The 65,704-nt window shown below is 39.0% G+C and overlaps 4 protein-coding genes and 1 long non-coding RNA gene across 8 annotated transcripts; 3 read left to right on the top strand and 2 right to left on the bottom strand.

Moving 5' to 3' along the window:
- The first annotated feature begins 20,954 nt into the window (after positions 1-20,954).
- LOC112167689 (sister chromatid cohesion protein SCC4) lies at positions 20,955-26,461 on the top strand. Its single transcript, XM_024304735.2, has 12 exons — positions 20,955-21,316; positions 21,409-21,550; positions 22,065-22,181; positions 22,305-22,806; positions 22,983-23,021; positions 23,118-23,239; positions 23,921-24,067; positions 24,319-24,408; positions 24,535-24,659; positions 25,313-25,518; positions 25,834-25,958; positions 26,046-26,461. Exons 1-12 carry the CDS (start codon positions 20,955-20,957, stop codon positions 26,238-26,240), a joined length of 2,172 nt encoding a protein of 723 aa, XP_024160503.1. The 3' UTR covers positions 26,241-26,461.
- A 63-nt stretch (positions 26,462-26,524) lies between these two features.
- On the bottom strand, positions 26,525-27,864 carry LOC112167691 (NAD(P)H-quinone oxidoreductase subunit N, chloroplastic). Its single transcript, XM_024304737.2, has 4 exons — positions 27,377-27,864; positions 27,173-27,289; positions 26,980-27,065; positions 26,525-26,851 (listed from the first exon to the last, which is right to left on the bottom strand). The coding sequence occupies exons 1-4, from the start codon at positions 27,782-27,784 to the stop codon at positions 26,791-26,793; spliced, it is 672 nt and encodes a 223-aa protein (XP_024160505.1). The 5' UTR covers positions 27,785-27,864; the 3' UTR covers positions 26,525-26,790.
- Positions 27,865-28,740: 876 nt separating this feature from the next.
- Positions 28,741-37,324, top strand: LOC112167690 (ABC transporter B family member 25, mitochondrial). The gene is made up of 18 exons (XM_024304736.2): positions 28,741-29,493; positions 29,602-29,663; positions 29,764-29,807; positions 30,358-30,460; positions 30,547-30,654; positions 31,051-31,134; positions 31,234-31,294; positions 32,466-32,611; positions 32,714-32,830; positions 33,082-33,167; positions 33,670-33,758; positions 34,003-34,058; positions 35,123-35,203; positions 35,338-35,403; positions 35,507-35,599; positions 35,920-35,984; positions 36,191-36,326; positions 36,483-37,324. The coding sequence occupies exons 1-18, from the start codon at positions 28,878-28,880 to the stop codon at positions 36,624-36,626; spliced, it is 2,157 nt and encodes a 718-aa protein (XP_024160504.1). The 5' UTR covers positions 28,741-28,877; the 3' UTR covers positions 36,627-37,324.
- A 187-nt stretch (positions 37,325-37,511) lies between these two features.
- Positions 37,512-43,195, top strand: LOC112167688. Of its 4 annotated transcripts, none has more exons than XM_024304732.2 (10): positions 37,512-37,815; positions 38,585-38,790; positions 38,875-38,917; positions 39,032-39,110; positions 39,205-39,250; positions 39,335-39,433; positions 39,521-39,589; positions 39,693-39,924; positions 40,220-40,341; positions 40,624-43,195. In XM_024304732.2, the coding sequence occupies exons 2-10, from the start codon at positions 38,593-38,595 to the stop codon at positions 42,874-42,876; spliced, it is 3,141 nt and encodes a 1,046-aa protein (XP_024160500.1). In that variant the 5' UTR covers positions 37,512-37,815; positions 38,585-38,592; the 3' UTR covers positions 42,877-43,195. The 4 variants fall into 4 exon arrangements, with proteins under 4 accessions (XP_024160500.1, XP_024160499.1, XP_040362143.1 ...); XM_024304731.2 differs by having other exon boundaries at positions 38,565-38,790; XM_040506209.1 differs by lacking the exon at positions 37,512-37,815 and adding an exon at positions 38,326-38,456 and having other exon boundaries at positions 38,565-38,790.
- A 2,096-nt stretch (positions 43,196-45,291) lies between these two features.
- On the bottom strand, positions 45,292-48,669 carry LOC112167825. Its single transcript, XR_002923956.2, has 3 exons — positions 47,911-48,669; positions 46,225-47,763; positions 45,292-46,074 (listed from the first exon to the last, which is right to left on the bottom strand). It is a non-coding gene; the product is annotated as an uncharacterized LOC112167825 (long non-coding RNA).
- Between the last annotated feature and the right edge of the window lie 17,035 nt (positions 48,670-65,704).

Raw genomic sequence — 65,704 nt, 5'->3', positions numbered from 1 at the left:
TACTTTCCTCTTTTTACTCAATCTCTTCCATACTCTGTTTCTTTGTTTTTAGGATCTATTATCACTCTCATACTCCACCTCCATGCTTCTTACAATGCTTGAGCTGCTCATTTTTGCTTCCATTCATCATTTTACTCATCTCTCTCTTCTCTATATAATCATCTCTTCTCACAAGAAATGGGCATCACCCATTCCACCCCATTACATCGTCTTTCTCTCTTCATCTCCTTCACAAAACCTCCATCTCCACCTCCCAAAATCCAAACTCATAATATCCATACTCCTCAACCTCCATCACCACCACCATTACTCTATCACTACCACTCAAAGTTGGCCAAAGGAGCATTATATCTTCATCACTATTCCATTCATCATCACCATCAAGAAGCTTATCATCCATCCATTCCACCATCAAGGAGGATTCAAGGAGCATTGAAGGAGGAAAACAAATGAGGAGCTAGCCATTGATTTGTCAAGCTTCAACTAGTTCATTCTTTCCTTAACTCTTTGATTTACCTTGATGTACTTTATAGATTTGATGCTAATTTGTATGATTATGAGTGAGTAGTTACTTTGTTAGGGCTATGGTTGAAAGCCCTAACCAAACTTGTATGAATTGTTGTTTTAATTTACATTTGATGTTATTTTTGATTTTCATCTTCATATGCTAATTCAAGAAGTGAATGCATTAATTCAAACTTAACTACTTTGAATGTGTTGTGTTTGTCATCTCATGAAAAAATGTTTAGGGAATAGTTAAACTTGAGCATTGATAGTATGATAGCATCCTCTATGTGCATATGAAGGTTGTGAGTTAAAATCACCTAGATCTAGGATTGGTTTGCTTGCATGATTATCTAAAGTCAAGCTTTATGCATCTAGGAACAATGAATTGAGACTTAACCGGTAATAGGATTTGTTCTTAGGTAGTTACTTCTAGACTTATCCGGTTGGAATTGATACCATTAAAGGAGTTTAAGCCTTTGTAGTGTTATCCGGATGCAACGAGGGTAATTGGGAAATTAGAATAGCATCACTTGTATTTGAACTTCAATACTTGCAAGGGAGGTTAGTGGTAGACAATCCAACTCCTAACTTTATCCATTGTACCACTAGTTTAGTTTAGAGTAGTTTAGTTTACATTTGAGCATTTAGTTGTTTTCAATTCAAAACTATCTTCAAAAAACCAAAATCAAATTATTACTCCATTTTGCACATACTCACCATGAGCCTAGATTTCCTTGTAATTCTAGGTTTGTGATTATATATTTGCATATTCTAGCTCTCCTTAGGTTAACACCCTAGCTAGTGAAAGGAATCCAATCATCGTGGGTTCGACAATCTTTCTTAAATCTCTATAACTTGTACCCCTTATACTTGAGGGTGGCTATTTGGCTAACAGTTGTATTTTTCTAATTATTAGTGAAAAATATGTGATGGCCAACGCTCCCACTAGGTTCCAGCCATCCAAAAAATAATAATAATAAAGTAAATCACATTCATGTTATTGATATACAACATAATTATAATTACATATAGATAAAAACACTAGTTTAGCAACATACTACAGTACTGGTTAATTACTCGTTCATATTAAATATCACAATTCTATTTAAAATTTTAGACAGGCTACATTGTAAATAGGTTTGTTATGGGTCAGTTTAGTCTATGTAAAAGTTTCATTTAAAAATATCATTTAATGAATGCAATTAATGTGATTTCTTTATTTTTAACCTACTGAAATCGAAACTTTATCCGAAATTTCCTTAAATTTGAAGTACCGAAATCGAAATCGAAACCGAAATTTGAAACCTTGGGTAACATGCGCCAAATATCGCTGATTGAATCTCTTTTATTTTTAACTGACTAAATATACAAACACATCATTTCGTAAATAAATTTGATAATGTTAAAGGAAATATCGATTAATAATCAATTACAATAATGATAGTAAATACTGATAATGTTAAAGGAAAAGCACATTATGTGCCTTCGTCAAAGAAACAGAAGAAGAGGGAATAAGGAATTGCAATCACATCACAATCAGTATTTACTATCATTATTGTAATTGATTATTAATCGATATTTCCATTGTAATTTCATCCCAATATAAAGGGGCTATGAAATGAAATGAGTAGACAAATTCTAATTCTCAAGTTACTTTTACAAGTTATCAGCACGCTCAGAGCTAATAGCCAAGAAAAAAACCTAGTTTTCTTGTTTCTTTCCGTCGAAGAAAACAACAACCATTGCAAAGCCTAGAATTTTTCTTTCTCTGCCGCCCTAAAAAAAAAAAAAATCTCTCTCTCCTCCGCCGCGCAACCCCAGCCCCCCGTGCTACTGTAGCCAAGCTTTCCCTTTGGACACCCAAGCTTTCCTTTTGGACACCCACCTAGAAGTAACCTCTAAAGAAGACCCGATCCGGCTACGGTTCCGACCCCTGCTCCGACTGCGACTAAATTCCGGCACAATCCAGTGCTCCTCCAGCCCGATTCTGGCACTATTCAGGCCAGACCGCCTTCATCTTCATCCAGCACCAGAGCAGCGCCGTCTTCTCCAGTCGCTCACCTGCAGCCCATCTCCAACGCAGCACCGGTCCCAGCCCCGACACAACAACACCCTTGCTTGTTAGTCCGTACCGGCCTCATCCAGACCTGCAGGTGCCCCACGTCGGCGCGCTCTCCACCGTCACAGCCACCATCTCTCAACGTCTCCAGATCACCGTCCCACCTGCAAGCCTCCGATCTGCACGCCTTAGATCTCACTTACAGCAGCCCCCCTCCGCCTTCGTCCAGACCGGCATCTGCAGCCACCCAACTGAAAACATGAAGAAGAGAGAGAGAAAAGAAAGAAAAAGAAAAAAAGAAAAAAAAGAGAAAAAGAAAAGGTAACCCGGCCCAAAGAAAAGGACCAGTCCAATTAAAAAACAATAATAATAAAATAAAATAAAATAAATAGGCAGCAGGCCTGCGGCCCAAAGAAAAAAAATGGGTGATCCAGCTCAAAACAACGACCCGGCCCAAAAGAAAAAAAAAAACACAAAAACAAAAACAGGCCCAGCGGCCTAGAAAGGGAAAAAAAGAAAAGCAAAGAAAAAACAACATGGTTTTGTGGCCCTTGCAAGAGAAAGCAGCCTAGTTTTTTTTCAAACCCAAAAACATCGCTACACACGCCTGCATCAACACGCGCGTGCGCTAGGATTGTTTTATTTTCTCCAAACCAAGTATGTTCTCTTTTATTTATTTAATTTCATACTATGGTATATTTAATTGTTTATAATTAGAATTTTTTTAAGCATGCTATATTTTTTTTGACGAAAAGAGGTCAGCCCATTATATAAAATTCAGCAAGTAGTACAAAAACGAAACACCCCTATGGGGTAGACAGAAAGAATTGTTCCTTAGGGAACCGCAAGACCTACTAAGAATAAGACCCAGGAAAGCCCTAGTACACCCACCTTTTAATACCGATACGCACCCTTATTCCAAACAAAAATCTAAAACCCCCGAAGCAGAGAAAGTAAAATGGATCCTCAGAGGAATTGATTTTTGCGACCTTAAGAAGAAATTAAGAAACATTCAACATGAGGGGAGGAGACTCCCCATTCATGTCATCAGCCTGCACCTCGCCTTCCACTTCAGCAGGTATCCTTACCACCTCATCCTTATCCATGTTAACCACATCCGCAGTCTCCTCCTTACTCGTCCATTTCCTAGGTTTCTTAACTTGCCCATCCACTTCAAGGACCCGAGCTACTTTGGGCTTGTTCTTACTTCCACGAGGACGCCCCAGTTTCTTCTTCTTCGAAGAAACTATAATTTTACCATTCTTGTGCTGCAACATCAGAGTAGTATCTTCATCCACTTGCAATTCAGGAGTAGGAAGAGCAAGATACCATTTCTCCACCTTTGTAAGCTCAAAGGCTGCTTTTCGTTTCGAACCCAAAAGAAGCGGTTCCTAAACCTTCAAACTCGGATATAATTTCCTCTCCACCTTTTTAGTATCCAAGACAATCAATTTAGATATTGATTTCGAAGGCACCATGGAAGCCCAATTGGGGAAGCAATTTCTATCACTCAAACCGGCACGGACCTACTCAGTACGAGTAGGAGTGCCATTTATTAAGGGTAGGACTCCTATCTCATGGTGTGACGCATGGACTTCCACGTTCCCATGCAAGCCACTTTGCACCGTAGTAACTCCCTGTTCCCCCACCTGTCCTGGAATTACCACCATCTCCATTCCTACCTCATCCTCCTCCCTCTGCATCAAGGGAATCCCAGTCACAGAATCAGACCTTGAGTCCAGTTGCATTCCTTCCAACACTAAACCAGCCATAGCCGCCACTGGCGGTTGTTGCAATAGTTCCTCCTTTTCTTTCATCAAGAAACCATCACAACCCACATCATCATGTTCAAACAGGCCACAGTCTCTGCAAAAGTCCTTCACTTTCTCATAAATCAAGTTACTCTCCGGTGTAACTGTGGGAGAAAATTCAAACAACATCCATGTACGAACCCGACAACGAGTATCCAAAATCAGACGGATTCTTTGCTCCTCCTCCTTGCGACGAAGAGCTGATTGATCAAAGAGAATCACTTAACCAATAGCGGAGCCAATCAGTGTTAAAGCGGTCTTATTCTGAAGGGCTACCTGTAACCCACTTGCCGCTACCTAGATCTCCATGCCCCACAATGGGACTGCCTCCACCAAGCCCATCCCATCATATTCACCTAACAAGAGCATGGTGTTCCTATAGAACTAGGGACCACCATGAAGAGCCCTATTCCGATCAGATTCACGATCAAACTGGAAGAGAAAGCGATCACCGACATCTTGGATTGTAAGACCAGATCTGAGATGCTAGATGGATGGGATTGTGCTCTTGAATCCCGGGAACCTGGTTTTAAGTCCAAGCAGACGACCCACCATATACCAGTGGTCGTCCTTCAAAGCCGCCGCTCCTGCCAACCCAAGAGATACTCGGGCAGAGCCACTGGAACCAGAAACAAGACTAGCAGAAGCCATAGTTTTCTAGATCAAGGTTGAAAAGATGTTATTGCAGAAAGTCTGCGAAAAAACCCTAGCAAAGAAGACGGCTAGGTCAGTAAATTTTGAGCATGCTATATTATTGCTTATTATATATGTGATATATATTCGTGGAATCTAAAACATGTGAATTTCATTTATGTTTACTATTTTTAAGCATGCCTTATATTTTATTGTTTATGTTATGAAATTTTGAGCATGTTTTTATTTACGCTTACATAAATTATGCCTACGCATGTTTTGTATTATGCTATTGTTTACATTTTATTTTATGTATGATATATTATTGTTATTATTATGTGTAGTATATAATTTGTTGTATATTTGTGAAATTTGAGCATGCCATGTAGTTTATTTTTATATATGCTATGTTTAAATGTGCTATGGTTATTTTTAGAATGTAACATATTACAATCTGCTTTGCCATGATAATGAAAATTCATGCGCATTATACACACACACTTACCGTGATAAAGTATTTTCACATAGCATCGAAAAAAATGTGACAATTATGAATCTTAGTCTTGAAATCTAATTCATATGTTTGGAAAATAATTCACGTGGATGTCTTTATGACTGCGTAATTTATATCTTCCCTCTTGTTTATGTAGATGGCTGATCCAACTCGACCTGAATTCGACATCTTGGACTCAGAAGGACTTGAGTACCATCGTTGGGTTTCCGATGTGGAAACTGCCTTTGTGGCAAAAAACTACACTACCACCATTACCGACCCCAAATATGATGAACTATCTAATAAGGTGAAAGCAAATGTCTTAATGTTTCTGAGGCGACATATTGATCCTAGCCTACGCTGGGAGTACCTTTAGTTGAAGACACCCAAAGAACTGTGAGATGCCCTTAAGGGACATTTTGGGAACATTCATGACACCTTACTCTCAGAACTGGCCGTTCAATGGAATGGAATCCGCTTGCTTGACTACAAAAGGGTCAATGACTTCAATAAGGACATGTTGTACCTAAAGCCACGTCTCGATTTTTGTAGAAAGGAAATCACAGAAGATGATATGATCGACAAGACTCTTTCCACCTTTCCTACTTCAGCGTTTATACTAGCGAACCAGTATAGGCTAGAGTATGACAACAAAAGAATCACAACCTTCAATAATCTGATTAGCCTACTGCAAGTGGCTGAGAGACATAATGAGGTTCTCTTGAACAACAATGTCAGGCCCACTGAGACAAAGAAAATTCCCGAGGCTAAATATGGAAAAATGAAAGGTGGAAAGAACTCCAATGCAAAGGGGTTTAGACATGCTGATCCCTACCCACGTGGCAACAATGCACCATGTGGAAAGAGACGTGGAGGTTGTGAAAACAAGGTGCAACAGGCACCTAAGAATCCTTCTGTCAAAAAGGAAAGAGTTGACAATGAACCATGCTCAATGTTCTAAAAATCGGGCTAGGCGGCCGCCTAGGCGCTAGGCGCCTCCACCCTGTTCCGATTTCAGCCTAGTCGAGTGAGCTAGGCGCTGAGGAGAAAATCGGCCTCCTAGGCGGTGCTGGGAGGAAGCTGGGCGGGAGCGATTAGGCGTTTCACCTTTTTTTTTCTAGATTGAAGCCAATTTATCCTAATTCCCAAATCGAAGAATCGAAGACAAAACCCTATCATGAACTTTTCATGTTTTGAACCAAAACTGGAGTCGCCCTCTCTCAGTCTCTTTCTCTCAGAGTCTCTGTCTCTCCCTCTCTCTACGGTCCGGCCGCATGATTCTCAGGCTCTCAGCGGCTCAACCTCTCTCCGACTGTCAGAGTCGCCGGTGACAAAGAATTTCTGGTAAGTTGAATTTCTGGGTTTTCAATGATTCAATCGAATTCGGAATCATGATTCTCACAATCTCATGAACTCATTCTGCGTTTCACTTTCCAGTCATCACTCATTCACTCTCAGTTTGCTTCTTCGACTCCTCCTCAAGCTGTCAAGCCACTCCTCAAGCAGCAAACTTTGGTTCGATTTCTGGGTTTTTGTCTTTCAATTTTTCAAACTTTCAATCGAATTTCTGGGTTTCATTGTTTCAATCTCACAATTTCTGGGTTCACACTTTTCAGGGCTTTCTGGGTTCGATTTTTGGGTTCAAGGCTTCAAGGAGTTCAAGCTCGGTGATTCTGCAATACATTGTGAGTCTTGTTAAGTTGCTGGAATGCTGGGCATTGAGTCATTGTCTCAAAGTATCAAACTATGAATGTTTTGTATTTGTGTATCTCATTCTCAACTTTTGGATTTTGGTGTTTCTGATTCATGATTGTTGGAGGCTTGAAGCTGTGTTTGACTTTGCTTACTGAGTTACTGTATTGTTTTTAGATAATGATATTTGGCCTCTGTTTTGGGAATTGAATGCTTTGATTAATTGAATTGCAGCTTGTTTTGGCCTCTGTGAATGACTGAATGGGAATTGAATGTTTTGATTAATTGAATTGCAGCTTGACTGGCTTACTGCCTATGCTCAGTTTTTAATTATGCTATGTTATGGACTTTTTGAGTTTTTGATAATACATTTTATATTTTTATTTATATAATTATATGTTATAAAAAAAATTAAAAAAAATAAACCGCCTAGTCCCCTAGGCGCTAGTCCCCGGCCTTCCGCCCGACTAGCGCCTAGCGTTTTTTAGAACATTGACCATGCTATAGGTATGGAGTCATTGGGCATTGGTACTAGAACTGCCAAGCAAGCAACAGAGTAGCAGCCGATTACAAACGGTATAGGGAGTCTAAAGAACAAGCGGCTTACTATATGGAAGAAGGAGGCCATGACCTAGACGTCAACCTCACAATTGCACACTTCAATGGCAACGAGGAACTTGCTTAGTCAATAGATGCTCTCAATCTTGACTAATCTGCTTTATTTTCCAAAGACAGATGTGAAGGCATAATGCCTTATTTTTAATTAAACTATTTCTTGGTCTTAAAGTTAATTTCAATAATGGTTTGATGAATTAGAACAAGACCTTGATTTGATTATCGTTGGCTTATTAATAAATTTCAAATTTTATTCTGAAGCACTGAATTTATTCAAATTTATTTACTACACATACTTACATGGTTCGAAATAGCACTATAAAGATGTAAAGCAATACATCTAGAAAAAAAATTATTAGAATGAAAAGATTATCATTCTACCTAAATAGAAATACTCTAAAGAATATGAGATATGCTTTGTATGCACCAAGAGCTAATCGAACCTTGTTAAGTTTCAAAGATATTTGTGCCAACGGTTATCATGTAAAAACACACTGAGAATGGAACTGAATACCTTTATATTACCTCTAATAAATGTGGAAGGAAACACATTTTAGAGAAACTTATGAGTCAATCTAGTGGACTGTACCTCACTACGATTCGGATCATTGAATCCTATGTTGTCACAAACAATGAAATGTGGGACACTGACTCATACAGGCTTTGGCATGACCGCCTAGGGCACCCCGGTCGTGACATGATGATCCGTATTTCAAAGAACTCACACGGACATCCCTTCTTTCGAGTGAAAAATAAAATGGGAGAAAAATTCACCACACTGCAAGGTGTCGGTCCTAGTACTACTCAAATGCAGCCATTGCCTTCTTTCCCTAAAATGGAAGCACTACCTCCCTCCCATTATGCCTCATTGACTATTTCAAAGGCACATCACTCGTTTTGCAAAGCCTGCTCTTTAGCAAAAACAGGATCGAGACCTTCCTATGCTAAAGATACAAAACAAAACATTCCATTCTTACAAATGATACAAGGAGATATCTGTGGACCTATCTATCCAGAATGCGGACCATTCAAGTACTTTATGGTTTTGGTGGATGCTTCGACACACTGGTCATATGTCGTTTTATTGTCCACAAGAAATGCTGCATTTGCAAAACTCCTAGCACAGATTATACGTTTAAGGGCTCACTACCTTGATCACCCTATCAAGTCTATAAGGCTTGATAACGCTGGAGAGTTTACATCAAAAGCATTTGATTAATATTGAATGTCTATTGGGATTGATGTAGAGCATCTTGTACCCCATGTGCATACACAAAATGGTCTCGCAGAAGCCACCATCAAAAGGCTACAGATGGTGGCTAGGGCATTGGTTATGCACACCAACCTGCCTATATTTGCATGGGGTTATGCAATATTGCACGCAGCTTTACTTATTCGTTTCAGACTCACTTCTAGCCAACCATTTTCTGCGTACCAGTTGGTAACTGGATATGAGCCTGACATTTCACACTTATGCATATTTGGTTGCGCAGTATATGTGCCTATTGCGCCCCCACAGCGCACCAAAAAGGGTCCTCAGAGACAATTAAGTATTTATGTTGGATACAAATCTCCAACGATTATCCGCTATTTGGAACCCTTGACAGGCGATCTCTTTACCGCTAGATTTGCGGATTGTCACTTTGATGAGACAGTCTTCCCGTCATTAGGGAGAGATAGGAAAAATGATTTTCCAAGGGAACGACAGGAATTGTCGTGGTTTGTCCCTACTCTGTCTCATTTTGATCCTCGCACTTCACAATGTGAAAGTGAAGTGAAAAGAATAATCAATCTTCAGAACGTAGCAGATTCGATGCCTGATACATTTACTGATATTGCAAAAGTGACGAGATCACATATACCAGCTGCAAACGTGCCTGTAAGGTTAGAAGTCCCCAACAAAGGGCACAGGGGCGCAGATAGGGGCGCTACAACAACACTTAGTGGAGGTGTGGTTGAGGTCGTGGCTCCCTAAAGGAAGAGGGGGATGCCACTTGGTTCGAATGACACTCACCCAAGGAAGAAGAGGGCAAGTATGGCACAAACCGATCCATTAATCATCAATGTAGAGAATCCCTCTCATGAGATTGTCTCTGATTATAGTTATGTCCATGAATCAATACTGGAGGACACTCCGATGTTTGAAATGATTCTAGAGAACAAAGAAATCTCACTGGATTATGAGAGTGGATTGAGTTGATAGAAAGATCTTCCATACACATTGATGATGTATTTGCATACACTGTTGCTCAAGAAATCATAGAGCACAATGATATCGAACCACGCTCTATTGCAGAATGTCAACAAAGAGCAGATTGGCCTAAATGGAAATAAGCAATCCAAGCAGAATTAGATTCTCTAGCAAAGAGACAGGTATTTGGTCCGGTAGTGCTAACTCCACTAAGTGTAAAGCCTGTAGGACATAAATGGGTCTTTGTCAGAAAGCATAATGAGAAAAATGAAGTCCTAAGGTACAAGGCTCGCTTTGTGGCGCAAGGTTTCTCACAACGCCCTGAAATTGACTACGAGGAGACATACTCTCCCGTAATGGACATTATAACGTTCCGCTACTTAGTTAGCTTGGTAATTTCCAAAGGACTGGAAATGTAGCTCATAGATGTGGTTACTGCATATTTCTATGAGGATCTTGATTTAGAGATATATAGATATATATATATATATATATATATATTTATATATATGTATATATATATATATATGTATATATATATATATATATATGAAAGTGCCTGATGCCTAACATTACCCAAGTCAAGTGACTTTAAAACACGGAGTGCGTTTGCAATTAGGTTGAAACGCTTACTTTACGGATTGAAACCATCCGGACGGATGTGGTATACCCGTCTAAGTGACTATTTGATTGGGAAGGGATATAAGAACGATGAATTGTGCCCCTGCGTATTCATAAAGAAAACAAGTTCCGGATTTGCAATTGTAGCTGTATATGTCGATGATATGAACATAATAGGTACTCTTGTTGAAATAAGAGAAACCGCTAGCTACTTGAAAACCGAATTTGAGATGAAGGATCTTGGAAAAACTCGATTCTGTCTAGGCCTTGAACTAGAACACCGAGTTTGTGGAATACTAATCCATCAGTCTGCGTATGTCCAAAAGATGCTCAGGCGATTTAACATGGACAAAGTGCATCCTGCTAACACTCTCATGATTGGTCAAAGTTTGGATGCAAGGAAATATCCATTTCGTCCAAAGGAAGATGACGAAGAGGTGTTAGGAGCTGAAATTCCCTATCTAAGTGCAATAGACACATTATTGTACTTACCCCAATGTACCAATGTACTCGACCAGACATTGCATTCTCAATGAACTTGTTAGCTAGATTTAACTCAGCGCCAACGCAGCGTCACTGGAATGGTATCAAAAACATTTTTCGATACCTAAAAGGAACCATTGGCTTGGGACTGTTCTTTCCCCACAGAGAGACTAGAGGGACCGCAGATGGAATTGCAATCCCTAAAGGAAATGTTGATGGCGAAAGCGCCACTCACTACACCGAAACTCCAAATGACGTTTTGGTTGGTTTTGCTGATGCTGGGTATCTCTCTGACCCACACAAAGGTCGTTCCCAAACTGGTTATGTATTTACCATTGGGAACACGGCGATATCTTGGAGATCAACCAAGCAAACCTTTGTGGATACCTCCTCGAACCACTCAGAGATCATTGCTCTACATGAGGCGGTTCGTGAGTATGTATGGTTAAGGGCTATCATTACACATATTCGAGGGACTAGTAGTTTGAGTTCTACCACTGAAGAGCCTACTTGCATTTATGAAGATAATGCAGCTTGCATCAAATAGATGAAGGTAGGATATATCACGAGTGATAATACAAAACACATATCGCCAAAGTTTTTCTACAATCAGCAACAACAGGCCCTCCTCAAGATTCAAGTAAATCAAGTAAGGTCTAAGGAGAATGTGGCAGATTTGTTCACCAAATCATTGCCTAAGGCCATATTTGAGAAACATGTGAAAAGTATAAGAATGCGAAGACTTTCCAAGCTCCCTTGATTAATGTAAGGATCAAGGGGAGGTGTAGACGTCAAGGGGAGTCTAACACACACATGTCAACCTCAAATGTAAAAGGTGCGTTGTGCTCTTTTCCTTCGACCAAAGTGTATTTTTTAGGGGTAATTCCCGCATACCCAAAAATCCTTGGTATTTTTCCCAACTGCCCAACACTTTGGTATTTCACTATTGACAAAAGACAAAGACTAACATGGATAGTTTTAACAAACAAATGCCCTCTGTATCCTATGTTGACCTTAGATTCTTCTACCGTTCTATTCAGTCAAAAGGAAACAATAAAAAACATTAAAACAAAAACAAGACTAGCCTTCAACATGCCACATTTCGCCTAACGACTTCCTGTCTAAACGGCTACTCACAGGGCGGAATCACTGCTGCTTGTCCTAATTTTTCTGTTTTAAAACTGATTCTTTTGGCTGAACAGTAAAGCTTTAGAACTTTAGCTTTCCATGGGATGCATGCATTCGAATATTAAACTTTGACATAGTAACTTATGCATGATAAAAGATGAATACGAAATGTAAAGATAATGACATAAATATTTTATAAGTTAAAGAAGTGGGTGAACATCCATCTGAATTTATTTATTCAAATCTACATACAAACTTTGAACAGTCAGAGCCTCATTCTCAGGTAAACAGCAAAAGCTTTTTAGCTATCCATAAGAATGAGACCAGTTACTTACTTGTAATGGAAGCACACTACTTCACACCTGGATAGGAAAGGAAGCACACTGCTATTCTACTATTTTTATTATCAGAGGAGTTTTTTCTGATCTAAACTTCGAATGCCTTCTAAGAGAAGCTGAAGCTCCTTATATAGGGAGCGGAACTCAAACTAGAATTCAAAATACAAAAATGTACAGGACAACTCCGTGACTTCTGCTTTTCGTAGTGCTCCTGCTAGTGGAGGTCGGTCAGGGAAAAGCAAAAGGAAAAAGTGAAATGTTTTTCACTTAACCTTTTCTTTTTGAAAAGGAAAAAGCAAAAGTAGCTTTAGAAAAGTCTAAAGTTCTACAGTTGCTATTTTGGTGCTGATTCTTCACCTGTAGCTTCACATGTTCTCGTCCGTTTCAGAATGGTGGCCAAAGACAAAGGAGTTGTTGTCTGTCTGGGCCATGCGAGTTGTTGTTGCATTATCCTCGACGTCTGTATCAACATACATCTTGTAGTGGTTGTCATTTTCAAGCTTTTCCACCCACCGCATGCATGCCATTGTCGAGTCTATCTCTTTTCTGGTTAGAGATAGGAATATATCGCTGCTGACTACGTCAGGATGATCGTAAGCAGTGATAATTGTCTTTTCTCCTGCTGCCAGGAATGTGTTGTTGATGTCTTCAGAGATGATCTTTTTGATGTAGTCAAGAGCCATGGCCTTCATCCAGGGAATGCTAGAATTCGGTTGGCCGTTGTATGCTACACAGGCTGGTTGAAGATATCTTCTTTGAATAATTCTCACATAATGATATGGAGGAATATATTCAACTTCACCATCTGTCTTCTGGATCCATTCAGGAGGTGTGGATCTGAACTTCAGACGAAGCATACAGTTGTCTTTTCTGATGTTCTTGACCGTGTTGACAATAATAGGCGGTAAGCCTCTTAGATCATCATTAGTTTTAGTCCATAAATTATGGACAAAACCATTTTCAACAAGCCATAGCTTGTGTTCTTGAGGATGTTCACTCTGAACATTTACCAGGTATCTTCCAACATATGGTCCTGAGACAATAAAGAGGGTTGGAGGAACTAGGTTTTCAGGATTGTGCCTTCCTATCAGATCATGGAATTCATACCAATCTGATTCATTGAGTGCTATGATAGGGACCCTAGCACTTTCTGGACTTTCAAGGAAGGATAGTTTTTCTTTCCTTACAGCACTCTGCTGTGTATGAAGCTCTTCACCTTGTGGTCTACCATTCTCGTAGAGTTCTTCAGCTAATGCAAACAGAGCTGGGAACATTAATCCACTGCTTCTTTCTTGAAAGGCAAATAAGAGATTATCCAGGATTGCCTTCTGGTGATACGCTAGTCTCCTGCCAGTTCTGAACACAGGAGTATCAAAAGTTCTTAATTCGTAATTAAAAACATTTATAACTCCACTAGGAGTTGGTCTGCTTTTTGGCAAAGCAGCAGCCGTCAACGGTCTTGATGTGCCTTTACCGTCTGCCGTTTGAGACGGGCTAGCCAATCCTTTACCCTGGGATTGATCAGTTGGAGCCAAGCCTTTTGACCTTAGCAGAAACCTTTTAAGGATTTTCTCCTTGGTTTCTTTTGGATCTTCTTCAGGTTCCTGTTCTTTCCCAGTCCTTCTGCTTCTGGGATTACGACCTTCGTCGTCTTCTCTTTGGCTGAACATTGCCAGTTCTCTGGTCAATGCGTCTGGAAGATAGTTTTTGTTTCCTGCAATTAATTCAACAGTATAATCATATTGGTTAAGAAACAATTGCCAGTTGGCTAATCTTCCCCTATCAGCAGCTTTGTCAAGTTTAAAATTTTTAAAATTCTTTACTCTAGCACAATCGGTGCTGACAGTAAAGGTTTTTCCCAGATAAGCTGGAGAATTTAAAATCGTTTTCTTGACAGCTAAAATTTCTTTTTCCCCTGTGGGATAATTCAGTTCTGCAGGGCTGAACTTGCCACTACAAAATTTGCAGATCTTTTCAATGTTAGTTCCAGGCGCTCTCGCCAGAACAACACCGGACCAGTAATTATCACTCGCATCTGTCTGGAGGATAATTTCATCATTCTCTTCTGGTTGTTGAAGAGGAGGGAGGTTCTTGCAGAGGTTTTTTATCTGCTTCACGATCTTTTCATCATCTTCTGTGAAGTTCCATTTCCTTTTGGAACTTGTCTTGGGAGATAACATTGCTGTTAACCCTGAGATTCTAGGGATGAAATCTCTCCCATAATTTATGACACCAAGGAATCTCTCTAGACTCTTAGCATCAGGAATTTTGTCTGGGAACTTCCAGATCTTTTCAAGGATGTGAGGTTGGAGCTTTATGACTCCATTCTTGATGTTTATTCCTAGGAAATCAACTTCATCGAGGATAAAGAAGATTTTCTTCTCACCTAGGATAATTCCATGCTGGACTATCAGCTTTGCTACCTCGTGGAGGTGCTTCATGTGTTCTTCTCTGTTTTTGGAGAAGACCAGGATGTCATCTATGTAGACGACGCAGAACTCCGCTACATGCTTGAAGATGTTGTCCATCTTTCTTTGAAAGATTGAGGGAGCTTGTTTGAGACCAAAAGGCATTACCAGCCACTCGTAATGACCTTGTGGTGTTCCAAATGCAGTGAGAGGTACACTCTCAGGATGCATCTTGACCTGCCAGAAACCCGACTTTGCATCGAATTTCGAAAAGACTTTAGCTCCTCTGAGCTGGTTGATCAGGACTCTGACTTGAGCGATCTGATATCCGTCTTTGACAGTCTTCTTATTGACATCTCTATAGTCAATAACCATTCTAGCTTTTCCTCTTAGATTCTCTGCATGATTTCTCACGTAGAATGCTGGAGCATGATGAGGGCTAGTGGAAGGTTGAATTAATCTCTTCTTCAGGAGATCTTTAATATCACTTCGGAATTCTTTTTGATCTTCCTCTTTGTACTGAGGAATGGCTTTGACATGACAGATAGCATTCATGTCATGCAATCTCAATTCACAGACCACTGGGTCTTTTTCCCAAAACTTCTGAGGATTTGTATCCACATTCTGCTCGAGTAGTTTCTTGATTTTGTCAAGAGTGGGAGTTTGTTGAGACTCAAGCTTGTTCTGAAAGTGCTTGAGGTTGTGCTCATGGATGAAACTAGCTTCTTCATCTTCACTAGCTTCTTCTTCTTCTTCTGAAGATTCTTCAACAAGCAGTTCTTCTTGTTGTTTGATTTGGAGTATGGGTTGAAATTTGGGTTTGTAGGGGGTAAGATCACCACTATTCTGTTGCGATCTCTGATACTGAGTAGTAAAACCGGGACCGGCCACACTGAATGCATGTGTGAGGCGGTCAGCCCAGAACACCCGTTCTCCTTTTCTGAAGCCCATCGCTTCTTCATCCTGAATGAATCGTTGTTGGAGAATAAAATCATTGCCCAACAAGAAATCAGATCCTTGGCCTTCAGATTGCCAAACATTCTGGATGATAAATGTTCCTCCACCAATGGTGATATGAACATTTTTTGCTACTTTCTTCATGGTGAGATGGCTTCCATCAAATGTAACACCAGTAGCTGACTTTTTCTTGTCTTCGTTCCAGAGTTCTTCTGGAATTGCAAATCCCTTTGCAACAGTAAAGCCTGATCCATTATCTACAAAAGCATGTAGATGATATTTCCTGTGATCAGGGAACTTGAGTCCGATCTCTATGTAGTTGCTGTATCTACTTGTAGAGACGACTTTCGATTGGTGAGGCTCCTTTTCTTGAGCTTGTTCCGTTGGAATGAATGGTTTACATTCTTCTGGAACATTTTCCTGAGTGGGTGATTTGTCATCATCATCCCAATCTGTAGGAGTTATCTCCTTGCTGTCTGGATTACTGAACCAGGGGGGAGGATCATATCTGACTTTGTAATCAAACTTGCCGGAAGGTTGGCCAAGTAGATCCCATGTATCAGTATCCGCAGCTATCTCTTGTCTGTCTAAGAGATGGATATTTTCTGGTATTTCAACCAGTTCAATATCTTCATCGATTGTTTCTTCACCGATGATTTCTTCCTTTATTTCTGAGGAAGAAGGTTGTTCAATAGTCGTTTCTTGGACTACAGTTGCTGCAACATTCTTTGCTTGTTCCATGGTTTCCTGGAACAGAGTTTCAACTTCTTTCGCTTTTTTCTCAGCAAAATACTCTGCATATTCTTGCTCAACCCATTGGCTGACAAGACCATTCTTGGTTTTTCTTCTTGCTTCAGCTATGAAGCATTCTTTGTGATAAGTCTTCTTAGACTCTTCGCAGAACATAGGGAGACCATTCTTCTCGTGACATAAACAGTAGTCACAGACGAACGAACCAGGGTTGACCTGATAAGAAGACATGAAGGATTCTGTCTTGCTTTCTTCCCAGTTTTTGACTTTCAAAACGTTCATTTGTCTGGATTCGAAGTACTCTACTTCAGAATCTATCTCAGACTCTTCTGATGAACTTTCTTCTTCTTCGGACCAGGCAGAATAGACTGACCTGTCGTCATCTTCATCATCAGGATAGGCTATTTCGTAGCCTTTCATGTTTGCTACCTCTACTATTTGCTCATATTCTTCAAAGAGAGCTTTAGTAGATCTGTTACCCTTTTCCGGGCATTCATTGGCATAGTGCCCTTCAGCTTTACACAACCAACATCTGCAAGCTTTCTTGCTAGGTTGTTTATGCTGCTGAGTATTCTTCTTTTTCTTGAAGAATTTCTTTTTTGGATCTTCATCCTGTTGCTTCTTGTAATTGGAGCTTTTCTTGAATCTCCAATTCTTTTTCTGATTACTCTTTTTGAATTTTTTCGAGTAATATTTTTCTTTTTTCTTCTTTCTGTGGAATTTGGATTCATGACATCCCCAGTTTGTGGGCATATCCAGTATTCCGTAACAGAAATTTTCAACTCCTTTGAGTTGCTTCTTGGCCATCTTAGCTCTAAGATTGGCTTTGCATTGCTCCTTCAGTAGTTGCCGGATTCTGTCGGCAATTCCTCCAACTGAAAATCGTTCAATTGGTTTCTCAGCTATGCTTTCTCTCACAGCTGTTCTCCATGGTTCAGGGAGCTTTCTGTGCAACAGATTAACTAGATCAGTATTCTCTAGTTCACCAATTGTACAGTAATATTCCTGAAATTCATTCAGGTATTCTTCGAAATATCTCATGTCACAGATCTTGAGAGCATAGATATTCGACTTTGCCGTTTCTTTGGCTTTCTCACTCAGATTTGAGAGATCTCCACAGAATTGATCGTACAGGGGTACTGCAAAATCATACGGAGACTTTGAATTTTTTATCTCTTCAAGCCAGTCTCTTCCTCTGGTAGTTTCCTTGAAAGATAGGTAGTACTTTTTTGCTACTCCAGTGAGAGTAGTTTCATAGTACACCTGCAAATCTGGTGCTTCAAATTTTCCAAGGGTCAGTGCAGAAGCCATCATCAGGCTATCTACCCATTGGTCAATGGTTTTTCTTTTGTCTAGACTCTTGTCTAGATTCAACCAGATGCCATAGTTCGTGATCGGAACTCTTGGCAGATTGTCCTCGGGGACGAATCTTTGAGAATTTCTTTCTCCTTTTTTACCCGTGGGGGCTTTCTGAACTGGGAGTTTTATTTCCCTTGTTTCTTTTTTTATGAAAGTTCTGGAGCTTCCTCCTTCTTCCATTTCAACATCTTGATAAGGAAAGACTTTTCTTGTCTTCCTGCATTTGAATTCTTTCATTTCCTCGATTAGTTTTTCTAATCGTTCAGGACTTTCACAATTCTCAGCTTCTTTGTAAAGATCAGAGAGCTTTTTAGCTCTGAGCATATGGACTGGTCTGCATAGATCAGCTTCCAGATCTTCTTCTGATATTGGTTCTTCAACAGTGGGTTTTGTACCACTGACACCGGCTTCTCTGGTGCTGTAGCTTCTTCTCAGAAGACTGCTGTTTATCCTGATGTTTTCAGGACAGACATCACTTCTCCTGTGATCTTCAAAGTTGAGGCTGATTTCTCCAGTGCGTCTACTCTCGTAGATCTTTGCTTTTGCTCTTTCCGGCAGCTTTTTTGGACCGGACAGTTTCCATTCAAGAGGAAAAGTTACTTCATTCCAAGCAACCTTGTGAATTTGCTGTGAATGGTTCTTCTGGTTGGTGAGGAATCCAGTAGTGAGACCAGGGATGTTGGAGATCCTTGTCTTTGGTTCCACTGTGGTGCTCATCAGTTTATAGTATACTCTGTATACTATTGCCAATTCTTGCATTTCTTCTTTCATTGAGATCCCGTCTGTCTTGACTCTCAGTCTGAGGCAGTGGGCTGCATCTTTCAAGCTGGTTGAAAAGTTGGGGAAGCAGTTGAAATATGCTACCTGGTTGCATAGTGATGCTTCTAGAGTCCCAAACAGACTAGCTTGGAAGTCTGTCAATCTGTTGTCTTGCAGGACACATAGGACTGAACAGTTGATGCCTTCTCTTGCCAATAGTTTTATGCCGACTTGGACTGCTCCAATGTGCATAAATTGGTATTGCTTTGCTTGTGCTCTGGCAACTTCAGCAGGGGTGATCATCAAGAGATCTGTTTCTCCTGTTGTTGAGGGGGTTGTGAATTCAAGTATTTTGAAATGATGGCTGTCCATCAGGTCAAATGTTCCCCGTCGGTAGATCTGTTTGAAATCTAGCTTTGGAATTGAGGAGTTTTTTACCTCATGCTCGATTTCATTGTATTCAAATTCTTCAGAATTTAGGAGTTGAACTCCTTTCTTTTTTCCAAAGATGCTTAACATCTTTATTTCTCTTTTTTCTGTATTTCCCGGGTTTTCATACCGGATACTAGACTGACTAGTAGATGGTTCCAGAAAAATCATGTTAGGAACACGATTTGAGTCTGGTTTCTCTAATGGTTTGAACCCATTAATCTTCTTTTTTTCTGTAGGCAATTTTTTGTCCTTCAGTATAGTTTCCAGCGTTTTTTGCTGTTCTTTGATTTTTCTACTGACACTTGTCAGTCTTTCTTCTTCCGTTTTTGGAAGATCTTTGATATAATCCAGTTTGTTTTCCAATCTTTCTAATTGGTGGATTATAGCAGGTATTGTTTCTAGTGTCGACTGACATCTAGATATTTCTAGTAACATCTTCTGATATTTCTCATCAGAAGCTTTTAGTAGAGAATTTATTTTCTCTAGTAACAATTCTGACATTGTCCCCATTAAGGAGGGGTTCTCCTTTGAGCCTTTTACAAGCTCTGATACCAGTGAGGTGCGGATCTAACCAATGCTCAAATAATTCAGAGGTTTTTGTTCCTCTTCCAGAACATATAGGAGATTTTCTATCTCTTCTTCTATTTTATAGATTCTAGTCTGAAGTCTATAAATAATATCCCAGTAATTGGGAGATTCTCTATCAAGGCTGTCCCGATAGGTTTTTAATTTTCTCAGTTTTTCTCTCTCTTTCTGCAGTTCTTTAGTAGTATGTTTGCATATAGCAACAAGCTCAAGTCTGTCTACAATTGAAATTATGAATAGTAAATTGTACTGTTTACCTTTCGAATTAGAGGATGACTGTCAGCTTCATACATATATTCAAATGAAACAAACTCTGATGGGCCCACCACGTTTCTAAAACAACATATATAAATTTATGAAAGAGACATATGCAGATGCAGACTCTAACAGACCAAAACAACAAAGGGGTACTAATGGTAGGGATTTTGAAAAGACGGGTAGGTAGGAAAGAAAGTGAGAAAAAGTTGTGTAAAAGAGAACAAAAATAATACACTGGGGTGTATGAGAAGTATTTTCCCAAATTTGGGGTGTATGAGCATTAACCCTATTTTTTATCCCACAGGGTTTTTATTGTTACTTGGCAAGGTTTTTAGTGAGGCAACAACTCATGCACCATTTTGTCTTTGACTTGGCACAAGGGAGAGTGTTAAAGGAAAATCATATTATGTGCCTTCGTCAAAGAAATAGACGAAGAGGGAATAAAAGAATTGCAATTACATCACAATAAGTATTTACTATCATTATTGTAATTGATAATTAATCGATATTTCTATTGTAATTCTATTTCTATATAAAAAGGCTATAACATGAAATGAGTAGACCAATTCTAATTCTCAATTTACTTTTACAGATAACTATTTATAATCTCTCGTGCCGGATAAATGCGCACAAAATGCACGTTATGCGACAGTGTGTACAAGAGAAGTTTTCGCGTTAAATGTTTGTATAATTTCAACGACTCGTCGTTATTCCTTCTGACAAACGTCGACTTCAAATAGACCGGAGCTGCAGGACTTTCGGTCGTTTGTCTCTGTTCTCTCTGCTCTTCCCTCCCAAAATTCTCCGACGGGCTCCAAATTCCTTCGGAATGGAATTAAGTTAAATTAAATTAAATTTGAAAAATTCGAGTGATAATGGATGCGGTGGCGGAAGGGCTGTGGGGGTTGGCGGACTACCAGGAGCAGAGCGGCGAGATCGGCAAAGCCGTCAAGTGCCTGGAAGCCATCTGCCAAAGCGACGTGTCGTTTTTCCCCATCGTCGAGGTCAAGACCCGTCTCCGAATCGCTACTCTTCTCCTCAAGCACTCCCACAACGTCAACCACGCCAAGGCTCACTTGGAGCGCGCGCAGTTGCTCCTCAAATCCATTCCTTCCTGTTTTGATTTGAAGTGCAGAGCTTACAGTCTGCTCAGCCAGTGTTACCATCTCGTCGGCTCCATAGCTCCTCAGAAACAGGTCCTCCACAAGGCCCTGGAGCTCACCGCTAGCGGCTACGAGTATGTTCATTGCTTGATTGGGCTTATTTTTTATGGTGTATTTTCGAGTTATGAATGTTTGATTTTTCGGTATCGGTTGGAATTTTGTGAAGTATTGCAGTGAAGTTATGGTCTTGCAACTTCAATTCGCAGCTGGCGAATGCGTTGATTATTGAGGGAGACTACCAGAGTTCGATTGCGGCATTGGACGCTGGCTATGTTTGCGCTACTCAGATAGGTTATCCTGAGTTGCAGGTAAAGAACTCACTTTTCAATTAGGTTTATGCTTGCCATAGTGACAAAGAATGCAAGCTCCATCGGCTTTGAGTAATGAAATCAATTTACTTTATAAATATTCCAACAGTTTTCGAAGTCAAATTGAGGCCTTAGAAATTGAAAATAAGTCATTGCTCAGTAATGGCTATGGTTGTACTCGGATAAGTTAGCTTGAGTTACAGGTAAAGAACTCGCTCATAAATTAGGTTATGCTTTATTCCAACGGTTTTGAAGCTCAAACTTAGGCTGTAAAATCTGAAAATAAGTAATTGCTCAAATAGGTTATCCTGAGTTACAGGTCAAGAACTCACTAGCAATTAGGTTATGCTTGCCTTAGAGGCAAGTACTGCAAGCCACTTGACTGCAATAATAGAAAGAACTTACTTCATAACTATTCCAACAGTTTTTGAAGTCAAGCTTTAGCCAGAGTTTGGACTCTGGCAAAAGAAGATTACATGTAGTTTGATTTACTCATTTTCTTTTGATGCACTAGATGTTCTTTGCAACTTGTATGCTCCATGTACATCTCATGCACTGGGAGGATGAGAGTTCAGTTGAGCGAGCTGCTGCCAAATGCGATGAGGTCTGGGAGTTCCTTGACCCCCAGAAAGTAAGTGTGTCTAATTACTGTATTCCTTAGTGTCTGTACATTGCTTATTCTGAAATCTGAATTTATGATTTCCAGTGATCTAATAGTGATTAATCTTGTTCTTGCTTTCTTATGCTGATGCAGAAACAACTATGCCTTGGCTTATTCTTCTACAATGAACTGCTGCACATATTTTATCGCCTCCGAGTATGTGACTACAAGAATGCTACACCACACATAGAAAGATTGGATGCTGCCATGAAGGCCGATTTGAAGCAAACACAGTATGTGCAACAGCTAACTAAGGAATTTGATGCCTTAAATGAGAGTCTCTCCCGCCCTGATCTACACTACAGGGAGAGGTTAGCACTGTCTGAAAAACAGTCTCAGATACAACACCAGCTGGCTTCTCTTACTGCATTGAGTTCGACTAGCAAGGGAACTTTGGAACCAGCTTATTTTGGAAATATGAGACGCACTGATGGAGATAAGCTTGAGCTAGCACCGCCTCCTATTGATGGGGAATGGCTACCAAAAAGTGCAGTCTATGCTCTTGTTGATCTTATGATGGTTGTGCTGAGCCGTCCAAAAGGAAATTTTAGGGATTGTGGAAAGCGCATTCAATCTGGAATGCATACCATTGAAGGTTGTTTCTTCTTTACCTTTTTGGAAAGTGCTATTTATACTCTTATTATTGTACCTTTTTTTTTTTTTTGTAAGGAAAAGAAGAAAAAGAGAGGTTAGAGATTAGTGATCCTGCACACTTTTAACCTAAATTTTTATTTACTTTTATTAATTCCTTTTTTTTTTGGGCCTTCTCAGAGGAGCTTTTGAAGCTTGGAATAACCGATGGTGTGAGAGGTGAGATTCACTTTTTGAGATGCCTATGAAACATGGTTTCACTGTTTCTATTCTTGTCATATTAAAGCAACCTATCTTTATTTTTCCTTTTTGCAGAAGTGAATTTGCAGCACTCTGCCATTTGGATGGCTGGTGTGTATTTAATGCTACTTATGCAGTTCCTTGAAAACAAAGTAGCCATGGAGTTGACACGATCTGAATTTGTAGAAGCACAAGAGGTAGGTGGCATGTTCCAGTATTGTTATGTTTCTAGGTTCTTGTATAATGACATGTGTCTCTATCTCTCTCCTGATCTATCAGCTTGGTATAGAGGGCAGTTTAATGTTCTCTTCAAGAAAAAAATTGGTAGTTTTATGATACTTTTATATACCCCATGGCAGCCATTGTTGAATTTAGTATATCTCAAGCTAATACAATGAGTATACCAGAATGATCAAATTACCGGGCTTAGCTTACTTGAACATAGTTTTCTCTCTTGCTTTATCTTTGTCAAGCCTAGTTATATCATGTAGTTATATTTTAGGCATGGTGTAAAACCCACGCAATATGCCAGATGGACACATTCATTGTGTTGGACTGTTCAATGTGACTAGTAGGAAGCATCTTGACCTACATGCTTGAAGCAATTGCTCTGAGTCTGTAATTGAATTCATCCTGGGATTGTTTTTTCTCACCCAAGAACAAAGCTTCTTGCCCAATTTCCCCAGCATGAATATTAGTTGATTTTTCATTATCTTTATTTGATGAAGATTGTATTCTCAGCCATTTTCACAAGGGACATATAGATGTTTCACAAATATATCATCGTGTCTTGGTTATTATTTAAGATGGCAACTGATTATTTGAAATGTTATTTTCCTACCTCTCTGTCGCTTAAATACACCAATTATGTCTTGCAGGCGTTGGTGCAGATGAAGAATTGGTTTATACGCTTTCCAACTATTTTACAGACATGTGAGAGCATCATTGAAATGCTCAGGGGGCAGTATGCTCATTCCGTTGGTTGTTATAGTGAGGCAGCTTTTCATTTCATTGAAGCTGTAAAGGTAAGTTTTTTTTTTTTTTTTCAATGCTCTTGTTTTTAAAATGATGCCACATCACCTGCTCAATTGCAGGTCCCATTATTTTCATCATGCGGGACCAAAATTGTTTCTCAAATTGCTCTTATTTATCTTATTTTGATCACCTACACTAGATTTGATTCTGTTTAGCAAAAGTGAAAACTAAGGGAAAAGGCCTATGGATGTAGTTTTATATGGCATTTAAACTAAGTCTTACATGGCTTTTGCATAAGCAGCTCACAGAGAGCAAATCAATGCAAGCGCTTTGCCAAATATATGCTGCTGTCTCCTACATATGCATTGGTGACTCTGAATCATCTACACAGGTAAAGTCTTCCTGTTATTTGAATTATGATGCTTCTATATGCTGTTGTAATTCAGTCTTTGCGATATATTTTCAATTCTTTTGTCATTGCTTTATTTCATATCACTGAACTGATGTTTGGATGCAGGCACTTGATTTGATTGGACCAGTTTACAGAATGATGGATTCATTTGTTGGAGTTCGAGAGAAAACCAATTGCCTTTTTGCCTATGGTCTTTTATTGATGAAGCAACAAGATCTACAGGAAGCAAGGTAGAAGCTAAGCTTAATAACATCTTCCACTGTTAGTATATAAGCATGATTGTTGTACATCCCGAAGAAAGTTTGACATATGACAGATATGGGGATAACTCTTCTATTGTGCCTTTCTTTTTTTTTCTTTTTTTTTGCTTTGTCATATAGAATGAGTCTATATAAGTTTTAAAGCATTTACTATGAGTTTAATATGTCATCTTGAGGGTGTCAGTGATCATTAAGTCTTTCTCCTCCTGAACATTGAATAATCTTTCTAAGTGAAGTATCAACTTTTCTTGACCTCTGTGTCAACACAATTAATACAATGCTTTAACTGCTGTCGAAGATGAGTTGCCTGGGTCTCCTTAATCTGATCTTAGGAAGTCCATCAAACTAAGTGACAAGTAGTGACTGGCATTCCCACATTGGATATTGCTGTCTTGGAGAAATAAGGGTAACAACACATATTCATGTGCACAGAGTATAAACTAATACCAAGGAGAAGTGCTGCTGTGATGTGACTTCTTTTTGTATAATGAACCCCAGAGCCCTCCAGGCTCTGCTGTTGTTTGGTACTTGGAGGTGTTTTCTTTGAAGATTCTTCTGTAAATAAATTCATAGTTGCAGCTAATCATGTGAACTGATATAGTACCAGTATCTGGTTGATGCAGAAACCGACTTGCTAAAGGTTTGCAAATGACACATAATCAGCTTGGGAACCTTCAACTTGTTTCACAGTATTTGACAATCCTTGGGAGTTTGGCACTGGCGCTGCATGACGCTGGACAAGCAAGAGAGATTTTGAGATCATCCTTGACATTGGCAAAGAAGCTTTCTGATATCCCCACGCAGATATGGGTGCTCTCTGTTTTGACAGGTAGATATGTCCCTCTTAAAATTCTCATATCTATAACAGGCTACATGGTATCTTTTTAGTGCAAAGACTCCTACCAGTAGTATGCTATGCATGCACTGACAAAATTCCTCAATTCTATGCTCTTTCTGGGCTTGCACTGATATATGATATTATCTTGTTTCTTCACTGTAATCGATACTTGTACATACTATCAAACATAAATGACCGAAAAAAATTGTTAAGTATGTCACATTTCATTGGTAACTTACTATTCAGTTGATTTGAACTATTTATTTCATTGGAGTTATTTGTTGATATATGCTATATTTCATGTAGCTTTATATCAAGAATTAGGTGAGAAGGGAAGTGAAATGGAGAATGTTGAGTTTCAGAAGAGTAGGATGGATGCTCTGCAACAGAAACTTATAGATGCAAATTCGTCCATTCACCATATTGAACTAGTGAGGACACTCATATCTTTGTTCCTCTTTTGACAATGTGATATTTTGACCCGTACTGGTTACTTATCTTGTACATATAACTTGCAGATTGACACAGTAAGGATTGAAGTCCAGCAATTTCATGAGGTTGACAGTCGTTCAACCCTTGGCCCAGCCATGAGCGCCAATCTTGACATTCCAGAATCTGTTGGCCTGTCTGCCCCAATGCCTGGTCAGTCGACATCAAGGCTAGTAGATATAGACATAGGAAACATAGGAAGACGTGGGAAGAGGAAAATGTAGGTTGTAACTTGTACAGTTCAAACATTGAAATCGCCTCTCTGTAGAAAACTAATAGCTTAAAGGAGGGTGAAGTAGCGCAAATTCAAATCTTCCTGCAGTGTACTGTAAATTAGGTAAGCCCCGCAACAAATAGTATATTTAGTATTGGTTTGAGGGATGATGTATGTTTTCTGAATCCTATCGTTCCATATTTATAAGATTCCTGGGGCAGCATAAGTACATGTCATCGGTGCGCTTTAAAACAGCTTTAAAGCTGAAGTCTATGCTTGTTTGGTTCTGGAGAATTGTTCATATGTCATGCAATGAACGGATCCATTACATGGTCAAAATTATCATTCAGATGAAAATGGATTAATTACACGTGTTTAGGAAAACTACTCTGTACTTTGACATGAAATCCGGAAGAATGCTGCACTGCTAAACAACTGTTGACGGTGAAAATTCTTGCCTATTACTTGGTTTTGTAGATTTGTATCCACAGGGAAGTAAAAGCTTAGAGGTCTTTAGGATGAGCGACTTGAATTCTTCTGTGCCGTCTTTGTTACTGTTTTCATTCCTCACTTTCAGTTAGTCCCGAAATCTCCTTGAGTGGCTTCCACACGAATCTTCTCCTGCCAATACATTGATTTTCGACATGATGTCAGAATGATCTCTGCTAATGAAATCTAGGATGAAGTAACAGATTTTGTTGTTTCTTTATGCAACTCAGAAATGCAGGACAAAGATATTTGGAGAGTACCAGTTTCCGCACTCAGCAATGACCCTGACTTTGGGGCGGAGGGTTGGAAGGAGCGCAAGAAACTGCAATTCTGCCTTTGACAGAACCTGTGCACAAGTACATTGGTGTGTTTTAAATCATGTTATGCTGGCCTATTTGATCATACTACTAGAAATGCTTAATAATTTAGAAAGGTAACGTTCATTTTCAGCACCTTGGCTTCAATAATCCAGACCACAAGCCCTTTGGCCTTTGGAGGCAGCGCAGCAAGCCTATAATCAACCTCTGGTGGAAAATACCATCTTGCTATCGGCTGCTTCCCTAAATGTGCCTACTCTCCAATAATATATAGAGTAAGAAAAATAGATTGACAATCCGATAACATAACATATCATATGCTATAAGCGAACTCACTCACCGGGCAAACTGGATGGACCTTGGTGAGAGTGGTCTCAGGATCACCAAGACCTCGGGCGCTGAGGTCCAGGAAATAGTAACCCTGGTATGTCAATCGGTTAAGGTAGCGGCCCTCGTAGCCTCCCTCGTGGGGTGAGTAGACTGCGAGGGCCTTGTGCTCTTCCACATCGGAAAGCCACTGTCCCAGATCAAATCTCACCAAATCCCCTCCTATGAAGTCTGCTATCTCCCTCCCTGCACACGTTATCATCCCACTCCTCTTGGATGCTTTGCCATGTCCACCCATCAGCTTCATGTTTCTGTTTCCCGCCATGTTTACCATGCAGTTGTTTCTTCGAGGCTGCTGGTGCTGGAGGTTGGCCGAGACTGGTACAGTTCCATGCCTTAAGCAATTTGCAGCCGTTGCCATTTTGTTTTTGCTGCAAGTTTCTAACTAGAATGGAAGATAGTGATGGTGGGAGGAGGAACCATTAGAGGGAATCAAATGGAAATTAGATAAAGGTTGGGAAAATACAATGCCAATGCTGGGACTTGGGAGTTTGTATGGTGCACAAACAAGATAAGAAGTCACACCTCACGTGGATGCTTCTATGAATTTATCTCCTCTTTTGTAACACTACCAAGTTCTAATACAGACAATAACTTGACAAAACTTCTAGTAACTATGACAAAAACCTAGTCCATCAAGGAGAGTTCTCAATTCAAAGCGAGTAAATAAAATTTCATACTCGAGCTCACAGATATAAGTACGTATTCAATGAAAATAGTATGCCTCATATTTGTAAATGAAAAAAGACCTAAATTTTGTAAATGAAACAAGACACGTAATAGATTTTGATTTGACAATGTGTCATATTTTAGCGTGTTTATTCTTTATTGTCGAATTAAATTACATAAAATAATTTTGAATAAATATAAACTAAAGTCTTACTACAAATCTTATTGCATGGGTGTAAACAACTGGAGTCGAAATCATCTAGCTCATCTAATATGTTTTATGAGTTCATACTCGGCTAAGCTTGTTTGGTTTTTAACAATTGAGCTCACAAACATATTCAAGCTGTTCACTAGCTCTATGAGTTCATACTCGGCTAAACTGTTCACTTTTTTAAAAAGATGATCAAAAGATTTCACTCTTACCCCCATGGTAACTCGAACCCATGATTTTGTCATTAGATAGTGAGTGCTCTAACCACTGAACTCAACTCCTTTCATTAAGAGTACAAATCAAGCTCCTCTGAAACGAAGTAAGTTCCAGAGTTGGACCTTTTGGTACAAAGCGCGAAAAGCAAGGCCTCAATGGAAATAAAAAGCAATACTAGTATTGACCATGTGGTCCTCCCTACTCGATACCTATATAAACGTGTCTCCCACAAACCAATCATTCTTTGATTGAATCTCCCCTTTCCCCCTATCACTGTCTTGATTCATCCTTCCCTCCTTCCTCTAAAACCCCACAGAATTTGAAGTTAGGGTTTTACAGAAATCCAACACGATCAAAAATGCTCGGTGCTACAGCGTCGAGGTTCTACAGAGTCACCGGCCTTCTCTTCCGTTCCCACCAACCCCTTCAAAGCCGCAACCTTTTGCCCTTCCTCCCCAATTCCTCCATTTCCAAAACCTCCTTCCATGGAAACCCTATTCTTCTTCTTCCCCAAACAACATCCAGAAGAAGAATCATTCCTCTCCAAATCAACGCCTTCGTCTCCGGCACCTCCTCCTCCTCCGCCCCTCCGAACGGCCGGGCCTGGCTATCCACTTCGGCGCAGGACCAGACCAATCCACGGCCTTTCGTCCCTAAGAAGACTCCCGACGAACAAGTCGGCGACGTCCAGATCTTCCGGACGCTCGCCAGGTACTTGTGGATGAAAGACAACTATGAATTCCGGCTTAGGGTTCTTACTGCCTTGGGGTTTTTGGTTGGGGCTAAGGTGCTCAATGTTCAGGTGCCGTTCCTGTTCAAGCTCGCCGTGGATTGGTTGACCACGGCGACCGGAAATGCTGGTAGTTTTGCGGCGTTCTCTGCCGCCAATCCGACTCAGTTGGCTCTTTTCGCAACGCCTGCGTCGGTTTTGATTGGGTATGGGATTGCACGCTCTGGCGCTTCTGCTTTCAACGGTACTACGCATGAAGTAATTGCTTGCTCATTATACCATTTCTTTTGATGTTCATGTTTCAATGACATACATTGCATTCCTAAAATTGTTTCGAATTGTCACTGTGCAGAATTGAGGACTGCTGTGTTTTCTAAGGTAGCATTGCGAACAATCCGATCAGTATCCAGGAAGGTATTGCATTCTTAATGTTAACTTGGTTGTGTTGCATTAATAATTTAAATACTTTATATAAAAATCGGCTTTTCTGAGATGAAATTTGAAATTTTTTCAGGTCTTCTCACATTTGCATGACCTTGATCTTCGATATCATCTTAGGTATGTCCTATAGCATTCTAGTTATATTATTCATATCTACCCCTTCCCATATTTGCTTTGAATGTTAAAGTAGTGCACTTAGCTGTTTATTCTTCTGTCCTTGAACTACATTGCTTAATGAATGGCATATTCTTCTATGAAAGAGTTTTGTGAAAACAGAGGTTGAGTCAGTAGATAACTTATGTGTCTACACTTAAAGCAAGAACACAGAGAGAAATGAAGTTGGTGAATAGGAGGGAGATTTCTGATATCTATTATTAACTATTGAATGAATTCCCGACAAAGGAGATGCTTTTCTTTAGGTATCCAATCTACCTTAACAGACAACGAGATAAAGATTACATTTTTTTTCTTTCAAGCTGCACAGGGGCCAGTATGCTCTGTGCTGTCTGACATGTTGACATATTCAACTTTCAAGTCATGATGATTTCTTTTTCATGGAGATATATTTTTCCCTGGTTTATAATGACAGCCTTTATTCAATGGTGAATTAGATTTGAACTGTTAGTTGTTTACTCACATTTCTTGTATCACTTGGCTAATATTTCAGTCGAGAAACCGGTGCACTAAATAGAATCATTGATCGTGGTAGCCGTGCTATAAATTTCATTCTCTCGTCTATGGTATTCAATGTTGTACCCACCATTTTAGAGGTAAGGATCTTCACATATACAATCTTGCTATTCCTTCCGGTTAGTGAACAAATCCAACTGATTCAATATGTACTGTACCTTTGCAGATATCTATGGTTTCAGGTATACTGGCTTACAAATTTGGAGCACCTTTTGCATGGATAACATCGCTATCAGTTGCTGCATATATTGCATTTACATTGACTGTTACACAGGTATCAAGTCTCTTGTCTATTCTTGTTTATCGTTTCTTAGGAATGGATTGTGCACCTTGTTTCTTGTTCCTCTTTTAGTTGGCCATGTTCTTTTTGTTGTCGGCCACATTTTCTTGGCTGTGCTGTCTTCTTCACAGCTGCACACTGTGCCATGTTGTTACATGTCAATAAATATCTCGAAAATGCCATTGTACTTTCACGCAAGGTCTTGTGCACAAGACTTCTCTTCCTTTTTTTTCCTGTTGGTTTTCTTCTTTCAAGTTTTTATCACCTGTTTGATGGAGGAAGGGAGGCAGTTGGGTGGGAAAGGGTTCCTCACCAGCTTCTTACCTGTTCGAGATGCTGCTAATAGTTTTTGGTTCACTAGTTTCAATTAATGATTCCCTGTCTTTATAGTGGAGGACGAAGTTCAGGAAGGCCATGAATAAGGCCGATAATGATGCTAGTACGAGGGCTATTGATTCACTTATTAATTATGAGGTAAGTTGATGCACTTTGTATGCCTTTGCCATCTTTCTCCTTATTGTTTCAAGTTTTTTATCTGCAATTTTATCATCTCACTCTGCTTTCTTTTCCCAGACTGTGAAATATTTCAACAATGAAGGTTTTGAAGCTGATAAATATGACAAATACTTAAAGAGTAAGTTCTGGTATTATCACAATATCTGGTTTGTTTGCTCGATGATTACTCGTGAACTTGTATATTCGTATAAGAAGATGAATTAAACCCACATGTTCTTGACACACACAGACACTGGTAAAAGCTGCTATTAATTTGCTGATAAATTTGAGTGTTGAATTTTTACTCCACTCATGTGCCTGCATGCTTGTGCTATTTCGTTTAAAAAATGTTTCAAAGCACATTTGGGTCTAGAGGTGAGTCCCAATTTACGTTGCACTTATGTATTAGATCTGTAAATGTTCACACACACACACACACACATATATATATATAATCTTGCTCAGGTGCGGATATCCGCACCTAAGGAAAAAGGTACGGATTTCCCATTTTTACCCACTTTTCGATCATATTTTCACATCTTAACCGTTCAGTTTTTAGATCCTAATGTATAGATCATCTCTACAAAATTTCAGCCAATTTAATGATCGTTAAGGCATCCAAAACTGCAATTTACACGAACGAACCGAATCTGTTGAACCGGAACCGTTCGTGTTTATAATGGTAAATTGCAGTTTTGGATGCCTTAACGATCATCAAATTGGCTGAAAATTTGTAGAGATGATCTATACATTAGGACCTAAAAACTGAACGGTTAAGATGTGAATATGTGATCGGAAAGTGAGGAAAAACCGGAAATCCGCACCTAAGCAAAAAGTGCGGATATCCACACCTGAGAAGCCCTGTATATATATACACACACACACACACACATATATATGTGTGTATATATATATATATATATATATATATATCCGCATATACCTGTTATACAATATGCATTCTGTGTGTTCAGAGAGTGACAGAGAGAGTCAGAGATTCTCTGATACAAAACATGCACTGTGGGGTTGTACTTGGGTACTGTCTTTTTTCAGCAAATTGTTCAAAATTATGAATTAACTTCCAATAATTTGAAGTTGCAGATAAATCTTATGCTGTTCTTTACTTCATAATCCGAAGAGATTTTTCTTGAAATATGTGATTAGATTAGACATGATGATTACTGTACATATTGGAGCAATTTTTTTTTTTTTTTTTGGGTTGAATTTAGTTCAGACTTAATTCCCTAAAAAGGTCATCCTTGTTATTTCTTAGCGTTGCTTATGTTGCTTGTGGTAATTCTGTCTTTCAGGGTATGAAGATGCTGCCTTAAAAACACAACGTAGTCTTGCTTTTCTGAACTTCGGCCAAAGTATCATATTCAGCACAGCTTTATCAACGGCTATGGTGTTGTGTTCAAATGGTATTATGAATGGCAGTATGACAGTTGGTGATTTGGTAATATGTCCAGATATCTCAATTAGTCTTTTATTTTTTTCCCCATGAATGCAAAGCGACTCAATAATGATAATACAACTCATGAAAGACCTCAAAATACAGGTCATGGTGAATGGACTTCTATTCCAACTATCACTTCCACTCAATTTCCTTGGTAGTGTTTATCGTGAGACCATACAGAGCCTTGTTGACATGAAATCCATGTTTCAGTTACTGGAGGTAACCAAAGAAACTTTTTACAGTTGGATTGCAACATGGTTGATCTATGCTAAAGCCTATATCTTTTCTTAAAATTACAAAATCTTTACTCTTTTAATATTTCTCTTGAATGAAGAAACAAATAGCAAAAACATACCCCACTAAACTCATAATATCTACCTTTGGCTTGTACTTATCACTCTTTCAACGTTGAAAAAGATTATAATTATTGGCACCCTTTCACTTGCTTTATCTTCTTCTGGTTACTGTAGGAAAGGGCTGAAATTAGAGACAAAGATGACGCAAAGCCTCTGCACCTAAGCGGGGGGAGCATTCAGTTTGACAACGTGCATTTCAGGTGATTGATGCTTCTCTTTGTATGGTTTTATAGTGTTGTTGGAGCATTTTGTGCATTAGAAATTAGCATATAACCCAGTTTGTTGGTTTCTAAATTAACTAAACTGGATAGTAGCCAGTGGATGTGAGGGACGAACAACTAAAAGTAGAATATGTGGTGTGATCAATTGAAATAGAGAGGAATGAACAGTAAATAAATTCTGGAGGGGAGGGAAGAGTCATTCCACCTCTTGAATCTTTTCACTAAATGGAAAAGGTTTTTTAGTTACCATGGAACGGACTTGAGTTAATAGGACTTTTGTCCTTTGTTTTCTCTGCACCTCAATGGCTTAAACATTTCTATAGTTCTCAACATAGTTGCCATGATGCTGGAAAATGTTTCTTGGACAATAGGTGTGATCATGACAGATTAACATTAGGATCTATAAGTGTTATTCCTGTAGCTAGTTTGTTATGTACATTGTTCGTTGCTGATCCTCTACATGTGTCATCCATTTATACAGTTACCTAACGGAAAGAAAGATTCTTGATGGGATATCATTTCTTGTACCTGCTGGAAAGAGTGTGGCTATTGTTGGAACCAGCGGTAGTGGTAAGGCTTGACCTTGTTAGGTTTCTTTGATGTATCTGGCAATCTTGTTTTGTTTCAAAGTTCCCTTTTGTCATGAAAATCATTTCTTGTTTGACATTGAAAGTATATGCGTATTTGCAATAAGGCCATGCATGTGAACTGTTTTTGTTTGTAGTCTGCGAATACTGTTAATGCAGCATATGTGCTTTTCTTTTACTCTAGTCTTGCATAGTCATGAACATATTAAATTGGTGTCTACTTGCAGGAAAGTCAACCATTCTCAGATTGCTGTTCAGGTTTTTTGACAGCCATTCCGGAAGTGTAAGAAATTTATCATCTTTTCTGTAATTCTTTCTTAGTGGTGGGATATGGGCTAATTTTATAAAGTATCTTCTGTTATCCTATCATTGGAGTTTAATTTTGTCAAGTCTGAATGGTAATCACTTGATACTTTTGCTTGCTTATTCTTCTACTATTGAAAATCTTTGTGCTGTCCGCAATTTCTAATACTAGACCTGCGATGGATCCATTAGTCAGCTACTTAGCTTAAAACATGTTTAAGCTGAATTAGGTTTTTAAACTGTTCAGTCAGGTAAGAAATAACTTGGTATAGTTTTACTTAAAGTGAAGATAAACATCTTAGCAATTGATTGGATAAAGTTGCTTAGAACAGTTGCTGAGCAATGAAATAATTATTTTAAACATTTTACATGACATAAGAAAAGCTTTGCTTGACAATGAGCAGAGAAGGTAACATAAGTAATAGTTGTTGTGTGATCGTTACTTGCTGAATTGTTAGTGTGAATATTAATAATTGCGAAAGAATGATGTCTAAATTATAAAAAAGAAAGATCCAAAGACACAGACACAGACACACACACACACATTGTTAGTGTGAATATTAATAATTGTGAAAGAATGATGTCTAAATTATAAAAAAACGAAATATCCAAAGACACACACACACAATGAAAAATAAAATAAATTATTGCTAAAGAAGTTTATCCATATAATGATTGAGTTAGGAGCATAAATTATAAATACCAAGTGAGGGTTAAGTTAAAGAGGATGAACCTTGAAGAAAAAGGTCAAGGGTCGTAGTGGGTAGATTAAAGAGGACAAATATATTGGACCATGGAGAAGAGAAGTTGGTTAGGTCCTATTCATCCTTCCTCTGGGTGCTATAAAAATGCTCCTCGCGCTTAATAAATAGTACTTTAGCTTCTAGTTCCATTAAAATCATGATAAACTGCTCGTTGTTATACAGTGAAAACCATTTTTATTCCCTTATCTTCCATTCCAACTTAGGTTACCATTAGCTTATTGTGGTTATTCATATTGACATTCTTCCCTTTGAAGACCATTAAAATGTTTATCTCTGACAGATAAGGATAGACGGTCAAGATATTCGAGATGTGACACTTGAGAGTTTGCGGAACTGTATTGGAGTTGTGCCGCAAGATACAGTAAGTCCAAATAAGAAACATTATTCTTGTTTTTTGTTTGGTTGTAAGTTGTAACAACTTCATTGGTGGCTATGTGGATCTTGTTTGTCATAAGTTGTCACGTAATAAGAAAAGAATTGGTTCTTCATGAACAGGTACTTTTCAATGATACAATTTACCACAACATTCATTATGGCCGTCTTTCAGCAACAAAAGAAGAGGTATGATATAATGAGGATCAAATTTTTGATTATTTGTAAATAATATTTGGTAGTGTTGAATTTACCAGGATATTCTCCTGGCCTAACATCTCTATCTGTTCAGGTGTATGAAGCTGCTCGACGTGCAGCTATACATGATACTATCATGACCTTTCCCGACAGATATTCTACTGAAGTGGGGGAACGGGGGCTCAAGGTGAGAGGCTGATACTTTTCAGTTTTCACTAATTCATGTTTTCATTAGTAATATGCTAGAAACTTGTCTTCGAGTGTCTGGCTTGGGTTCGGGTCTCTATGGTTTTTGAACATGTAATCTGAGTAAACCATGTACTATGTAATTTAGTGAAACTCATGTAGAACTGCACATTGACCTCCTGCAAGTTCAACGTGTTGTACTATCTTATGATTGACCGTATTAGTTATAAAGGACTGGGAAATAGAAAAATGAATAGTTAACTGTTAATTATTTTCGGTGAACTATTGAATTATGAATAATATGATCATTGTTCTGCGCAGTTAAGTGGTGGGGAGAAGCAGCGTGTGGCACTGGCTCGTGCATTCTTGAAAGCACCTCCAATTCTGTAACCATTTTATTCTTCTGTCAACTTTTTTTTATATATTCATGTGGTCTGCATTACTGTGTTCATATATGATGTTGAAGTTGAACTTCTTGATGAATCAAATCGTTTCGGTAAATAATGAAGATATCCTATTCTCATCTAGGCATCTCCTTCAAAGCGAAGGTAGATTATTGAGAAATGATTTACCTTTTATTTGAAATGCACAGGTTATGTGATGAAGCTACAAGTGCACTAGATAGCACCACAGAAGCGGAAATATTAAGTGCATTGAAGTCCTTGGCAACCAACCGAACTTCAGTTTTCATTGCTCATAGGCTGACTACTGCAATGCAGTGCGATGAGGTAACCATTCTTCCACCTTCTAGTTGCCTCTCCTGCATTTTAGTAGTTTGCTACTTTGCTACTATACCTTTATTTGCTAGAGTCATTCTTTGCTACAGTATCTTTTTGCTTTTGCTACTACCTCTTACCCCTGTGTCTTTCCGAATCAAATCTCAGATAATAGTTCTGGAGAATGGGCAAGTGGTTGAGCAGGGACCCCATGATGTTCTCTTGTCTAAGGCAGGAAGATATGCACAGCTCTGGGGACAGCAAAATAACACAGTTGATGCACTTGATGCCACCATCAAAACAGGGACATAATGTTGACCCATTCCTCCACCCCCCTTCTTCCAAAATAAGAATGAGTGGCATACAAAGTTACTATCTGTCTGTATTCTGGTATTTGTTTAGCCACCTTTGACATTCAGTTTATAGATATATTAAATTCACTTTGGAGCAAGCAATGTTTTCTGGTGCACGGGAAGAATTGGTGCTTGGCAGGCGCTTTTTGCCATAAAAGTGCATTGACTATTCTCAGTTCCCTTTCACATGTCTTCAAGCTCCAAGGCAGAAGCTCCAGTGATGAGGTAGGTTGTACTGGTTGGTTACTTCAGACATAAATGTTAATGCAATGCTCTTAGGCTGAGAAATTGTTGAAGAGATGCTACTTGGAGAATGTTAGGAGGAGTCTTTGGATTTGAATGAGAACAGAATCCAAATTTGTTTTACTTAATTAGAATACACAAGCCACATCAACTTTGCCAAGCATATACTATACCTGGAGCAGCTTACAATCAGTGGAAGCAATTTTGTAAAGTAGCACATTGATAGCCCAAAGTTTCTTTACTGTATCCTGCTGCTTGGATAAATTGCATTCCTCACTGTATGAAACAATTTTATGAGGATTGAATGTTTCTCATTTCATTTTTACAATTCCTTAAGCAGGAAACCATACTTTCCATTGTATCACTAGTGTACTATTTGTTTCGAATAAATTTTGCCTTGTGCTTTTAGTTTTATCTATGGATGCACAATGTGCAACTCATTGTATTATTTTGGTTATCTATGTATACATTTTCTGCTGATATGTGCTCATTTTCTGTCTAGCATTGGGTGAATGGTTCTTTATTTTGGTAGTTGAATAAAACTCAGGTTGCTTACCATTATTTTGGTCGTATCGATAACGACAATGCGAAATGTATTATAATCGTGCTAATGTTGCGTTCAAATCGCACGATTTGGGAAGTTACAAGCACTTTTTCCATGGAGAAATTAATCGTCGTACAGTTGTCAAATTGATTGTTGCATGTAACGCCTCGACGACGAGTGTTTGCCATGAATTCATTTGCAGAAAAGCAGATAACTTTACTCTTAGAGGGTACCTTGAAGGGCATTATAAACTTGATTGTGATGCTTGAATTGGAGATGTGAAAATTTTTCTGATTTGGAAAGAGTTCTGGGGTGGTGATCTGCCATATTTCCTTCTTGTTGAGAAGAAAGTGTTCATTTGGTAATTTATCTTGCTTTCCTTTTACTTCAATGTGCAGTGCTGCATTTATCTGCTTACCAGAAAGCTTTCTTCTGTGGTTTTCACTCTTTTCTCTAATCCAATTTATTGCCTTCTTTATTCACCGAATCTGTTTCCTAAAACTATATTCTTACTATGATTTGTAACACATGTTTGCTCTTCAGTCTCAAATTCGCAACCTTCTCTTTGCAATGTTAGCTCTGGATCCTCAAAGAGCAAATGGAATCTTGAGTAAAGAACTGAGAGAACAAAAAAGGGGCAGTGGTACAGTGTTTTTATCAAAAATGAAAACTTTTCTGTTTTACAAAAAATAAAAGGAGATTTGGTTTAGTCCATGAGAAGTATTTAATCCAGAAAAGGAGGTTGTGCTCATTATTGTATTATGAAGAAATAGAAATATGGTCAGCTTTGATACCAGCTTCATTTGGTAGTAAAACTGGTCAAGTTAGTAAGATGTACTAGTAATGAGCTGCAATTTCATCCGTTACGAGTGAAAATTGTACATGCATTTGCAGATTTGCTAATTTATTTTTTTGCTCATGTCTTACTTTGATTCAGCTCATTTAGACGTTTAGAAAGACACAGGAGTTTGGTTTTTTTTTTAAATTTACTTCAGGAATCAGGTCAGGTGGTTTTTTTCATGTTCTTTCTTCTTGTTTTACACTTCTGCTATAGTTAATGTCTAATACAGTAATATAGAAAAACTTATTACCAAAGCTGATGCCTTGCAGCCAAAATATATATAATACAGGGGTGAAAATGGAAAGTGGAGGTGAGGTAAAACGAAGAAAGAGTGCCCGAATTTCAGCATTAGAGGAGGAAAAGAGGAAAAAAGCATGCACCTTAGAAAGTGACAATGTTAGCGAGGATCAGACTCATGTTAGAAGAGGAACTTCTACAGGCAGAAGGGGCCGCAAGCGAAAAAGACTTGAAGATGTTGGCCTATCATCTCCACAGGTCCTTCTGTCCCTTCCTTACTCTTCATTGAAACTCTAGTTTCTCATGAATGGTCTTCTGTTTATCATTTTCTATTATATGCAGGATAGTGAAGACCCAAAAGATGAAGATTATTCGATCTACGAGGGTGAGCTTGTTACTTAGCATAGATTTGAATTAAATTCTAGTGGTTGTAACTGGTAACACACTCGTCAGTAAGATTTCTGAATGTGTTAACTGAGTTATTGTTTATATTTATCAGATGAAGCAGCATATCTGTCATATATACAGGAGGAGCCTGAAACTCGGATACTTGAGTTTATCCTTGATATACTGCAAAGGTGCATATACAATGCTTAGTAGAACACCATTTGAGAACTCGGATCTTTTTACATGAAACATGGTTTCTTATCTTGATCACTCTGCTTAATATAGGAGGGACACATGCAATTTATTCACAAAGCCTGTTGACCCTCAAGAGGTTAGTTACACTAGATTTCTAAAATCTCATTTTCAGATGTTTTGTTCCTTATTCAAAACACTGATCTATTACTTGCTTTTGAAGGTTTGGACCTATTACAGGATTATTAAAGAGCCAATGGATTTTGGAACCATAAGGACAAAACTTCAGGAAGGAAAATATACAAACTTACAACAGTTTGAGGTTCACTCCCAAACACTCTTTTACTTGCTTTCCTTGAACAATGTATGAACAATTTACCTAGTTTTTCATTCCTTTTGAATTTAACAGCATGATGTGCTTCTAATATCCGCCAATGCAATGCACTTCAATTCATCGACCACCGTTTTTTACCAAGAGGTCAGCTACTTCTTACTTGGTTGAATTGCACATTCTTCGTAGACATAAACTACCAAGTTGATCTTAGTTTTATTTGTCAATGCTAATACATTAATGCTTTCAGGCTCGAGCTATACAAGAGCTAGCGCAGCAGCTTTTCCAATCTCTAAGAGCTGATCCAGAACAGTTTCAGTTACAATTCTTACTGACAAAAAGAGGCCCCGGTAGGAAGCCGCAAAATCAAGGCAGAGGTTCACATAGAAGCGTTCCTAGACCAGTTGGCCGACCGAGTTCCTCGCGTGGTCCATATATTAGAAGGAAAAGTCAAGCAGGCTCATCTAATGCAAACTCTTCCAGTAAGTACAGATATAGAAACACTTTTCTTCAGAAATCTTTCATATGTTGGACTGTAAATTATGATGTTTAAAGGATAGAAGTGATATGGTTTTGCCATTACCCTCGACTCATCATGTCTTTGAGGAATGCTTATTACTTGCAACAGATGTTATTATTGAACTTATTGCAATGGCTTATTGACTGTTGATTAGAAGATAACTAGAGTAGAGGGATATTTGGTTGAATTTTCATCTTCAAACATTCATGTAATGAAAAGGAATCTGATTTGGTTGCTTTCTCTTTTGCTTTTCACAGGAATGAGAAATGGTAGAAACTCGAACTTAATGGAATCAGAGAGGCGTGAAACTTATAGGCTTTCGGATGAGGATAAATCACTATTATCAGTTGTCCATGATTCTGCAAAGATACTTCTTCATGTAAGTGACTTATGGTACTGACATGGCACAAAAACAAGGTTGATCAAACTTTGCATATCATAGTATACCCCTACTTGCATAATGATTCAATCTTTCCTGGGAGACAATGGATCCCATTTTCCCTGGTTGTATTTTGACAACCCAAAATGTTCTCTCGAAACAAGAGTTTCATTTGACATGCACTTTGTTCCATCTTTGTTTCTTTCAACTTCTTTATTACCACCCTACTAACCACACAAATATTAACATTGCTTACCCATATCCAACCTATCTCTTTTGTAGGTTGATAATGGTGATTCTGGATATAAAGAAAGTTTGATGCAGTTTGCTAAAAATTTGGGGCCAACAGCTCAAATGCTAGCAGAAAGTAAGTTGGTACAAGCTTTCAGCCAACCTCCGAATTGCCAGCCTCAAGCCACTCATCCAATACAAACCCAGAACTACATGGCTCCTGCTCCAGTCCTAGCTTTGCCAGCACCAGAGGTACCTGGTCGCCTTCTCGATGCTAACAATAGTCACATACATTGTAGTTCCCCATATTACGTGCCCAACAGTGATTCAAGTGAAAGTAAGTTGGCACAAGCTTTCAGCCAACCTCCGAATTGCCAGCCTCAAGCCAACTATCCAATACAGAGCCAAAACTACATGACTCCTGCACCAGTCCTAGCTTTGCCAGTACCAGAGGTACCTGGTCACCTTCTCGATGGTAACAATGGTCAAATACATCGTGGTTCCCCATATTACTTGCCCAACAGTGATTCAAGTGCTTCATATTTTCACTGTGATGCTTCTGCACAAGGATATGCAAGAGCCAGCAACGGTGGTATACATATCAATGACAGTGCTAACAGGAGAAACATGAGCCCTCCTAGCACATCCCAGTTAGGCATGGTTCAGAACTATCGTGACAAGGGAAAAATGGTTGTTGATCTAAATCAAAACATGGAGCTCGTAGGGACTGGTGATACAGAAGCCAGGGCCCATTCTCAAAATGTAAACAGCAATGTTCGGTTGGAGTCACATATCCGTGTTGTTAGAGATTTCAGTAGTCCTGGGACTTCAAGCAGTGGCATGAAGTTCAGGGCTGTGGACATGTTGGGCAAGCCTAACCCCCTACAAAACCAGCAGCAGTTTCAGCAAGCTCATCAGTTGCCTAGAAGTACTGGGACTTCAAACAGTGGCATACTCTCTTGGGCTGTGAATAGGTTGGCCAATACTAGTCACCAGGAAAACCAGCAGCTTCAGCCAGCTCAGTTGTCTAGTACTGGATCATCCAACCAGTCAAGTTTACTAGAGATCATGGCCGGAAGAAGTACCTATTTGAAGCCATCATCATCTTCGTTGCGCTCTTCATCTGCAATGTTATCAAGTTTGAGTGAGGCATCAACCTCCTGGAATGATTTTGGCTCACACCTGAACAACAACAATGCAGCTAAATCTGCACAGACAGGTCAGCAGCTTCAATGGAGCCAACGCAGTGCAGAACAAGATCTGCAAGAAAATTGTAGCTTTCTAGAAATGCTTGGTGACGGCTGTAACCCATGGGACAAGAGTAGTACACTTCTGAAAAACGAACAACATCTTGATGACGTTAATTATTCTTTGGGGAGTAATGCATTTATGAGAGATGAACAACAGCTTGGAGAGGTTAATTGTCAATCGGGGAACAGTACATCAATGAGAAATGAACAACTGTTTGGTGAGGGTGGTGCTCAATGGGGGAGCAATACATTTCTGAGGAAAGAACATCATCTTGCCGACAGTAACTTTCCTCTGGAAAACAATACATTTTTGAGGAAAGAACAACAGCTCAATGGGGGTAACTTTCTGTTGGGGAATGGTACATTTATGAGGAAAGAGCAACAGCTGGATGTGGAGAACTTTCACTTGGGGAATAGTACATGTTTGAGTAAAGAGAAACAGCCTGAGAATGGCAACTTCCAAGTGGGAAATAGCACATTTATGAGGAAAGACCAACTTGATGAAGCTAATTTCCAATTTGGGAATAGTACTTTCTTGAGGACAGCACAACAGTTTGATCAGGGTACTTTTCTACTGGGGAAGAATTCATTTATGAACAAAGAACCACAGCTTGATCGTGGTAATGTTCAAATGGGGAATAGTACATTTATGAGCAAAGAACAATTGCTTAATGAGGGTACTTTCAGACAGGGGAACAGTACCTTTATGAGCAGAGAACAACGACTTGGTGAAGGTTCTTTTCAATTGGGGAACAGTACATGTATGTGGACAGAGCAACAGATTGATGAGGTCAATCACCAATGGTGGAATAGTACATTTTCGAGGACCAGTACATTTTCGAGGAAAGACCACCAATATCTGGGGAGGAGTGAACAACAGCAGCCTGTGGATGAGGGAGTAATGCCTGACTGGTACAGTGCAATATGTTCTGCCAATGAAAGAGCTTCTAGTAGTAGTAGTACTCAATGGTACCAAAAGGAGCCTATTGATCAATCTTTGCTGCCCTTGCTCTTGGTGGACAATCAGCAGCCTAACTTGGCTCTTCAGCTGTGAGCCTGTGACTGAGAGTTCTTCATTTGCCAACTAAGAAAGTAGCAAGCTCTGGCAGTGAGTTGAGCTTAGAGGTAGTATTTGTAAAGAATAAAAGGGTGTCTTTCATTTCATGTTAACAGTTAGTTTTTTCTACCCAGAGTAAAAGTGAGAGGGAGTCATTGAACAATTACATATCGGAACAAATCATATGATACTGTATGTCACATATGGTACTTGCTTGTGCTTATCAGTAATTTTTCCCATTTCCCATTTGAGAGAAATTGTATGTTATATTGTAGAATGTCTATTTATACTCCCCTTAAATGGAATTTCACTGAAATTAAGAAGTAAAAATGCAAACACTACTTGATCAGTTGATTTAGTGACATAAGTCTTCTTTTTATAAGTGGGAAGTCTTGAGTTTGACTTACAGTAAACTAGTTGTTGTATATGAGTTGTTTATTTGACCAAAAAAAAAAAAAGGTTTTTTGACACTGCATCTAGTGAATGAATTACCTTTCGGCTCTCTATTATACTTTATTTCAAAAAAAAAAAAAAATTGTAAACACCACACAATAAAGATTTTAGTGACAACTATTGGATAAAAATTGGGCTAAGCTACGACTTAATATCCGCAATTCCTATAAATGAAAACCTAACACAACTAAACTACGAAAAAGATTTGAGATTCAAACTCTGTGTATTAAAGTTATGCTTGAAATTTTAAATATTTTATACTAAACTTAAGTCGCAAATAACATATTAAGAGACGGATCATTAATAAAATGAAATAATAAGAAGACATAAAACCTCGGCAGTTGGGACCGACCCTCAAACCAGCAGGGGGAGGCAGTCTGAGATGGTGCAGAGAAGATCTGGAGAGACGGTGGATTCTCTCTCGAGCTCTCATTATATATAGCTTTGTAATGTTCATGGGAATTGGGAAGTGCCGTATAAACAGGTTAAACTTGAAAATGCACCGTGACATCATCCTGTAAATGAACTCGGTAAATGTAATATTCATTGTCATGATGCAACACGTACCTCAGAAGATTCATCTCTATAGTCTATATAGTTCACCCTCAAGAGGTTTCGAAAAGTGCAAAAGAAAAAATCTCAACTAGGGCACTTGAAAAAGTAGACAAAAGGCACTTGGTCCCAGTGAAAGCCGGTTAAGCCTGCAGATGGCTGGCTCCTTACTTCGATGACTCGTACTTCCAATGACAATGAAGAAGTACCCCATTTGTGATTAAACAACACGAGCAGTGAAGCAGAAAAGTAGGGAATCATGGAGATTACTTTTAAATTACGTAAATAGATCTATGATTAACCGATATCAACGCCACTAATCTAGATATGACATTGGCTGGAAACATTTTCTCTTCACGCTCGATGTGGTTTGGCATTTTTAGCGATATCAAAATTTAGACTAAAACGATATTTAGGGTTCATATCCAAAATTAATTGGCAATTGATAGAGTGGGTATAAACTCATAATGCAAGGTTCCCAATTTTGTATTTGGGATTCATATTCTCAACACGCCTCCACATGTATGTCGAATTTTCAAGCCATACACGTGGACAACTTTGGGTTGGAGTCAGTGTAGCCGTGAAACATGCACACGTGGGTAACCCGCTCTAATACCATGATAAAGTAATTTCACATCCAAAATCAATTGGCAATTGATGGAGTGCCTCAAACCCTTATAAACATTATGTCCCCAATTTCCTATGTGGGATTCATACTCTCAACATGAGTGTGTTACTTAAAGAGTAACATAACCTTGGCGTTGGAAAAACACTGCCGCAGATCAAAGTAAGCAAACTGAAAATTTGTTAGTTGTCCGGTAACATACAGACTTGATAATGAAATCTAATGACTAAAACTTAATCGGCGCTGACGGTTGAAATGTAAAGAACAGAGTGAAACCCCTACTTACTCTGGGTCTCACAGTCGGAATTGGGGACAACATAACACCGCCGATGGCATCCTCTAATGCCGCCAAGGCACCAACAAACTCCGATCCACCTACGACAGCTAGAGTAGAGCCGATATGGCAGACCCAGAGAAGAAACAGACCAACTGGCTCGACCTAGAAAACCTTCCATTGAGAGGGCTGCTTGATAACCGTGGCTCGTCGAGAAGACCTCATCGCTAGTGGTGAAATGCAGCCCATTGGTTAGTGTGGGCAGACTCATTGCTAACCAATAGAGAGAGCTAAGGTTTTCATTGGGAGATGTTAAATTAACCATGTAATTGCTTCAGAAAGTGTTTTTCAAGTAAATATTAACATCATTTAGTAGATATCAAGTGCTTTGTCAACAGATCTCTCGTGGAAAAAGGGAGGCATCAAATTCCATTAATCCAACACTCTCCCACTACCAAGTACAAAGTTTTAGGATCGAGATCTATGTAATACAAGAAACATTTGGTGACTTTATCTTTGATAAGCAGGTGTTATTTGTCGTCTGGGAGTTCTCTTCATGCATATAGTAATAAAATAAGGGAACAGAAACATGGCAACATGAACTGAGCTACCTAGGAACCAAAACAAGCCCCCCCTTATGGAAAGAATATTAACCTAACTATAAAATAACGTACAAATCAAAGACCATAAGTAAGAGATGCCCATTACTCGAAAAATATAATTAAAAAGCCACTTACATTTGTACTTCCATTATCGACACCCAATGAACTGCATATTTAAATACACTTCAGATCATATACATGCATATTCACATCACACCTTTTGAAGCTTTAAACCATTTTAATTTTAATAGGGTTCCAGAACTTCAGATGAAGGGTTTCACTACAGAAGAAAAGTAGAAAATCAACCCACTTGGAGAAATTTCTTTCTTTTTTTTTTTTTGTGAGGAAAAGAAAATTATAATTTAAAATTCATAATACAATCAGAACTAAAAACTAAATTTATTGAAATTAAAAGCGGAGAGGGCAGAAAGCGGCAGCTTCTTAGACCAAGTGATAGCGGTATCCGAGCTGTGACTTCGCAATAGCATCCATTACAAAATTGGCTTCAATAGGAGAAATTTGTTATTTTCACACAAATTTGCAAAAATAATGCCAAAACAAATTTGCAAGAATCACATTTTTTTTGTTGAAGGGTTCTCATCCCACAGCCTGCCTAGGGTTCTTCTCTAATCGAAAGCATTCATATTCAAGATCACAAGTCCGCAAAAAACTGCAAATAATTTACTCATCTAAAAGAAAATAGGAAATTGAAAAATGAGGTTAATCGACAAGGGAAAAGTGAAAAAAGAGTAAGGTAACTTATGCATATTCTTTTTACTGATGCATGCCAAAAAAAAGTTTACTTTTATCTATGTGATATAGGTTTTTTATATTCATACCAATAGGGCTGACGACACTAAGGCCAATGAAGCATAGGTGTGAGCTGATAGCTACAAGTTCCAACCTCTGCTTTCCTGCTTCTGGGTTCTCTGAGAGACTGCCGTTTAGCCCCACAGAGACAGTCATGCCAAAACGCACGGGCTCTATATCTATTATCTATAACATAAGAGAACCAAATTACCAATGCCTAGCTACCTCAAATTAGTATACTGCTGCATTATAATATGCGCTTCCAAAAGAATACAGACAAGTAGACACCCAACCAACCAAGCCTCCATGTTTAACCTGTAAAGCATCAATGGAGTTCAGCTCTTTTAAGTTTGCAGTGTGACTTCACTTCACTCGCAAAAGTTTGCTTTCGATTCTCAGGCAAACGTGTCTTTAAATCTCTGGCTGTCACTAAACTAACCATATATATATGTACATATGTATATCCTTCACTCTATACTGTGTAAGAACCGATAATATAGAGATGAAGAGGGTATGGTATGGGAGAATAGTACTGAAAAGTGAAGTATGAGTGACTAGCACTGGATGGTGAAGTACCCCTTGGATAGAGAAATGAGCCCCAATCATTTTTGGATTTATTTTCTGCAGACTTGAGTGTACCTTATTATTGTGAAAAACATGGATGAGAACACCTATGTGACAAAATCAATTAGAAGACAGTAAAGGGAGCTCCCTTCAGTCCAAGCACAGAAAAGAAAAGGATGAAATTTATCTCCCGAATCATTCACACATTCGCGGCAGAAATTCCTTCCGTTTTCTCTACCGTGTTTGAGTGAATGAGTCGGCAGCTAATCCAAACCCTTTGCCCTTCCATGAGTGGACTGAAGAAAGCTCTCTTGCACTATCTTTAAGAAGTAAGAACTATACATGTCCTAAATTATTCCAACAATCTATACCGCTAGCTTCATGAAACCAACATATAATTCAAAAGGAAATATGGAAACAAATATACATGTGGTACATCTATATCCTTCTGCATCATAACAAGCAAGAAGACTTGATTTATCTCCTTCTTCAAATAGCTGGCTAATTGACAACAAAATAACAATTTACATGATGCAATTTCAATCCCGGCCACTATTTCTTCTTGCCAATAACTAGCTTTTTTATAACAGGATAACAATTAATTTACAGGATGATTTTACATCCCGCCATTAACTTTTCCTTGTGATGCAACCATGCAGACCAGAAATTACTAAGGTTTCCTTAATCTGATTGGAAATATAGAAAAGGAGATTAAGTATAGAATGTGATTAGAGAATCTCAATCTCCCATAGTCTTTATGAATTACTGCTTCGTTGGTTGGAATTTATACATCTAGAGATCAGTAACATTCAAATTTCTTGTTCAAGAATAGTACTCCGTTTCCAGTTGTTACTGAAATCTATCTCTATTACACTATATATAATCCTTGGGAGTAGTAATTCTTATAATTTTGTCATATGATTAGAAAGGTAAAGAAATCTTAAAATTACCAGAAAACGGTGTCGATTCCGGCTGTCCACGGCTTGATTTCTGTCTATAAACCTCTGTTCCAATTGAAAAGTTTACATAGATTAAAATCATGCTATCAGAGTAAATAACTTCTTGCATGAACCCTAACCCTAAGTAAACAATTAGAGATGTTAATAGAGAGATCTTTGCTAAAAAAGAACCAAACATACTTTGAGACTTACTAAAATTAAAACCTCCAGGGAAGAAACCGAAACCTAGCTCCTTGCAACTTCAGGAAACAAAGTAATTAAATCCGTGCGAATTCAACCAAAATCAGGCCGCACTGACAAACCCAGAAATAAGTAATAAAAAAGAGAAATTAAAAATTAATTAGGAAAAAATAAGCATAAAGTTAAAGAGTCCTGCAAAAAAAAAAAAAAAAATTCAAGAAGGGTTTTGTATTAAACAAGCTGGAGTGTCATTGTCTTCCATGCGAATCAGGGAAAGGGAAAGGGAAAGCGATTGAAGATCTATATCTCTGATCTCACCTCTAGCTATAACACAAATCTGGCAGAGTAGTGGTCTTACTTGAAGGAAGCAACAGAGTAAACAAATAAAAAATAAAAGAGGGCTTTCATCTCTTCTCTCTTTCTTTTTCCGCAGGTGAGTTTCAGGAGCTTTTTGAGAGTTATGACCCCTCCACCAACCCAGAATAAATTGAATGCTGTATTTCCAGTCATTCGTCATGGATAATAACACCAAGAGGAGGCTCAAATATTCAGAGAGAAAGAGAAATTTCGAAAGGGATGGTTAATTCTTAAAAAAAAAAAAAAAAAAAAAAAAAAACAGAGAGAGAGATGGTTAATAATAGAATGATCGATCCAGCTCATGCATCATGAGGTGATGGGGTGGGGTTTCTTTGACCGTCTGTTTCAGACTTGTGGCAGCGGTCGACAGTGTACTGTTGTGGTGCACTAATCTCTAGGTCGTCTATCTACCTCTTCCTCCTCTTCTGAGAATATTTTAGGGAGAGAAGTATTGCTATATATAGGGTTTGAGGTCATACACAAGTCTGGAGAAAGTCGGGCTGTAATACTCACCGTGGATTTGGAAACTACGTAATTACCCCTTTACACACAAATAATGTTTTTTGAGAAGACACACAAATAATGTTGCCAATTAGAAAGTCTGAAAGTGCCATCAAGGAACCAAGGAGGCGTATTTCTTTTTTTTTTTAACGTAGATTTCAACTACTTGGAAGGTAACAAAACTACTTGGAAGGTAACAATTCAATGTATGAGCTAATCCATTACTCAAGTGTTGAGTATTTACTAAAAATGGCACCCAAATAGGGTAAAATTTCTGCAATGAAACATCGCGAAATTGACTCGAGTGTATCTAATAACATACAATACAATTGAACAAAATCGCATAGAATTAACAAGATATCAACCGGTGGCTTCGATGTCAAAATAAACTTTAATCTTGTGAAAACTACCACAACATAAGAAATTGTACATTCTTCCCTTACATTTTGTGAAATCCATATTTTGTTTTCTCATTCACCCAAAAATAGTTGTTCATTGAGTGAGCTAGGCAATCAAATAACTATAACTAGCAACATTAAATCATGGTTTTTCCTTGCTTGGAACTTTACATCATTTTTGTTGAAATTTTTTTTTTTTCTTCATCGGATTAAATGCTAGTTGGTAACTTGGTTTTCCCCTTCATACCTAATAAATTGATTGTAATTGTAGATAATTAGTCATCTTTTATATATATATATATATATATATATATACATGTATATATGTATATGTATATGTATATATCTAAGGGCGTAGCTACATGGACATTAGAAGGGTCAATTGACCCTGCTCACCATCTTGATGAACTCCATTTTGCCTGAAGTGTTTGCTTTTATGTAAGAAAAATATGAGCTACTTGACTCAATTTGCCCCTTCTAAAGTAACAAAATAGTTACTTTTAACTAGCTTATGACACCTTATTCTTACAAACAAATGTGTTTCTTTTTGTATATCTATTCCTCTCCTTGATTTGTTTATCTCATCCTTGTGTACATATTTCTTTTTGTTTTTTGTCATCATAAGAAAATAGTTTGGAGATAAAAAAAACTGTATTAGGTGATTATTTGTTTGTAGATTAGTAAAGAGTATTTTAAATCGAGTCGGTTATTATTTTTATTTTTTTCACTTAATCGACTAGCTATATAAGTTTGACCCCTCTTAACTAATTTTTTGGCTACGCCACTGTATATATCTATACACACACACACACACACACACGTGTGTGTGTGTGTGTAGAGGCCCGATCAGGAGCGGACATCAGCACTTTCGCTAAAGTGAGGACGTCGATGCAGCAGGCGGCTTCCAGGAGGCGGCGGAGGCGCAGGGCTGGCTGGAGGCGTCCCAGACCTCTTCTTGGCCGCGTTCGAGGTCGGAGGAGGTCGGGCTTGCCGGTTTCTGGGCAGCCACCTCACCTGCAGTTGCAGGTTCTGTGCAGCACCGCAGAACTGTCGCCGGCGACTCTACCTGACCGCAGACCCCTCCGCACGACCCCCAGCATCCCTCCGGCAAGCCACGCAGTGCCGTCGCCACTCGATCGAGGCCGGAGGAGCGACGTCCGAACTTTTTCTGGGTTGCGGACGTCCGCACATTGTTGTAATTTGCAATTTGCAATTTTAAATGCCTTAACGATCATCAATTTAGCTGAAATTTTACATAGATGATCTATACATTAGGACCTAAAAACAGAATGGTTAAGATGTGAATATGTGATCGAAAAGTGGCAAAAAACTAGAAATCCGTACCTAAGCTTAGGTAAGGATATCCTTAGTCAAGAAGAACTGTATATATATATATATATATATATATATATATATATATATATATATATATATATATTGATAAGCACAGGCTTATATATATGAGAATCACACTCTTATCTCATAACTTTTATACACACACACACACACACATATATATATATGTGTGTGTGTGTGTGTGTATTTATATATTGATAAGCACGGGCTTATATATATGAGAATCACACTCTTATCTCTACTATTAAAAAGTTATGGAAGTAAAATTCACTCTCCTCGAAAAATATTATCATTTTCTGCTCAAGTACGTATAGTTTAAAATAAGAAGGAAAAAAAATTAATCAAGTTCTATTTTAGGGAATCAGAAATTGAGAGAAAATCGCTATGTGTTCTCATTGATAATAGGGGCCTCTTTATATAGAGAATTACAATGCATAGAATCTAAATCATACAAGGAAAGTATCGTACATTGAATAGGAATCTAGATCCTTCTAATGTAACCCTATTACCACTAGGTCAAGTAACCTATAGTTTGTGCCAGACACACAAATTAGGATTTACTTGAACACTCCCCCTTGTGTCGCCCAAATGCTGTGCTTCTCTCGTTGCCCCACTAAAAACCTTGCCGAGTAACAAAAACTCAGTGGGACAAAAATAACCTCGGTCGAAGGGGAAAAAGAGCACAATACACCATTCACATTTCGAGACCATACATGTAGACACCTCCCCCCTGATGTCTGCATCTCCCCTGATGACTACGGTCATTGGAGTTCGGATAACTTCCTCAAACGATGCTACCAACATGTTTCTCAAAAGTGAAATTTAGGCAATGACTTAGTGAGCAAGGCTGCTAGGCTGTCCTCAGATTGAACCTAGTTCACTTTTGATCTTGAGGAGAGTTTGTTGTTGTCGCTTTTGATGTAGCCTTGCTTCATTTGTTCAACACAAGCAGCATTACCTTGAATGCTCGTAGGCTCATCTGTGGTAGACTTCAAACCACAATTGTTTGAACATGCGTAATTATAGATCCAATCCATATAGATTCACAAACCACTTCGTGAAGAGCAATAATCTCTACATTGTTCGAAGATATAGTGACTAGGGTCTATTTTGTAGACCTCCAAGATATCATGTCTTTACCCATGGTGAACACTTAACCAGTTTGGGAATGCCTTTTGTATGGGTCAGAGAGATACCCAATATCAGCAAAACCTTCCAAAACACATGTCGTTTTTGGACGAGGATAGTGGACGCAGGCCAGTGTTGGCGGCGTTCCTGGTGTGTGATGGATTTGAATCCATTGTCTCTCTGTAGGGATAGAACAAGCTCATATCAATCGTACATCTCAAGTACCGAAAGATATCTTTTATACCAATCTAATGGCGTCGCGTTGGTGCAGAGCTATACCTTAGCTAACAAGTTCACTGCAAATGAGGTGTCCGGTCTTGTGCATTGAGCTAAGTACAATAATGCGCCTATTGTACTTATGTAGGGCACTTCCGCCTCTAGCACATCCTCGTCATCATCCTTTGGACGAAGAGGATCATTTTCAGGATCAAGACTACTGACGATCATGGGGGTGCTTGAAGGCTTGACCTTGTCAAAATGCCTAAGCATCTATCAACACGATGTTCAAGTTCCAAACTGAGACATAATCGTGTTCTCCCAAAATCCTTCATCTCAAATTCGGATTTCAAGTGTTCAGCGGTTTCCCTTAACTCTTTAAGGGCTTCCAATGAAGATCATGTCCAACATGAACCGCGATAGAATCTGAAACTTATTATGGAAACGCATGGGCATATCTCTTCCCAATCAAGTAGTCATCTTAGTGAGCATTTCAACCTTCTTATAAACGCGCTCCGTGGTCTAGAGCCACTTGACTTGGGTAAATAAAGTTCACCATGAACCTTCATGTATATTCCGTATCTAGATCCCTATAGAGATACGTAGTGACCATATTCGTAAGTTGCATGTTCAGTTATTCAGAAACTACCAAACTGACAGGGTAGTAGAGTGCAATGACATCTATTACGAGAGAATATGACTCATCGTAGTCGATTCCAGGGCTTTTTGTGAGAAGTCTTGTGCCATAAGGCGAGATTGCCATCTCTTTTTCTCATCACACTTTCTAATGAAGACCCATTAGTCAATAGGTTTTATGTTAGGAGGTGTTGGCATCACTGGCTCAAAAACCTTCCTCTTCGTTAGAGAATCCAACTTAACCTGGATCGCATCTTTCCATTTAGGCCAAATTTCTCTACGTTGGCATTCATTCATAAACTGAGCTCGGTTAGATGTCATCGGACTCAAACAAACTCATGCACAACGAAATGCGCAACTACATCATCAATTATGATGGAGTTTCTATCCCAGGTCTTATGTACACTAGTGTAATTTTCATAAAGCTGTATATTCTCAGGAATATGTTCTGACGTTGAGACGTCCCCCAATGATAACCATAACCTGGAAGATTCTCATGAGACGGATCTTGAGTTTTAATGATCAAAAGATTGGAATGTGCCAAAGTATCATTCGAACCCACGGGCCTCCCACTCATCCTAGCTAGGGCCATGGCCTATAACGCTAGAGTGCCACTCTCTTTGGCATTGGCGCCATGACTACCTCCGTGTAGGGTGGCGCTACGTCCTCTCATAGGGACGTCCTTCCTTGCAGGCATGTTTGCAGCATATCTATGTGATCTCGTCACTTTAACAGGGATCGCGATGAGACATAGTGAGGACAAGCCATGACAATTCCTATCGTTCCTGCTGAACATCTGTGTTCTTATCTCCCCCTAACGACGGGAAGACTGTCTAATCAAAGTGACATCCGCAAATCTAGCGGTAAGGAGATCGCCATGCAAGGGCATTAAGTGGCGGACGATTGTTGGAGTATCAAATCCAACTGAGTTGCCCATTCGTCTGTAAGGACCCAATATAGAGAGCTATGGCGGCGCAATTGACACATAAATGGCACACTCAAATATGCGTAAGTACGATATTTGTACCCAGTCACTAACTGTAATGCAGAGGTAGATTGAGTGGCGGTGGGTCGTAGATGAATTAGCATAGCTGCATGCGATATTGCATCACCCAAAGTGGATATAAGAAGATTGGTGCGCATTACCAATGTCCGGTCTACCATCGTAGTCGTTTCCACGAGACCATTTGGGTGAGTTCATGGGAATATAATGTCCAGCATTAGTCCCAATACAATAACCATCGAAAGTCTTCGATGCAACTCTCTAGAATCGTCAAGTCCAATTGATGGAATAGGATAATCCCGGGAGTGAGCCCGTTGTTATATGATATGTGTTAGGAGTGTAGTATAAGCAGCATTACAGGTGGACAATGGCATAACACGTGACCAGCGTGTTTGCGTGTCAACCAACATCATGAGATATTTAAGCATCCGCAAGTTAGTTGAACTAGTCCACAGAATCCCCATAGATTCTGTGTAAGAACATAATGAGTATTTTCATATCCTTTGCATAGGATGGTCTCGGTCCTAATAAGGAACCAGCTTTGTAAAACGAGTGAGAGACTTTAGAAGCAACCAATGAGGATTGTGGTTGAACCTGAGCGTCTGAAACGCTATTTGAAGCAAAGTTGGTGATTGCAGTATCACCTAGGGCGCCATCACCATGATGGAAGTCATCCATGGAGTCATGGATAGGGACTGTGCTAGCCCTAGGCTGGTGGTGGACTGTGGCGGCAGTCACACTTAGTCCAAGAATCAACTTTTGATTCATGCTTTGTTTCGCTCAAGAGAAAGGATGTCCATGTGAAGTCTTTAGTAGACGGATCATCATATCATGACTAGGATGACCTATCCTGTCATGACAAAGCCAATATGTGTCTAAATCCAAGAGATCTTCTCTCATAACTTCATTGGATTTAATAGCTCGTATAGTGATATAGAGTCCACTAGAGAGACACATAAACTCCTCTAAGATGCACCTTTGTTCACAATCGTTAGAGGTATTGCAAATGAACTCATTTCCGTTCTCTACACGCGTTTTCGCATGGAATCCGTTGGCTATTCATAGGTGCTATTTGCCCTAGGAGCGTAGAGAGTGTCTATGACAGTAATCAAGGTGCAATTTGGCAAGGGGAACTTGGGCTATTCCATGTCCTTGAATTAATACTGATGGCCCAGCCATCGTAGTCACAAAGTCATATGCTCAGAATCAAAATGGAGTCATAATGAAAAGAACTCAAAATTTTATTCATGAGCCAACAGAGTTACATCATTGTCTCTTTGACTAAAGAAAATCTAATCCAAAATGACAGCTAATGCAAAACAATGGTAGTTGTCTAATTTCTTTCGATAATTCCAAAATAAATGTGACCAGGTGAGTAGAGAGATGTCGGTGGAGCAAGGCTCGCTTAAGTACCACTAATCTCAGAACCTTCCTAGACATCTCACTTACTTTGGGTGAGCGATTTTTGAAGAAAGACTAAACCATTGGCATTTACTACAAAAATATATGGCACTTGTCTATTACATCTCTTGGAAAAATAAAGACTTAAACAGAATTGACGATCTATTGATCCCAACCAGATTTGTAGTCTTCAACCCTTCATTCTAGATCACCTTCTTGATCTTCTTGTTCCATATAGTGAGCCTCTCTCGCTTCACAATATGCTTTGTAGGAGGTGACAATTTCTTCACGAGCTCTACAAATGTGTGCCCAATGACCGGATACTCAACATCGAGAACATTCATCTCTTTGCTCAAACTCCATTGATTGAGGAGCTTTGAAAGCTTCATATAGATGGCTCTTAGTGTTGGTGGCGGTCGCGAGGTCGCGGTGGTCGTGCTGTCAAGGGCAAGTCGTGGGAATGCAGAGTCGCGAGACTATTGAGTCGCGGGGCCGCGAGGATGCTGTAGAGATGCCGCGAGGCCGCCAGGACGCTGCGGGGACTGTTACGGGGCCACTGGGGGATGCTACGGGAAGGTGAGTGTGCGCGGGGAAAGGCGAGTGTTCGCGGGGAAAGCTGAGTGTCCGCGGGGGCAGAAAGCAAGGAGGGCTTGTGGGCGCTGCAGGGGCAGCGAGGCTAACCAGGTAGGGTTAGCGTTGAGTTGCGATGCAGGGGCTGCGGGGCAGTGGTAGCACCGGTGAGGCTAATACTGGTGAAGTATTTTTCGGCTTTTAGGGTTTTGGTTTTTAAGGCTAGGGTTAGGGCTCGTGCTGATAACATGTTTTAGAGAATCAGAAATTAAGAGAAAATCGATGTTTTTGATTAAGGAAAATTCTAATGCTTCTAGCTCTATTAAACTCTCCAAACTTTTCCTTTAAAAAAAAAACTCTCCAATTTTTTATTTTTTAAGAATGGCCGGTGCAGCTACCTCAAGTCTTGATTAATGAAACCATATAATATAAAAAAAGGGGGGGGGGGGCAGAGCCTGAACTCCAAATTACAATAAGTATCAAGAGAACATCTTGGAGTAATACCAGGAGTCTCTACTAAATCTATGTATTCTAACATGCACAATTTAGCAAAAAGTATTCGAATTGCTACTCTATTTGCTTTGACAAAATTGTGACATAACGAAAAGATAACTCTACGAATGAGAAGCATCAAAACAAATAACACAGTTTTCCTACTATGTTGCCGCACGAAATCTAATCCAACGACACTCTGTTTCATCCTGCCACTAGGATGTTGCTTCCATTTTAAAACATCATTTTTAAAACTCACCAAACTTTTACCAACATCATTTTTAGAATTCACTTGAGCTATAATTCGAGTCAAATTGTTTACGCTCATTTTCAAAGCAGAAACAAAGTAATTAAGGCTTAGTTTGGCATTGCTTTTGGAACCTGCTTTTAGTCCAAAAGCGCTTCCGGTCAGACTGGAGGGTGTTTGGTAAACTCCAAAATTTCTGCTTTTGGGCAGAAGCGCCGCTGCCAATAGCAGGAAATCAAAAGCCACTATGAGCAGCTTCTCATTTCTGCTTCTGCGGAAACCCAATCGAAGACGCAGAAGATTAAAAAGTCTGAAACTATCCTTCATGTCCTCTAAAATTTACATCAAATGTCCCATCCTCTAAAACTATTGGATTCTTCTCTGAACAGAGCTTAGTGTTGCTGCTGTAACAAGAAAGCTCTTTGCTCTAATCAACCAAGATGAACCAATAGTTCAATTCACTTCCAGGTTCATAAAATCTGGAATTTAACTACAACGTATATTAATAGACAGGCATTAAGATAGGAAATAGACCAGAGGAAATCAATACCCAACTCCTCAAAATTGTAACAGAAACCAATATTCAAAGTATATATTCTTCGACAAGAAGATCATTTTTCATACCTATTCATCATCATCGGTGACTGGGGTTACAGAAAAAATAAAGAAAACCACTGGAATCTCGAAGCTTTCCAGCTTCGAACCGTTGTCATAGTTCAACGTTTAACTCAAGGAAGTCCGAGTCTCGCTTCACGCTGTCAAGACGAGCATTACGCCTCTAATCCGACATTGAGAGGTTATCCGATGGCAGAGTTACCGTCAAGTCGTTCATGATGAAGGTAAACGGGCTGGAGATCGGGCGAAGGTGATGGAAGCTTCTGGGTCGGACGACATGTACCAAGTTATTTATACCCCAAGTTAAAAGATACAGTTGACGGGTAAGATCGAGTGGTGCAAGATCCAATGGTCTAAAGTGATTCACTGAAATTGTTGAAAAAAAAAAGTGAAAAAAAAAATATATTATTGATTTTACATGTTTTAACATTTATGACCCTTTTCGTAATTACACCAAGTCACAATATTATTTAATTACAACTTACCAAACATTCAAATTTACTTTTTATTCTCGAAGCACTTCTGAAAATGGTTTACCAAACACTCAATTACTTTCCCTCACAGCAAAATCAGAAGTGCTTCCTCTCACAGTAAAATCAAAAGTGCTTCCCCTCACAACACAGCAATCCCAAACTAAGCCTAAGAAGGGTAATAGAACAAACATGCATGTAATTCTACTTAAACCTCCCAAACTAGCTAGCTTATAATTAAGCAATTAGATTACTAGCTAGCTAGTAAAGTTTGATGGGGGAGACCGACCTTTGTCCAGGATTCGCTGATGTAGAGAATATATTGCTGTCTCATCATGTCCTGAACTCCGCAGAGAGAGACTAATAGATTCCAAACGTATTAATTGAGCAAACTGAGCATTTCATGTGTGCTTATCAGCTCATGTCTTCACTGTGTACAAGTATACAACAACACCATGTTTCAAAGTTCAAACAACCATTCATTGGTGAATATTCTCAGTCTCCTTTTCTTATAATTTCCAACCAAAAATAATGGAGTTTGCCACCGCCGTTAGGGCTACCCCATGTTTGCTTGTCTAGGAAAAGGGTGTGCCAGTCTCTTTTTACCTACTATTTTCAAATTTCGTTCACACCATTCCAACAGATAAACGTAAACATTCAAAGTATCATAATTGCCTCCCTTCATGTCAATTTTGAAATCATACATGTAATGGGACACTGTGGGATTGTACCTTGAGTTTATGTTTTTTTTGTGTTTCCACTTTCCACGAGCAAAGTAGTATTCAACTATATATTCAAACCCGCACATGTCTGCGAATTTGTTCATATGTACACGTACACTTCATATCTAGTACTTGGTTGCTTACTATACATCATATTTAGAAAAGGGATAATGACCACTTACCCATAGAATACCAAATACAACCTCATACACTCCACCAACTTATTTTCAACCCCAATCACCCAAAAGTTTTCTCTTTTTCTCCCAACTATTCATTTCACTTAATGTTTATCCTATTAATACCCCCCTCTCTTGCTTTTACTATTCTTTTGCTTCCTTTTATTTTCTTTTGATGAAACGTGGTGGACCCATCTTGAATTTATTTGTCTAGATATAAATACAGCTAAATTGCATCCTCTATTCGACGGCAAACAGTTAAATCTTACTATTCATAATTTCGATTGTTGATAGACTTGAATTGATTGCTATCTGCAAAATTACTACTAAGGAACTGCAAAAGGAGAGAGAGAAATTGAGAAAATTAAAAACCTATAGAGATAATCTTAGTAGAGATTCTCCCAATTACTGGGATATTATCTATAGACTACAGACTAGAATTTATAGAATAGAAGAGGAGATAGATAATCTCTTAGATGTTCTGGAAGAGGAACAAAAACCTCTTGATTATTTGAGCATTGGTTAGATCCGCATTCACTGGTATCAGAGCTTGTAAATTAGCTCAAAGGAGAACCCCTCCTTAATGGGGACAATGTCAGAATTGTTATTAGAAAAAATAAATTCTCTAGTGAAAACTTCTGATGAGAAATATCAGAAGCTGTTACTAGAAATATCTAGATGTCAAACTCATCTAGAAAAATTACCTACTATAATCCATCAATTGGAAAGGTTGGAAAACAAACTGGATTATATCAAGGAACTTCCAAAAACGGAAGAAGAAAAGCTGACAGTTGTCAGTAGAAAAATCATTGAACAGCAAAAAACGCTGGATTCTATGAAAAATATACTGAAGGACAAGAAAGTGCCTACAGTAAAAAAGAAAACTAATGGATTCAAACTATTAGAAAAACCAGACACAAATCGTGTTCCAAACATGATTTTTCTGGAACCATCTACTAGTCAGACTAGTATCCGGTATGAAAACCCGGAAAAGAGAGAAATGAAGATGTTAAGCATCTTTGGAAAGAAGAAAGGAGTACAACTCCTAAATGCTGAAGAGTTCGAATTCAACGAAATCGAACAAGAAGTAAAAAATTCCTCAATCCCAAAGTTAGATTTCAAACAGATTTACAAAAGAGGAAAGTTTGATTTAATGGATAGCCATTATTTTAAACTACTGGAAATTACAACCCCCGCTACAGCAGGTGGAGAAACTGATCTTCTACTAATCACTCCAGCATAAGTAGCCAGAGCTCAAGCAAAGAAGTATCAATTTATGCATATTGGAGCAGTCCAAGTAGGCATAAATCTGCTTGCTCGTGAAAGAATAAACTGTTCAGCCCTATGTGTTCTACAGGACAACAGGTTAACAGACTTCCAAGCTAGTTTGTTGGGAACACTCGAAGCGTCCTTATGCGACCAAGTGGCGTATTTCAACTGCTTCTCCAACTTCACCACCAGCTTGAAAGATGCAGCTCATTGTCTACGACTGAGAGTCAAGACAGATGGCATATCCATGAAAGAAGATATGCAAGAACTTGCAATAGTATATAGAATATACTATAAATTGATGAGTACTACAGTAGCCCCTAAGACAAGGATAACAAATATCCCAGGTCTCACTACTGGATTCCTCACCAACCAGAAGAACCATTCACAGCAGATCCACAAGGTTACTTGGAATGAAGTAACATTTCCTCCTGAATGGAAATTATCCGGTCCAAAAAAGCAACCGGAAAGAGCAAAAGCAAAAATCTACGAGAGTAGAAGAACTGGAGAAATCAGCCTCAACTTTGACAATCACAGGAAAAGTGATGTCTGTCCTGAGAACCTCAGGATAAACAGCAGTCTTCTGAGAAGAAGCTACAGCACCAGAGAAGCTAGTGTTAGTGGTACAAAACCCACTATTGAAGAGCCAATATCAGAAGAAGATCTGGAAGCTGATCTATGCAGACCAGTCCATATGCTCAGAGCTGAGAGGCTCTATGATCTCTATGAAGAAGCTGAGAATTGTGAAAATCCTGAACGATTAGAGAAACTAATCGAAGAAATGAAAGAATTCAAAATCAGAAAGACGAGAAAAGTCTTTCCTTATCAAGATATTGAAATGGAAGAAGGAGAAAGCTCCAGAACTTTCATTAGCAGAGAAAAAGGAAAAGTAAAACTCCCATTACAAAAAGCCCCCACGGGTAAAAAGGGAGAAAGAAATTCCCAAAGATTTGTCCCAGAGGATAATCTGCCTAGAGTCCCTATCACGAACTACGGCATCTGGTTGAATCTAGATAAGAGTCTAGATAAAAGAAAAACCATTGACCAATGGGTAGATAGCCTGATGATGGCTTCTGCACTTACCCTTGGCAAATTTGAAGCACCAGATTTGCAGGTATACTATGAAACTACTCTTACTGGAGTAGCAAAAAAGTACTACCTATCTTTCAAAGAAACTGCCAGATGAAGAGACTGGCTTGAAGAGATAAAAAATTCAAAATCTCCGTATGATTTTGCAGTACCCTTGTACGATCAGTTCTGTGGAGATCTTTCAAATCTGAGTGAAAAAGCCAAAGAAACGGCAAAATCGAATATCTATGCTCTCAAAATCTGTGACATGAGATATTTCGAAGAATACCTGAATGAGTTTCAGGAATATTACTGTACAATTGGTGAACTAGAGAATACTGATCTAGTTAATCTGTTGCACAGAAAACTCCCTGAACCATGGAGAACAGCTGTGAGAGAAAGCATAGCTGAAAAACCAATTGAAAGATTTTCAGTTGGAGGAATTGCCGACAGAATCCGGCAATTACTGAAAGAGCAATGCAAAGCCAATCTTAGAGCTAAGATGGCCAAGAAACAACTCAAAGGAGTTGAAAATTTCTGTTATGGAATATTAGATATGCCCACGAACTGGGGATGTCATGAATCCAAATTCCACAGAAAAAAGAAAGAAAAATATTACTCTAAAAAATTCAAAAAGAGTAATCAAAAAAGGGATTGGAAATTCAAGAAAAGTTCCAATTACAAGAAACAAAAGGATGAAGATCCTAAAAAGAAATTCTTCAAGAAAAAGAAGAATACTCATCAGCATAAACAACCAAGCAAGAAAGCTTGCAGATGTTGGTTATGTAAAGCTGAAGGGCACTATGCCAACGAATGCCCTGAGAAGAGTAAAAGATCTACTAAAGCTCTCTTTGAAGAAATTGAACAAATAGTAGAAGTAGCAAACATGAAAGGCTACGAAATAGCATATTCTGATGATGAAGATGATGACAGGACAGTCTACTCTGCCTGGTCTGAGGAAGAAGAATCATCAGAAGAGTCTGAGATAGATTCTGAAGTAGAGTACTTCGAATCCAGACAAATGAATGTTTTAAGAATCAAAAATTGGGAAGAAAGCAAGACAGAAGCATTAATGTCTTCTTATCAGGTGAATCCTGGTACATTCGTTTGTGACTACTGCTTATGTCACGAAAAGAATGGTCTCCCTATGTTCTGTGAAGAGTCTAAGAAGACTTATCACAAAGAATGCTTCATAGCTGAAGCAAGAAGAAAAACCAAGAATGGCCTGGTCAGCCAATTGGTTGAACAAGAATATGAAGAATATTTCTCTGAACAAAAAGAGAAAGAAGAAGAAAAAGAGGTAGAAACTCTGTTCCAAAAAATTATGGAACCTTCTCCCCCTTCCTTGAAAAAGGAAGAAATCATCGATGAAGAAAAAATCGATGAAAAAGAAAATTTTGAACTGGTTGAAATACCAGAAAAGGTAGAACTGGTGAAACCACCAGAAACTGTTCATCTCTTAGAACGACAAAAGGATACTGAAACATGGGATCTACTTGGCCAACCTTCTGGCAAGTTTGACTATAAAGTCAGATATGACCCTCCATCATGGTTCAGTGATCCAGAAATCAAAGAGATAATTCCTATACACTGGGATGATACAAGATCTGCGAGTCCTGATCAATCACCCACTCATGAAATGGTTTCGGAAGAATGCAAACCATTCATTCCAAAAGAACAAGCCCAAGAAAATGAGCTTCATCAATCGAAAGTCGTCTCTACAAGTAGATACAGCAACTACATAGAGATTGGACTCAAATTCCCTGATCACAAAAAATATCATCTACATGCCTTTGTCGATAATGGATCGGGATTTACTGTTGCAAAGAGATTTACGATACCAGATGAACTCTGGAGGGAAGATAAGAAAAAATCTGCTACTGGTGTTACATTTGATGGGAGCCATCTCACCATGAAAAAAGTAGCAAAAAATGTTCATATCACCATAGGTGGAGGAACATTTATCATCCAGAATGTTTGGCAATCTGAAGGCCAAGGATCTGATTTCTTGTTGGGCAATGACTTTATTCTCCAACAGAGATTCATTCAGGATGAAGAAGCAATCGGCTTCAGAAAAGGGGAACGAGTGTTCTGGGCAGACCGTCTCACACACGCCAAAACTGTGGTCGGTCCCGGTTTCACTACTCAATATCAGAGATCGCAACAGAATAGTGGTGATCTTACCCCCTACAAACCCAAATTTGAAACCATACTTCAAATCAAGCAACAAGAAGAATTACTTGTTGAAGAATCAGAATCTTCTGAAGAAGATGAAGAAGAGGAAAAAACTAGTGAAGAAGAAGAAGAAGCTAGTTTCATCCAAGAGCACAACCTCAAGCACTTTCAGAATAAGCTTGAGTCTCAGAAAATTCCCACTCTCGAAGGAATCAAGAAACTACTCGAACAGAATATCGATGTAGACCCTCAGAAGTTTTGGGAAAAAGACCCAGTGGTCTGTGAATTAAGATTGCATGACATGAATGCCATCTGTCATGTCAAAGCCATTCCTCAGTACAAAGAGGAAGATCAAAAGGAATTCAGAAAAGATATTGAAGATCTCCTGAAAAATAGATTAATTCAACCTTCCACTAGCCCTCATCATGCTCCAGCATTCTACGTGAGAAATCATGCAGAAAACCTACGAGGAAAAGCTAGAATGGTTATTGACTATAGAGACGTCAATAAGAAGACTATCAAAGACGGTTATCAAATTGCTCAAGTAAGAGTATTGATTAACCAGCTCAGAGGAGCCAAAGTCTTTTCGAAATTCGATGCAAAGTCGGGTTTCTGGCAGGTCAAGATGCATCCTGAGAGCATTCCTCTCACTGCATTTGGAACACCACAAGGCCATTACGAATGGTTAGTAATGCCCTTTGGTCTAAAGCAAGCTCCCTCAATCTTCCAAAGAAAGATGGACAACATCTTCAAGCAGGTGGCGGAGTTTTGTGTCGTCTACATAGATGACATCCTGGTCTTCTCCAAAACCAGAGAAGAACACATGAGACACCTCCACGAGGTAGTAAAGCTGATAGTTCAGCATGGAATTATCCTAGGAGAAAAGAAAATCTTCTTTATCCTCGATGAAGTAGATTTCCTAGGAATAAACATCAAGAATGGGGTCATAAAACTCCAACCTCATATCCTTGAAAAGATCTGGAAGTTCCCAGACAAAATTCCTGATGCTAAGAGTCTAGAGAGATTCCTTGGTGTCATAAATTATGGGAGAGATTTCATCCCTAAAATCTCGGGGTTAACAGCAATGTTATCTCCTAAGACAAGTTCCAAAAAAAAATGGAACTTCACAGAAGATGATGAAAAGATAGTGAAGCAGATAAAAAATCTCTGCAAAAACCTCCCTCCTCTTCAACAACCAGAAGAGAATGATGAAATTATCCTCCAGACAAATGTGAGCGATAATTATTGGTCTGGTGTAGTCTTGGCAAAAACGCCTGGAACTAACATTGAAAAGATCTGTAAATTTTGTAGTGGCAAGTTCAGCCCTGCAGAACTAAATTATCCCACAGGGGAAAAAGAAATTTTGGCTGTTAAAAAAACGATTTTAAATTCTCCAGCTTTTCTTGGAAAACCCTTTACTGTCCGCACCGATTATGCCAGAGTAAAGAAATTCAAAAATTTCAAACTTGATAAAGCTGCTGATAGAGGAAGACTAGCAAACTGGCAATTATTTCTTAACCAATATGATTATAATGTTGAATTAATTGCAGGAAACAAGAATTATCTTCCAGATGCATTGACCAGGGAAATGGCAATGTTCAGCCAAAGAGAAGACGACGAAGGTCGTAATCCCAGAAGCAGAAGAACTGGGAAAGAACAGGAACCTCAAGAAGATCCTATGGAAACCAAAGAAAAGGTTCTTAAAAGGTTTCTGCTAAGTCCTAAAGGATTAGCCTCAACTGATCAATCCCAGGGTAAAGGATTGGCTAGCCCGTCTCAAACGGCAGACGGTAAAGGCTCATCAAGACCGTTGATGGCTGCTGCTTTGCCAAAAAGCAGACCAACTCCAACTGGAGTCATAAATGTTTTTAATTATGAATTAAGAACTTTTGACACTCCTGTGTTCAGAACTGGCAGGAGACTTGCTTATCACCAGAAGGCAATCCTAGATAATCTCTTATTTGCCTTTCAAGAAAGAAGCAGTGGTCTAATGTTCCCGGTACTCTTTGCACTAGCTGAAGAACTATATGAGAATGCCAGACCACAATTTGAAGAGAGTCATATACAGCAGAGTGTTGTAAGAAAAGAAAAAATTCTCTTCCTTGAAAGTCCAGAAAGTGCTAGGGTTCCTGTCATGGCACTTAATGAATCAGACTGGCATGAATTCCATAGTCTGATAGGAAGACATAATTCAGAAGACCTGGTTCCTCCAACTCTCTTTATTATCTCAGGTCCTTATGTTGGAAGATACCTGGTTAATGTTCAGAGTGAACATCCTCAAGAACACAAGCTTTGGCTTGTTGAAAATGGTTTTGTCCATAATCTGTGGACTAAAACAAATGATGATCTAAAAGGTTTGCCGCCTATCATTGTCAACACAGTCAAAAATGTAAGAAAGAATGACTGTATGCTTCGACTGAAGTTCAGATCCACTCCTCCAGAATGGATCCAGAAGGCAAACGGTGAGGTTGAATATATTCCTCCTTATCATTATGTAAGAATTATTCAAAGGAAATATCTTCAACCAGCCTGTGTAGGGTACAATGGCCAACCAAACTCAAGCATCTCATGGATGAAGGCCATGACTCTAGAATATATAAAAAAGATCATCTCTGAAGATACCTACAATACCTTCCTGGCAGCAGGGGAGAAAATTATCATCACTGCTTACGATCATCCTGACGTAGTCAGCAGTGACTTATTCCTATCTCTTACCAGAAAGGAGATAGATTCGACACTAGCATGCTTACGATGGGTGGAAAAGCTTGAAACTGACAACCACTACAAGATGTATGTTGATACAGATGTCGAAGACAATGCAACAACAGCAAGGATGGCCCAGGCAGATAACGACTCGTTTGTCCTTGGTCACAATTCAGAAACCGACGAGAACATGTGAAGCAGCAGGTGTAGAAAACACCGAAAGTTCTTTTGGACTCTTCCCAAAAGTGACTTTTGCTTTTCAAAAAGCAGGTGAAAAACATTTCACCTAAGAGTAACTGCTTT

This window comes from Rosa chinensis, chromosome 5 (genome assembly GCF_002994745.2).
Source record: "Rosa chinensis cultivar Old Blush chromosome 5, RchiOBHm-V2, whole genome shotgun sequence".
NCBI lineage: Eukaryota > Viridiplantae > Streptophyta > Magnoliopsida > Rosales > Rosaceae > Rosa > Rosa chinensis.
This window is presented reverse-complemented; position numbering and strand designations above follow the sequence as displayed.

What these genes read in the sequence shown, in the direction of transcription:
- LOC112167690 (XM_024304736.2), top strand. Translation starts at nt 28,878, where the DNA reads ATGCTCGGTGCTACAGCGTCGAGGTTCTACAGAGTCACCGGCCTTCTC. An exon ending in TTGACAGCCATTCCGGAAGT is followed by an intron (nt 34,059 to 35,122) that starts GTAAGAAATTTA and finishes TATCTCTGACAG; the next exon opens with ATAAGGATAGACGGTCAAGA. An exon ending in GAGTTGTGCCGCAAGATACA is followed by an intron (nt 35,204 to 35,337) that starts GTAAGTCCAAAT and finishes CTTCATGAACAG; the next exon opens with GTACTTTTCAATGATACAAT.
- LOC112167691 (XM_024304737.2), bottom strand. Translation starts at nt 27,784, where the DNA reads ATGGCAACGGCTGCAAATTGCTTAAGGCATGGAACTGTACCAGTCTCG. An exon ending in TCTGGATTATTGAAGCCAAG is followed by an intron (nt 27,066 to 27,172) that starts GTGCTGAAAATG and finishes ACTTGTGCACAG; the next exon opens with GTTCTGTCAAAGGCAGAATT. An exon ending in ATTGCTGAGTGCGGAAACTG is followed by an intron (nt 26,852 to 26,979) that starts GTACTCTCCAAA and finishes ATGTATTGGCAG; the next exon opens with GAGAAGATTCGTGTGGAAGC.
- LOC112167688 (XM_024304730.2), top strand. Translation starts at nt 38,554, where the DNA reads ATGCCTTGCAGCCAAAATATATATAATACAGGGGTGAAAATGGAAAGT. An exon ending in AGCCTGTTGACCCTCAAGAG is followed by an intron (nt 39,251 to 39,334) that starts GTTAGTTACACT and finishes TTGCTTTTGAAG; the next exon opens with GTTTGGACCTATTACAGGAT. An exon ending in CAAACTTACAACAGTTTGAG is followed by an intron (nt 39,434 to 39,520) that starts GTTCACTCCCAA and finishes TGAATTTAACAG; the next exon opens with CATGATGTGCTTCTAATATC.
- LOC112167689 (XM_024304735.2), top strand. Translation starts at nt 20,955, where the DNA reads ATGGATGCGGTGGCGGAAGGGCTGTGGGGGTTGGCGGACTACCAGGAG. An exon ending in TGGAATGCATACCATTGAAG is followed by an intron (nt 22,807 to 22,982) that starts GTTGTTTCTTCT and finishes GGGCCTTCTCAG; the next exon opens with AGGAGCTTTTGAAGCTTGGA. An exon ending in ATTTCATTGAAGCTGTAAAG is followed by an intron (nt 24,068 to 24,318) that starts GTAAGTTTTTTT and finishes TTGCATAAGCAG; the next exon opens with CTCACAGAGAGCAAATCAAT.